Raw genomic sequence first — 58,215 nt, forward strand, 5'->3', positions numbered from 1 at the left:
GGGAAGCAATTCTCTAGATTATGATCAGGAATGTCTCTGGCTTATAGAACAGAGAGAGGGTGGTAGAGGAGCAGCAATTTTATCTCTAGTGTTTTATTTCCCTGTCTGGGATATAGAATCTTTTTTTTTTTTTTTTTTTTTTTTTAGGTACTGGGGATTGAACCTAGGGGCGCTTCAACACTGAGCCACATCCATCCCCAGCAGCCACCCCACGGTTTGGTTTCGTTTGGTTTCTTTATTTTAGACAGAGTCTTGCCAAGTTACTTAGGACCTTACTAAATTGCTGAGGCTGGCTTTGAACTTGCAATCCTCCTGCCTCAGCCTCCCCAGCCTCTGCGATTACAGGGGCGCACTACCAAGGCCTTTCCCCTTCTCTGTTTTTTGTGGACTTTTTTGTTTTGTTTTGTTTTGTTTCGTTTTTGCTTTCCCAGGGGAAAACAAACAACAACAACAACAACAACAACAAACCCTTTCCCATCGCCCCTGCCGGAGCTGCGTCTCCTCCAACTTTCTGCAAGACGCGGGAAAGACTGCGAAGCTCGCTGACACAGGAGGCTGCAGATCCCGGGGCGCAGCGCAACCCTGGTCGCCCTCGTCTCCGCCAGCGCCCCCATAGGTTGCAGGAGGCCATGGCCAACAGCTCCCCCGTCAGTGCAGCCATCGCCTGCTTCTTCCGACCAGAAGAGCCAAGCTCGTAATAAGCCCCACCTTCAGGTCGCCGCGACCACCTCTACCGCGCAGGGCGCAGGGTACACCATCCTATATTTGCATTATCCTACTTCCAGTTGGGCTGAATTAGGGCTGAATCAGGCCTGCTCCCCACAGGGCCAGTGTCGCACCGCGCCGAACGCGGGAGGGCAGGGGAGGGAGCAGCGTGCAGCCAACTAGGCTGCTCCCCTGGGGACCGCTCGTCCTCGGCCACCGCCTAACTCCCAGGGCCCTGCACCCTCGGGGCTGTGCGCTGCTCCCAGGCCTCTGCTCCGCGGCTTCCCCTCCCTGAAACTGTATCCCTGACCCCAGCCTCTCGCCTACTCATTCTTTTTAACTTTTCAGAACTATGAAATGGCACATCGCTAAAGAAAAGCACTCAGAAGGAAAGCACAGTGTATCCGAATCATTAAAAAGGACACCTGGGTAACCAGCCGTCAGGTCAAGAGCCAGAACGCCTACCTGTACTTTAAAAAACACTTTAAAAATTATGAGCCCTTTTGATCATAGAGACAAGCACAGAGACTAAAATAAGCATCTACAGACCTCCACCAGGCTCTATGGAATGCTAATGGTTTTCATGGCATGCTCCAGTTTTTTTTTTTTTTTTTTTTTTTTTTTTTTCTTTTTTCTTGCAGTGCTAGGGATTGGACCCAGGGCCTAGCAAACACCCTACCCTGAACCACATCCCCAGCCATATGTATATTTATTTATTTTAATCATCAGTAAGCATTAATATACCTTGACCTAGTTTTTTATATAAAGCAAATCAAAATTAAGCAATGATGTGGTGATCCCATCAAACTGAAAAATATATTTATATTAACATTACTTAATAGAGAATGCTGTTAAAGGTTGGACTGGTGGGAAAGTGAGCAGTCACTGCTTTTTCAGGATGAAACTGGAAGGAAATAAAAACATAAATATGTATATGCATGTGTATTTACATATATATAGTTATACTCTAAAACATACGAACTCATAACCATGATACCTTAACACTTCTAATCGTGAAGAAATGTGTGACTATCATAAAACATTCAAAGATATCAAGTGACTATGTTAAAGTTAACATTTTAAGCCAGGCATGGCAGTGATCACCTCTACTCCCCCGACTCAGGAGGCTGAGGCAGGAGGATCGCAAATTTCAGGCTAACCTCAGCAATACAGCAAGACCCTAAGAAACTTAGTGAGAACCTGTCTCAAAATTTAGAAAGAAAAAGAACTAGGAATGTAGCTCAGGGATAAAGTGCCCTCAGGTTCAATCTCCAGTGCAGAAATAACTTATTAATTAGTTAATTTAACATTTTAATCTTGGTCCACAATGAAACACAGACTTCATAAGTCTGAGAATATAGTTTAAGTTTCTTTCCTGTGACCACCTCCTGTTCTGTTGTTATTTATTTACATAGTATCTCCAAAATCATCCCTGCAAGTCCTCCAGGAGAATGTGAGAAGTAGTAGGTCTTTTTCTCTAATACCAAAAATGCCAACTCTGCTGATTAGGGACATGTGGCCCCTAGGGTCAGGAACAGCCTGATACACTGACAATATCAGTTATCTCCTGCCTAGGGCAGGCCCAGCCCCTTGTATTTTTTTAAATAAAACATTACAGACCGGAAGTCAAGCCTTCTGGGTACCCTGGGGCTCCTTGGCCTCTCCCTTGCCCCTAGAGGCCTTGAGTCCTGGGCGTGTGTGTGTGTGTGTGTGTGTGTGTGTGTGTGTGTGTGTGTGAGAGAGAGAGAGAGAGAGAGAGAGAGAGAGAGAGTTTAAGCTCCAGTCTGTCTCCAGGGCTCCATGCAACTGGGCCTGTACTGTTTGAAGCTTCAGAAAAAGCAGTCACTTGCCCCTTTCCTTCCAAATTGTGCTTTCCCCTCCTGGGGGCTTTGAGATGTTATCAGTATTGCAACAGGGAGCTCCCTAGGACCTCCAACCTCAAAAGTGGAAGAACTAGTATTCTGACATAGGAATTCAGCTCCCGTTCTTGATCTATTTTCCTATTGATGACATTCAGGATGTTTCTAATTGTTCCCTTTACAAAAGACCCAGGCAATGAACATTGTTGCCTGTGAGGTTCTGGAGGCTGCCACCAGGACTGTCTCCACAGTCAAATCACTGGGACTTCAATACTAGCAGAGAGTGCCAAATTGCTTTCCATATGAATGGGGCCAATTTACAATCCCACTGTTGCAAATAGGAACCCACTGCTTTGCATTTTACCAATACTTGCTATCAAAAATTTTGCCTGTCTCACTGTGGGACCTGCACATCCTTTGGGACTCAGAATTAGCTGTTCTTTGTTTTTGTTCTTTTTAGATAAACACGACAGTACATGTATTTTGACATATCATGCACACGTGGAGTATAACTAATTCTCATTAGGATCCCATTCTTGTGGTTGTACATGATGTGGAGTTTCACTTGTCGTGTATTTATATATAGGAACATGGGAAAGTGATGTCCCATTCATTCTACTATCTTTCCTGTTCCTGTCCCCACTCCCTTCCCTGCATTCCCCTTTGTCTAATCCAGTGAACTTCTAGTCTTCCCTCCTCCCCTTATTGTGTGTTAGCCTCTGCATATTAGAGAGAACATTTGGCCTTAAGTTTTTTGGGACTGGTTTATTTCCGCATGATCATTTCCAAATCCATCCATTTCCAAGCAAATGCCACAATTTCATTCTTCCATGTGGATGAGTAGCTGTCCCTTTTTCAGAAGACTTTCCCTAGTTACTGATGCCCACCCAGGAAGAGGCAGCACCTCTTCTGTGTGCCCACAGCCCCTCTGGGTTCCCCCTCCCCAGCGGTCCCATGTTGTAAATGCCTGTTTACACACCTACCTCCCCAGGAGACCTCCATGCCTGCTCCTGGGTGGCACCAGTTTCCCTCCATCCTGTAGAGCTCAGATATGTAGTCAGTCAGTGCTCACTAAATGCTCATGGAGTGAACAAACGAGTCCAGCATTCATTTCAGGGTTATGGCCGCTGATGCACTAGCGAAGCCTCCAGCACAGGATCTGCCCTTAGAAGCTGCTCAAAAAACATCAGCACAACCAGCATCCACACCCCAGATGCGACCAGTAGGAGATGCATTTGGAGGCCTCCCGCTCTGCCTCTGGAACATGTTGGGGAAGGCCGAAAGCAGGAGGGAGAAATTTCTGCGTGGGCTGTGAGACCAAACAGGGCAGAGAAGGTGCCACACTGCAGGCATCACTTGCTCTTTCGGCAGCTGCTGCCCCTTTCAATGGAATTGCATGACAGTGGTAATTACCACCCTTCATGTCATTTCAAATTGTGCCAAGAACTGGGGCATTTGACATTCAAATTTTCTTTCTCATAATTTAAAGCCACATGAGATCCTCTTGCTATTCCTACCAACCTTAGACACTTTTTTTCCCGTTGTCAGGTTGGCCGGTGGCCTGAAGACTGTGATAAGAGAGGAAGTGAAGGACCATGCTCTGGGGACCAAAACCCACTCTTGACTTGCCATCGAGGGCTCTTCAGCCCCCTGTCCTGCTGGAAAATTGTGTCCCTTTCTGCAGGATTCCTGGGTGAAACTAAGCCAACCCAGCATACCTCACACTCTCGGCATTGTTATCAGGTGAACAAGCAAAAGACATGAACGGGTTGGTGGAGGCTGGACGCTGTGGTAAACACCTGTAATTCTAGTGACTGGGGAGCCTGAGGCAGGATTGCAAGTTCAAGGTCAGTCTGGACCACTTAGTCAGATCCTGTCTCTCTCTCTCTCTTTTTTAAAGCAGTGTTGGGGATTGGAATCAGGGCCTCACACATGCCAGGCAAGCACTTTACCACACCACATCCCCAGCCCCAGATCCTGTCTCAAAAGAAAATGAAAGAGTATAACTCAGTGGTAGAGACCCTCTAGGTTCAATCCCCAGTAGAAAGAAAGAAGGAAAGGAAGGAAGAAAGGAAGGAAGGAGTCATGGAATCAAGAACACCATTCCTGTGTTTCCAGAGCACTGATTGGGTGCCAGGCTACACTGAGTTTTCCATGCTTTAGCCTCATAACAACCACATAAAGCAGGTACTGGGATGCAAATGCTAAGGATGAGCAGCCCAGAAAAGGCGAGTATGTTAGTCTGCTTTGCCTGACTGTGACAAAATGCCTGAGATAATTAACTTAAAAGGAGGAAAGATTTATTTTGACTCAGAGTTTCGGAAATTTCAGTCCACAGTTGCTTGCCTCTTTGCTTTAGTCCTGTGGAGAACATCACAGCAGGAGCTGAGTTTGGGGGTGGTTATTAACGTAATGACTGCCAGGAAGAAGTCAAGAGACAGGAAGGGGCTAGAATCCCAATATCTCCTTCAAGGGCACTTCAAGGGAAGTTAGTGACCTAACTTTCTTTTACTAGGCCTCACTTTTTTGGGGGGTTGGGTACTGAAGATTAAACCCAGGGGTGGTCTATCTCTATTATCACCAGAGGGTGATGGGGTGTCTGTCACCTGCTACAGAGGTGTAGGAGTGGTCTGTCACTTGCTACATCCCCAGCCCTTTTTAAATTTTTTTATTTCGAGACAGCGTCTCACTAAATTTCTTAGGGCATCACTAAATTGCCGAGGCTGGCCTCAAACTTGGAATCCTCCTTCCTCAGCTTCCTGAGTCTCTGGGATTACAGACATGTGCCACCATATTCTGTAGGGCCCCACTTCTTAAAGGATGCACCACCTCCCTATGGCACCACAGGCTGGCAACCAAGCTTTTAACACATGGGCCTTTGGGGGACATTGGCGATCCAAACAGGCACACAGTGGTAATCATGTGACTCATGTAATCCCAGGGACTTGGGAGGCTGAGACAGGAGGATCCAGAGTTCAAAACAGCCTTAGCAACAGGGAGGCGCTTAGCAACTCAGAGAGACCTTGTCTCTAAATAAAATATAAAACAGGGCTGGGGATGTGACTCAGTGGTTGAGTGCCCCTAAATTCAATCCCTGGTACAAAAAAAAATAAAAAAATCCAAACTGTGGCACTAAGGAACCTACTTAGGGCCACACAGTTGGATAGTTGGGATAGAGCAAGAGGTAAAGACCCAGATCCAAGTTCAAGCCCATGTCCTGCCATTTGGCCATCAGCATTGTAACCTCCTGGGCACATGCTAAGTGGAGGTTAAATATGGGACTGTTGTAAGCATTAGATTAAACTACTGATATGCCCAAGATATAGCATTTTTTGATTTCTTTTGCTATTGTTGTTTTGCAGTACTGGGGATTAAACACAGGGGTGCTCTACCACTGAACTACAATCCTCTTTTTATTTTATTTTGAGGTGTTGCTCAGGCTGACCTTGAATTTGCAATCCTCCGATCTCAGCCTTCTAGGTAGCTGAGGTTACAAACATGCGTCACTGCACCTGTCTCCAAACCAGAGGTTTAAAAAATCCTTTTTTTTTTTTTTTTTTTTTTTAATTTAAATGTACCTTGTTTCCAAACAGGGCATTCAAGGACAATTAAGCCAACAAAATCCATTGTTAGTTCAATGCAAGCATTTTGTGAAGTATGTTATTTTTAACTTATTCTGGATGAAAAGGGTGTCTAATTGGCTTAATTGTTTCTGAACTCATAATTTAAATGCCAGGAAGTGACTTGAAGAGGACTTGCCAGATATTGATGGCAGGTTTCTAGTGGGCTGGGACCTGCTGCGGCTGCCTTATTCTCTTTACTTTTATTTTCCTTTTTTGTAGTACTGAGGACTGACCCCAGGCACATTTGACCACTGAGCTAGACCCTAACCTTTTTAATTTTTTATTTTTGAGACAAGGTCTCACAAAGTTACAGAGGGTTTCTTTCATTAGGTTGCCGATTGACCTCAAACTTTCGATCCTCCTGCCTCAGCCTCCCAAGTCACTGGGATTACAGGTGCACACCACTGTTCCTGGCAGTAATGGTCTTCTTTTCTTATGCAACTGCTGTGAGGATTAATTACAGGTCATGATGCACATAAAGCATCAAGCACAGGGTTTGACATAGAGCTATTGGGGCCACACACGGTAAATGGCAGGCATGCTCATGCCTGTTGAGTGACAGCTCTGAGTGACACCTGTCAGGTTCCTGGCACACAGCAGGCACCTCTTCCATGAAGGAACATAAGAGTTTGGGAACAGAGCCCAGCATGCCACCCCACCCACAGCTCCTACATGAAATCATCCCAGGTGAAATCAGTAGAAGTTCCTCTCCTAAGAAGAAAATGGAAAATCCCTTCCCAAAAGAGCCTTGACTTTTTTATTTTTATTTTTTATTTTTTGTACCAGGGATTGAACGTAGGGCACTTAACTACAAGAGCCATGCTCCCAGTCCTTTTTTTAGAGACAGGGTCTCACTGAGTTGCTTAGGGCCTTGCTGGCTTTGAACTTGTGATCCTCCTGCCTCAGGCTCTGAGACTGCTGGGATTACAGGAATGAGCCACTGCGCCCAGCATGCCTCGGCCTTTGCACAGTACTTAATTGTGGGCTGAGCAGCAAATGTCAGGGCCTTGAAAATATATATTTCACAGCAGGCAGAGAGAAGAAATTGGGGGTCTTCTGAGGCCCATTTAAGAAGCATGTTGTCGTACTCGCTTTGGTAGCACGTATATTAAAATTGGAATGATACAGAGAAGATTAGCATGACCCCTGTGCAAGGATGACATGCAAATTTGTGAAGTGTTCCATATTATTTTAGGCACAGAAATTAACAGCCATATTGGTCTAGAAACATTAAACTTAATTTTTTTCCATTTGTATAGGGGTAACACACTGTATTAAATATGTAAGTTCTTATCTACGTGGGTTTGATTACAAAAATTAATAAAGTATTCTCTAAATAATGAAAAAAAAAAAAAAAGAAGCATATTATCACATGCCTGTAATAGCTGGGGCTATTTATGAGGCTGAGGGAGGAGAATCATATAAGCTCATGTGTTCCAGACCAGCCTAGGTAACACAGTCAGACACTGTCTTTAAAAAAAAAAAAAGCTATCTGGGCACTTGCATTGAAGTTCAAAGACTTAAATCACTGAGATTCTAGCTGTGGAGGATGGAGGACTGAACTCAGTCAGATGACGAGGCCCAGGGAGTGGCCCAGACTTCACAGTCTGACCCCCGCTGGGCCATGCTAACTCCTGCCTGGTTCCGCGCTTTGGGAGATTTTCTTTGTCCTCATTCCCCTTCTTTGCTACTAGGAGCCACATTTTCTGTTGTGTGCACCTCCCCTTTCCCCTCAAGGAGATAAGGAAGCACCTGGGAGGGTGGTCAGAACACAGCGAACCAAATTCAGCTCTCTGGCCTCTGGCCACCCACAGGGCAGTTATCTGAGGTCACCCACTGGGCACAGTCAGGGTGGGTCCCATCCAGCTTGGAGGGGACCAAGGAGGAGGCAGGTACATGGGGAGCTGCAAAGGTATGAACCCCAGGCTGTAGGAGTGGGTTAGGGCTGCAGTGGGGAGACCTAGAGCACCCCTAAGTCCCCCATCCTGGAAAATGCTGGGCATACACTTTTTTTTTTTCTTTTTTTCTTTTTCCAGTACCAGGGATTGAACCCAGGGGTACTTAACCCTGAGCCACATCCCAGTCCTTTCAAAATATTTTATTTAGAGGCAGGGTGTCTCTGAGTTGCTTAGGATTCACTAGGTTGCTTGCTGAGGCTGGCTTTGGACTGGGATCCTCCTGCCTCAGCCTCCTAAGCCACTGGGATTACAGATGTGCTCCACCACCCCCAGCTTGCTGGGCATACTCTTATCTCCTGTAATCAGAACCTGATGAGAACCGGGACCACCCAACTCTTATCAGTTATTCACAGCTTAATAAAGAATTTATTGGGGGAATGTGGCTGCCATTTTGGGATGGGTGCCAGAGAATGGGGTTGGATTTGGGGTAGCCCAGACACACACTTAAATGTCAGAGAAGGTGTGTTACCTCCACATTTGTGGGCCTCTACAAAATGATTATCTTTCCTTGCGGTTAGGTAGGTGATATGAGGTGGGCGGTAGAGCCCAGAGTTCCTTCCCACGGTGTCTTCACCTCCTAGGTCTGAGCCCTCCGCACAGCCCGCAAAGAAGCCACCACCAGAGGGCGCCGTAGCCAAGCCCGGGCAGCGACCTCGCCATGCCAGAATCACCCCCTACCCCTCAGACCCCCAATCCTTAGCCTGTGTTCCGCACAAGTCCGGGTTCAAGAAGTCAGGGTTCTGGGCCACGTCTGGGACTTACTGGCAAGTGACTCCGCCTTGTAGTCTGTTAGGAGCAGCATTTCCCGGCTTCACCAGGAAGACTGGGCAAAATGCAGATTTCCGATCTTGCAAACTGACTCTCCATGCTGGTGCTCCTTGGACCTCAGAAGAGCTTTCAAAATACTGGTGCCATACCCTCCTTCAGAGATCACCATGTAATTAGACCAGGGCAACCCAGGCATTGGGTTCCAGTGTATAGCCTGGGCTGAGACTCCCTGGTTAGATCTTGGTGTGGTGCATAGAAATTACCAGTATGCACTGCACACTGAATTTGAGAGCCAGTGCATTACAGGCACTTGGATTTTGGGCAGTCCATGCATTCATTCACCCAGTCACTCACTCACTCACGGATCTTTCATTTTTGCAGCCTGTCCTGTGCACCCAGACTTTGAGTGCCCTCAGAGTTGGCACATGTGACCACAGGGTACAATCACACCAAACCATTGATTCTCTTATTCTTTTTACTGATCTGTTGGCCCTGCACCAGTTCCCATGCCAGGAAAGTATTTAACCAGCTCCCCAGTTGCTGGATCTTCTGCTTACTTCCAGTTCTTCCCAATTAATCCATGCAGAGGTGAGTATTCTGGCAAACCTCCTGGGTCTGTGGGCAAGGTTCCTCAGTAGCCCTGGGCTGAATGGGAACTGTGCGCTGGGCCATGGAGTGGGCATACATCAGTTACCCACCTGCATCCCTGTCAGAAAGCAGAGGGAGTCCAGTGTGCAGCAGACAGGTCCAATGTCTTGAGCATGTGGGGCGGGTCACAGTGGGTGCTGTTTCCTAAGCACCTACTGTGTGCGTAGCCCATGCCACAAACTTACAAATATCACCATAGTCATCATAGTGCACTGCAGCCTCATGCTTACCCCATTTTCCAGTAGAGGAAATCAGGGATCTGGGAGGTTAAGTTGGACTCTGGAGGTTGTCACTCACCAAGGTCACTAGGGACATACAGGATTTGAACCCTGGCAAATCAACAAAACTGAGTTTCTGCTCCTAGGCCTGCTGTACTGTGTTACCCTGCCCCAGTACTGAGACCAAGTACCAGTCCTTGGACTAGGGACTGAAGTTGATGCTACTCACATCTTCACTTGGCAGGTGCGGGGAGCAGGGAAGTCTGCCTGGTTCCAGGCCCCCAGATCCCAGGGAAAGTGTGGCTCAGGGCCCAGTCACGAGAGGCATTTCCTGAGGCCACTGGGTCAGACCTGGCACCCACCCAATGACTGGGAATGGGTCTAGAGCTGTGCAGTCTTCCAGGCAGCTTGACAGGGTCCCCAACAGCTTCTCCCCATCCCAGGCTTCTTGAGGTGGACCCCGGTCCTTGTCCTATCCTTGGCTTTGCCTAGCATCATTGGGCATAAGCATGGGCACTGTATGGAGCCCCCCAGAGCCAGGAGCTCCACAAGGCAGCAGGAATTAAAGGTTCCATTTTACAAATGAAGCCAGATGAAAGAACTGATCTAGGTGACACTGTGGGTAGCAAAGTGGAGCTCAAATCTCACATTCAATTCCAGGTACCATGCTCTTCCCACCGCGTCTCCCAGTGCCTCCCGCTGATACACTCAATCCCCTGAAGGGCATTCCAGTTCGAAATCCACTAGGGATGGCCCTATGGGGGGCTCTGTGTGTTGTGCAGAGGGGGACCCCAGGCACCAGCTCTGGGTTCTCATAATCTGTGTCCCCTAGCACAGCCCATCTGTGCTGCCCATCTCCCCAATCTGAACATCCCTCCCAAGGGACTGAATGTCACTTGTGGGGTTTTCATTGCTATTCCAGGTGCCTAGGTGGCCCAACACAGGCAGAGCCGGGACTGTGGAAGGGAAGCTCAGCTTCTATCCCTGCAGCCCCCTCCCCTGACCAGCCCTGGCCCCAGCCCAGCCCACCCTCTCCAGCAGTGGAAACTTGTACCTCAGCCCAGAAGAATGAACTTGCTGGCAGTAAACTGGCTGCCAGGACCAGCCAATCAGGCACTCAGAGCGCCTCACCCACCTCCAGGGACAAAGGGCACTGCCAAAGACCTGTGCCCCAGACAGCAGGGTGGGAGCAGTAGAGAGAAGAGAGAGAGGCAGAGAGTGGAAGGCGCTGGAGAGCCAGCACGCTGGCTGCGGTCTATTTTGTCTCTTGGTTCCTCACCTGAGCAACCAGCACACTGGAGCACGCCTCTCAATTGGGCCTTGGTACTCTGCATTTTCTTACCTTCCTCTCCAACCCTGGCTCCCCCTTCCCCAGGTGGGCAATGGCTCCTGAGAAGTAGATTAACATGCCCCAGTCTTCTGGCTACTCTGGGGTTTAAATGCAGGTGTACCTGAAAGCTGAGTTGTTTCCTTCCTCTTCCTGGCTCTCCTGCCTAGTCCAAGACCAACCTCTAAGCCTGTGTTTTCTTCCCCCCTGTACTGGAGATTGAATTCAAGGGTTTCTTTACTATCATGCCCCCAACTTGCCTATTCTGTTCTTTTTTTTTTTTTTTGGTACCAGGGATTGAACCCAGAGGCACTTAAACACTGAGCCCCATCCCTGGCCTTTTTTAAAAAAAATTTTATTTGGAGACAGGGTCTTGCTAAATTGTTTATCAAGCAACTTGATCAGACCTTATCAAGTTGCTGTGGTTGGTCTTGAACCTGCAATCCTCCTGCCTCAGCCTCTCAAGTCACTGTGTGTCCAGCTTCACCTACCCCTTTTGAAACAGCGTCTTAGTTAAGTTATCCAGGTTGGCCTCAAACTTCGATCCTCCTGCCTCAATCTCCTGAATCACTGGGATTACAGGTATGTGCCACTGTACCTGGTTAAGCCTTTCTTTCTTTCTTTCTTTTTTTAAATTTTTAACCTTTTTGTGGTGCTGGGGATCGGATCCAGGGCCTTGAGCATATTGGGCAAGTGCTCTACCCCTGAGGTCTACACTTTTGCTCATGTCTTGGACCTGGCCTTCCATTTCTCTTCACTTCCAGACTGGCCTTCACTCTCCAGAGACAGACTCCAACTGGACCCACCTCCTCCCATCACCCCATAGAGACATCTGGGGCTCCTGCAGCCACTCAGAAAAGTGCTTTAGGCCGGGGCTGCAGGGCCAGTTGAAACCCATAAATACAAACACATTTCCATGAAGGCCCAGGGCTCTGCATCTGAAGCTAACAGTTAACTTCTGGGACAGAGCTGCCAGAAGTGGAAGCAGGTTGCTACCAGTTTTCTGGGACAAACGTGTCCCCACAGTCAGGTTGGTACCATTCAGTGTTTATTTAGATACACAAATAAAAGAACCTGGTAGTTCAAACAGTTTGTGCTTTTTTTTTTTTCCTTTTGGTCACACACACACACACACACACACATATTAAAAAGATCAGTACATCGCCAGTCCCACATGCTTTCTCTCTACTGAGCAATATATACAGCCTATTATATATATGCATATATATAATATATATATTTTCAATAGATAACTACATTCAAGTAATGAAACACAGGATTTACAATTTCCCTCTGAGGACAGAGGAAAAGCAAATTCACACACAGTTCACAGAGGAAGTACCATAAGAGCCCAGCCAGCAGGAGCCGAGCCCCTCTGGGGACGAAGGGGCAGCAGCAGAAGTCATGACAATCACACTGCTGCTTACCAGGGCCAGCAGCAGTTGCAGATGAGGGTGGGCTAGCCTGCTCTGCCCAGGGGGTTGGAGGGCCTGTCTGGGAGCCTCAGTTTTTCAGAAGGTACTCGAATCTGGGATTTACAAAGGAGAAGCCGGCGAATGCCGTCTGGTCCATGGAGTCAATGAGGTTCTTGTCACTGAAGGAGAGGCGCGGCTTCTCATTCAGGAACTCGGCGTCGAAGTTGCTGTAGTCTCCTGGGTACTTCTGTGAGCAGAGGGCAAGGGCTGGGTGAGAGGGACCTGAGAGGCTGAGGGCTCCCAAGTTTCCCCAAGGGCCTCAGCAGGTATCCAGACCTGGGCTCCCTGATGGGCTGGGTCAGGCCAGACCAGGGCAGTCCTTATTCAGAACAGGAAAAAGGGGGCTCTCCCAGCAGCCTGAGAGCAGCCCCACCACAGACTGTTTCCCTAAGTGGATGAGGAAAGCAAGCAGGCAGGTCTGGGCCAGGTTAAGGACAGGTGGACATCTTCCTGAGTAGGGGCCCACATACTGTGTACACCCACGGGCCAGATCGCATTGGTTGATACTTGTTTTTGTGGGACCCAGAAGCTAAAAATGGGTTTTAAATTTTTTTAGTTGTGGATGAACCTTTAATTAATTAATTAATTAATTAATTTATATGCAGTGCTGAGAACTGACCCCAGTGCCTCACCCATGCTAGGCAGCCACTCTACTGCCAAGCTATGACCCCAGCCCAGATTTTATATTTTTAAGTGCTTGGGGGAAAAAAAGGGAGAATATTTCATTTTGTGAAAATAAAATTCAAATTTCAGCACCCATAAAGTAAGTTTTATGTGTGTGGAGCTGTAGTCATTTGTTGACATACTGTCTATGGCTACTTTGAGTCTGTCTGGCCTACAAAGTTCAATCTATTTACGATCAAGCTCTTTATAGGAAAAGTTGACAGATTCCCCATCCCTAAGAATATGAGATGACAATAAAGAGGTCTCAGCTAGTGGCCCTCAGTCCAAACTGAACTGGAAGGTACATTCATTTGGGGGTAGCAATGGGTTTCGTTTTTCTTCTTTTTTCTATTTTTTAATTTTTTATGGTGCTGGGGATGGACCATAGGACCTCGTACTTGAAAGGTAAGTACTCTACCACTGAGCTACATCTCCAACCCCTAGCACTGGTTTTTTCATAGAATTTGACCTAATATTTTCAAAGTGGACAATGCAACATAAAAATCCAGATTTCAGCCCTGTACAGATGCTTGTAATCCCAACAGCTTTAGAGGCTGAGGCAGGAGGATCTCAAGCTCAAAGCCAGTCTCAGCAACTTAGCAAGACTCTAAGCAACTCAGCGAGACCTTGTTCCTAAATAAAATATTTTAGAAAGGGCTGGGGATGTGGCTCAGTGGTAAAGCACCCCGGGGTTCAACCCCCGGTACAAAAAATGAATAAATAAATAAATAGATAAATTAAAAAATACAGATTTCTGGTTTCTCTTGAAAACTGGTAGGTTAGGGCAGCCCTGGGTCCACTTCCTGTGTTGTCTTTTTTGTGGGGTGGGGTTACTGAGGATTCAACTCAGGGGTGCTCTACCACTGAGCTATATCCTTAGTCATTTTTATTTTTTTTTATTTCGAGACAAGATCTCGCTAAGTTGTTTAGGGTCTCTCTAAGTTCCTGAGACTGGCCTTGAACTTGAGATCCTCCTGCCTCAGCCTCCCGAGTTGCTCGGATCACAGGTGTGTACCACCAAGCCCAGCTTTTTATGTCATCTTATTTATTCTGCACCAGTCCTGAGAGGTAGGTTGCTACCATCTCACTTGCTGATAAGGCTCAGAAAAATTAGGGCCATGCCATGTGGCAGAGACTAGTGGGACAAAAATTGGAAGCAGATCTTTATTTTTACTTGTCTAGCATACAAGAGTGCTTTACCACTGAGCTCACCCCCAGTCTGGCCACTTTTTTTTTTTTTTTTTTTTGCAGTGCTGGGGATCGAACCTAGGACCTTGTGCTTGCAAGGCAGGCACTCTATCAACTGAGCTGTATCCCCAGCCCTGGCAGGGCCACTCTTGATGCTGGGAGCCCCTTGGACAGCAAGCTCACCATCTCCCACTGGCAGGTGCTGCATATCATCACACCTGCCTTATGTTTCTTGGTGTAGAGGAAGAAATCAATCTCAGCAGCGAGAGCCCAAAAGAAGGCTGTGTGCCTTCCTTAGAGCTGCACCAGCCTGTTAGTTCTCTGCCCAGCTCAGGAGGCCTCTGAGTTTGAGATCCCTGTTACAGGAAGTGCCCTACAGCCTCAAAGCATAGATGTAGGCCATGTGATACAGGATGCCCAGTGGGAACAGGGGGTTCTGGCGGAGAGGGAAAGCAAGAGAAAAAAAGAGTGGGACCCGTGATCATAGAAGGGCCACAGAGTCCCAACTTCTAAGAGGCCCCAACCTGCCTCTGCTGTCATGTCGGTCCCTGGAGGCCTCTGTAGATTGAGGGCCTGATGCAAACCATCCCCCACTCCACCTTGAATGCCTCCCAGCTGGCCTCTCCCTAGATCTGCTCACATACCACTTCTTTTTAGGGGACCACTCAGATCACCCCATTTCCTGTACCCAGAGCTCCTTTTGACAGATCCTCCCAATAACAACTGATCATATATGGCCACTGACATCTATCATACTCTTATGTCACAGATTATCATCAGTGTGCAAGTTTTATATGCCTCGCATGGGCTCCTCCAGCTCCGAGACTGTCTCCCACATTGTGGTGTGACGCAAGCCTGCACCCAGCAGAACTTAGCATTTCTAAAATTGACTGGAAAATGGACTAGATGGGTGCATGGGCAGAGGAAGTGAAGGCTTACTTTACTTTGATTCTCAAAGTACAGTCCCCTGCTCACAGCAAGTGCTAAAAAATATTTGTTAAAAGGTAGTGGGAGAGAGGTGGGGTGGGGTGGGGGAAGGAAAGATATACGCAAATGGTATGAGTCTACTTGGTGTACAACCAGAGAAACGATAGTTGTACCCCATTTGTGTACAAAGAATTAAAATTAAAAAATAAATAAGTAAAACAACACATAGCTATGAAAAAAAAGGTAGCGGGACCCACAGTCCCCAATGTCTGTTGAATGACTGAACAAGCAAAGGGGATGAGGACAGAAGTGCAGAGGCTGTGGCTGAGTGTGCCAGGGGAGATCAGGGAAGCAGGTTTGCTGGAAGAAGGGAGAAGAGGAGAGTGTGTTGAATCATGCAGGAGAGAGACAGGGCAAAGGAGGGGCCCATCCCTCAAAGCAGCATAGGGACAGAATCACATACCACTTTGGGCTTGAAGGGCGGCTCCACCTTCCTTTTCTCCAGCAGAGTCCAGTTGATGGTCTTGAAGAAGGGGTGGATTCTGATGTTTCCTGTCATTCCCAGCCTCTTAGGTGGGTCCCTTTCAAATAACTGCAACCCAGCAGGGGCCCTGGTTAGTACTCTTGGGAAAATGGAATATTAGCAAATTGCCAGCAGGCCCAGGGGTGCCAAGGAGGGCCTGGCCCAGCACAGTGGTGAAGCCCAGGGAACTCTGGTGTGGAGGGAGGCCACTCCAGCCTGATGTGCTCCCAGGTGCCTGAGACAGTAGGCCCTGGTCTGGAGCATCGAGGACTCTGCTGGTGGGTCTTGTGAGTAACAGCAGTCATTTATTGACTGTTGGTATCCTAGGTTTCTGTTTACTTCCCAATGACTCTGTGAGGTAGGTTCTCTCAACCCATTTTGCAGATAAGGAGACAGAATCAGAGAGGGAGGTTAAGTGACCCTCCCATGGTCACCAGCTAGTCATAAGCAGAGCCAGGGTTTGGCCTCAGGTCTGTATATATCCTGACCCTGAGCCCATAGTCACCATGCCAGGATGATTCCACGCATGGGACTCAGACAGGAGCTCCTGGGAACCTGGTGAGAGAGCAAGACCCCCAATATGGAACAGCGAGGTTGCTGTTCCAGAGCCAGGAAGCTGCTGTCTTCCTATAGCCCAGTGTCCAGCAGGCCCAGCTCAGCCCCCACCTTCTCCAGGATATCCTTGGACTCCTTGGTGATCCAACGGGGATAATGTGGTGTGTCCAAACGTATGGACTCGAAGAGTTCATCTTCATCATCACCATGGAAGGGGGACTGACCAATCAGCATTTCGTAGAGGAGGACCCCAAAGGACCACCAGTCCACAGAGAATGTGTACTTCAGGCCCTGCAGGATCTGGGGGGAAGCAGAGGTCAGAGGCAGGGTGCCAGCACTGACAGGACCCCTGAGCATGTGCCTGGCTAGGCCCCTTCCCCCACAGGAGCCTTCCCAGGCCCCACCCTGCTGAGGCAAGGTATCTGGTCGGGGGCTGAAAAGTGTCCTCTCACCTCAGGGGCGATGTAGTCAGGGGTGCCACAGAAAGTGCTGGCTAGGTTCTCCCCAAATATGTTCTCTTTGCACATCCCAAAGTCAGCAATCTTGATGTGGCCATACCGGTCTAGCATCACATTGTCCAGCTTGAGGTCCCTGAGGAGAGAGGACAGGACAGTGTGTCATCAGAGGCCCATTTCTCTCTCCCCAAGACTTCCCACAATGGGCCTATTTTGGGCCCAATAAGTCCAGGACTTTCCTAAAGAGTATAAAAGAATGAGGAAGCAAATGGGAAGCAAAAATGAAAAGAGATGCTTAAAACCCAGTGCTTCCTATAAGCCACCTACTGTGCGCTAAATGCTGAACACACGACATCCAACTCCCTGGAGCCCAAAAAGAGACTCAAAAGAGGTGGTTATCACATGTGCTGGGTCATCAAGCTGGCAACAGATGCGAACCCTAGCTTAGGAACCATATCATTTTTATATTATTAGTTCTTTGAGTAGATAATTGATGTACAGGGAAATAAACACTTGAAATAACAGTTCAAAGTTTATCTTCCATTAAGTTCCACCTCTCTCCCTGGAGCAATTCTAGGCATGAACAAGAGCGTTGCAATGTGCACCTAACCCCCACCTTTTCAAACCTGAATGCTGGGCTGGAGTCGTGGCTCAGTGGTGGAGCGCTTGCCTAGCATGTAGGAGGTACTGGGTTCGATTCTCAGCACCATAGATAAATAAATAAATAAATGGTATTATGTCCATTTAAAATTAAAAATAAAATAAAACCTGAATGCTACTATTGGAAACACACAGTCCCATGGGCTGGTTTTCTACTTGGCAACATAGCTAGGCATTATCCCACATCAGTGTACACAGCATGGCCTCTGCCTTTTCTTTTCTTTCTTTTTTTTTTTTGGTAATGGGGATTGAACCCAGGGGCCTTAACCACTGAGCCACATCCCCAGCCCTTTTTTGTATTTTATTTAGAGACAGGGTCTCACTGAGTTGCTCAGGGCCTTGCTAAGTTGCTGAGGCTGGCTTTGAACTCGTGATCCTCCTAGCCTCTGCTTTTTCAAGGGACATAGAGCATTCTATCATAGGATGGGACCGTAATTGATTGCAATAGAGTTTACGGAACCAGTCCCTATTGGTGGAAGCTTAGATTGCTCGAATGGGCTCCAGCATGAGGCTGATGGGTATAAGAAGGGGAGACACTGTGTCTGTCAATGGCACTAAGGATAGGCAGGGAGTTCCCAGGTCCTGGAGCTGTGCCAGTTTCAGCTGAGGGGCCACAAGAACTCGAGCACTGGAGTCGGGGTTTAGGCAAACGCCCAGTTAAAGGCGGGCTCCACGCAGCAATGAAACTGTGGCTGGGCCAGGCCTCTTTGAAGCAAGGATATGCCACCCCTCCCAGGAGCCCCCCACGGCCCCACCCCTGCACCTGTAAATGATCCCTTTGTTGTGTAGAAACTGCAGTCCACAGATGATCTCAGCTGCATAAAACCTAGGCAAGAGAGACAACGTTCTAGGATTCTTGCCTACCAGTCCGCCTCTCCTTGGGCCCTGGCTCCCACCCTCAGGGGCAGGAAATGCCGCAAATAACTCATGGACGACCTGGACCTGATCAAGCACATCTTGTATCAGGCAAACGAGGGCTGGCAGCCCAAGCAGAAAATTTTGAAGGGAAAGTTCCAAATAAGCCAATTCTGTCACAGAGTACGATGCATACAGAAATACATATGTGCACATATATGCATACAGTAAGTTTGGGGGTCTTGCAAATGAGGAAAGGATCACCGTGTTAGTCTAGGGACCACACGCCAGGGTCGAGAGTTGGGCAGGACCACTATCTATGAGGCTGCTCTGGCTGAAGCCCAAGGAGGGGACGGGACCTGGCATGTCTGTGCTGTTCCCTCGGCCAGAGCTCACTCCACGCCCAGGGCTTCCCACATGGTGTGGATAGCCCAGGCCACCCCCGTTTCCCAGCTCCAGCTTGAGTCTGGCTGGCTTCTCCAGGGACAGGGAAGCAGGAAGGAAGGGCAAACTGGCAGTGCCCTCAGAGTGAATGTCCCTCCCACCACATAGGACTCTCCACATACGTGGCCCGGTAGAGTTCAAAGCGACCTTTGTCCTGGATGTGATACATCAGATCTCCCCCGCTGAGGAACTCCATCACAAAGAACAGGTGGTCCTGGGTGGGGCAGGGTGGTAAGCAGAGGCAGAAAGACAGCTAGAAAGGTCCCTTGTTGAGGATCCTGGGGCCAAGCCCCAGTGGGAAGCAGAGGGGACAGGCTCTGGACTGAGGGGGACAACTCAGCCCTGGGAGGTGTGGGCAGGGAAGACATGGCCCTGTCTTAAGGGATCTAGGAGGAAGGTGAGGCCTTGCCTCGGGGATCTAAGGGTGCTGTGGCACTTGGGCAATGACAGGTGGGAGGTTAGGCACCTTGGTCTGGAAGGTGCAGAAGAGGTGGGTGAGGAAGGGATTCTCCCAGGCGAGCGCCAGCACTCGCTTCTCCACCATGGTGCACTCCACGTCGTCATCGATCAGAACCACGTCCTTCTTGAGGGCCTTGATGGCAAAGAACTGTCCTTTGCCCTTCAGCTCTGCAAGCAGCACCTGCCCAGGGTGGGGTGGGGTGGGATAATGAGCAAGAGAGAACCAAGCAAGGGCCACCCATAGATGCCCAGCTTCTGTGGCCCGACTAGAAAGAAGCAAGGGTACTTTGGGAGGCAGGCAGCCCTGGGCTCCTGAGCCCATGTGCCTTGGGATGCCCAAGGACTTACCTTCCCAAAGCTGCCTTTGCCCAGGATCTTGTGGAAGGTGAAGTTGTCGATGTGGCACCTGGAGCTGCCCTCCCAGATTTTGCCATACGTCTCGCTGTTGTCTGCTTGAGAGATGGTGCCTATAAGATCTGGGTCTGGAACATTCTCCTTCCCTGGGGTCCAGGGCGGGCTGAATAAGGAAACTTGGAAAGGAAGAGGCCTGGCTCCCCAATAGGCTGCACCTTTTTCTAGAACTCACTCGGTAATGGAAGGGAGGACGGACCCGATGCCTTTCCCTGTTGTAAGGAGGGAACTTTACCGAGGGGACTGGGCTTAGTTTCACCTGGGGCATCGTCCCCAGAGACTTCAGGCTTCTTCTCGAAACCCTGGTACACCCCAACAGGCTCCGCAGATTCTGAGTCCTGCTTCCTGGAGGATCTCTGGGGAGGGGGCAGAAGCAGGGGGCCAAGCAGTCAGAACACTCAGAACTCCCAGCCCAGAGATAGGACTCAACCCTACCTCCCCCTCACCACCAGGGAAGACAGCAGAGGCAGGGCCCAGAACATCCCCAGTGGTGTGTGCATGCACGTGTATGTCTCCCCATCCCTCTCCCTCTCTCTCCCAGCAGCACAAGAAAGCCTTGGGGGTCAGGAAGGCACTGATTATAAATAGAAGCTTTGTACATCGAACCCCACCTTCCTAACAGTCACCAATACATTTTACTTGTGATAATTGAATTTTTTTTTATTGATTCTAGAACTTTATCCCTTGATCCCTTGAGCTAAACACACACACACACACACACACACACACACACACACACACACAGTCTGTGTTCCAACTCTGAAGCTCCCCAGATTCATCCTCAGGTTAAAAACTGCTTCAATAACTGATTGATTGATTGATTCATTCATTCATCTTCACTCCCTTCCTGTCTAGAGATTGAACCCAGGGGCACTTGACCACTGAGCCACATCCCCAGACCTTTAAGTTGCTTAGGGCCTCACTAAGTTGCTGAGGCTGGCCTCAAATTTGTGATCCTCTTGCCTCAGCCTCCTGAGCAGCTGGGATTACAGGTGTGCACAATCGCGCCGGGCTCTGCTGCCTAAATTCTTGAATCAGATCTTCAGAAGAGATTCACTGACCACTGAGGTTCCTGAGGATCATTGCCGATTCTGACTACCCTGACCTCCTGCCCTGTGTCCAGGATTCCAGAGTCCCATAGTGCCTGCTCACCTGGCTGACTTGGTTCAAGGCTTCAGCTAAGAGCTTCTGGTTGATGCCACAGAGGTTGGCCACCTTCTCCCGGCATTTATGGTGCACATTCATGCCACAGTCTGGGGTGAAGGAGAAGCAGAGCTGTCAGTCTTGGGTGCTCAGTCAAGGGTAGGAAGTGGGTAGAGGGGGAAGCAAGAGAAAGGACTTTGGTGGGATCTGTTAGGTTTCCTGCCTTTAGGAGGAAAAATATCTGTGGCCATCATGAACATTTCACATATTTCATGATTTAAGAACAAAATACAGAAAAAGCAGAGGATAGACAAATCTCTACCACTGGGCTACATCCCCAGGAATGGACCTAATTCTAAATGCTTTAAAGATTGTCTGGGACGACTGAGATGAACCGCTTTTGCTCCCTCTAGTTTCTACTCTGTAAGTGAAGCTTGGGGTGAGTGGAGGTCTGGGGAGCACGTTTGGTCACCGAGTGTCTGCTAGTGCGTGGCATACCTTGGCTAAACACCTTCCGGCCACTTGACTGCCTCAGAGAGTCTCTGGGTCCTATTCCTCCTGCCTGTACCCCACTCCCCAGCTCACAGAAGTAGAGCCATCTGTCTGGTGCGCATAAACAAATAGCAGTGCCAGTCAGGCCAGTGGGGAGGGGCCGCTGAGGCTCACCCGTGTGAAATCCCCAAATGAGGTGTAGAGAGATGAGATTCCTTTGACCTTAAGGTTCCATCTCTGGGTAAGGGGGTGACGGCAGCCCAGCTACCTCAGGTTCACAGGGTCCAGGAGGGCAGCACGTGCAGCCGGGTGGTACGCACCTTCACACTTCAATCCCTGCTTCACCAGCCCCCACAGCAGGCTGCCGCAGTGGTCACAGAAGGTGGGGCTCATGTAGTTGTTGACCTTGAACCGGTGTGGCATGTCGATGTTGAAGCGTTCCTTCTGGAACTGCAGGGAAGACAGCATCACTGTTGACCTGCCAGCTCCAGCCCCTTCCTCAATGTGAGCTCTCTCCCAAGCCCATGCATTCCAAGATGCCCACAAGGGTTCCACTGGGGGCTGGGAAATCAGAAGCCCAAGGGACCAAAGTGGAGGGCAAGGAAAGACCAAGAAAAATGGAGAGGCAGGGTAAATCCCATAGGGAGGGGCAGGGAGCACCCAGATCCCTCCCACCCAGCAAAACCCCCCAACCCCCGCCCACCCCGGGCCCAGCTCACTATGGTGTCCCGGCTGTTGGCGGCAGTGCCGGTGCACCGGCCGATGATCTTGTCAATACATTTCTTGTGGATGGCAGCATTGCATTCTTGAAGAGGCACAGGCCCAGGAGGAGGAGGGGAAGGCACCAGGCCGGACAGTCGTGAGCTGGCGCCTGCTGGCCTGGTCCAACCCTCTACACAAAGCCAGCCTTCTCCCTGACCTCCCACACCCTCACCCCACATAGGCCTGGGCCCGAGGCTCCATTTTTCCCTCCTCCCACCAGCCCTCAAAGGAAGGGCCTGGGTGGAGCAGAGGAGCCAGGTCAATCTGCAGAAGCTAGGGAAGGCTCATGGTCCTGGCAGGCAGGGAGGTGGGAAGAAGTAAGGGGGGACAAACAGGGCGGGGAGGTGGGCAGGAGTGTCTTCTCCCTCTTCTATGTCCAAGAACAGCAAACTATTCCTAAGCATGCACTCTCTCGTGTGCACTGAGGCACACCTCAACATAAACACATCTGTACACACATACGAATCACATGCAACCATGATGATGGACTTATACAAATGCTTACCCTGAGCCAGGCACTTAAAATATAGTTTTACATATTTTACCCCACTGGGTCTTCACACTGACTCTATTAGCTCCAATTTGTGGATAAGGAAGCTAAGGTCAAGCAACTTGCCTGAGGCCCTACAGCTAGCAGTTGATCAGGCTATGCTCATAACACACTGCAGAGCTCAATGCACACAAGGAAAGATGTGCTCATACCTGTGCACCAGAGACACCCATACCCACAGGGGGCCCTGTGGCCAGGGAGCACAAGCAAAGGTCTCATAGCCACCCTTCTGAGGGAAGGGCCCTGAGGTGTGGTCTCACCTGATTTTTGTGTAATACAGGACCGCAGCCTGTTTCAGTCTACTAACCTGATGTCCCAAGCACAGAGCAGGGAAGGGATGCACAGGACTGGCTTTGGTGAGCTGCAGCAAGCCAGCCCTGGAGCTCACTGAACATGGCTCTTGCAGCTGCACACACGCTATGATGGGAAAGTGTGGCATGCACACACTCACTGACGCAGAGCCCTCGTCCAGACACACCATCTGGACCTGGGGACCCAGGTACTGGCACATGCAAGCACACTCCCTCATGCACAAACTGGGCTGTGAGGGTACTTACGCCTGCATTTGTAGCCTTGCTTGTTGAGGCCCCTGAAAGGCAAACCAGCAGGATGAGTGCAGGGGGCTCTGGGATTGGGCCCCCCGATGCTGCACCACTCCTGGCAGGTACCCAGCCCTCACCAAACAAAGTCCTTGCACACAGAACAGAAGGTGGGCTGCCTAAAGAAGGTGGCGATGAACTCGTGGTTCTTGATGTAGTGGATTTTGGCCTGTTTGATGGCTCCACGGCGATTCATAGTTGGGAACTTGGCCTCGTCCTCACCACGCATAGACTGCTTGCAATCTGGGAGTCACAGAGTGGTGAAGTCAGCCCGAGTGTCCAGGAGGGGCAGCACCCCTGCAGTCCCAGGTTGATCCCAGAAAGACCGCTGAGGGGGCTGTTTCCCTAAACCTTCGTGCTGGCTCTGGCCTCTGTCCTGCAGGTGAGCCGGGCCCTTAGCCCAGGTGGATAGATGATCTTACCTCCGTCCTCTAAGAAATACTGCACAGACATCAACACCTTGGCCTGGGGCTGCAGGTCCAGCTGTGGGGGTGAGAGGAGGGGACATTAAGGTCACTGAGGCTGGGTCTGGGCCAGATCAGACTCTCAGAACCCAGCCCCATGGCTGGGGTTCCTTGGCCTCCCTGAGGCCAAGGGAGCCCCCTGAAGCCTAGTCAGACACCTGTCTCTCAGTGTGGGCAGGGCCCCACCCCAAGCCCCGCCCTACCCTGTGCCCAGGGTATTATTACATTTGGGGAAGTGAAAGGATCCAGCCCACACCCAGCCAGGCCACAGGGCCTAGGAACAGAGTGGGAAAGGAAACTCCCCACCCTCACCCACTGCTGCCCCCAGCAAGGAGCTTAGAATGGAGGCTTCCTACCCCACGTGCCTTGTAGAGACACAGACACACTCAGCCTACCACACCCACGCTGGTTCTCTCTCTCTGGACTGGAGAGTCTGGAGGACAGGACCTGAGCCTCTATTTCCTTACCTCCCTCAGACCCAGACCTGGTAAGGGACACATCCTCTCCTGGGGGAGTGGGGAGAACACAGAGCCAGGGGCCCCTCTGTCCCTGCCTTGACTGGTCAAGGTCAGTACAGACGCTGTGTCAGTCTCTCTCCCATCTTTTTTTTTTTCCAAAGAGTTCTTTATTTTTTATTTTTTTCTTTTTTTCCGAGGTGCCAGGGACTCGAACCTGGGTTGGTGCGCATGGGACACGTGCACTCTACAAGATGAGCTATTCGCTCCTCTCTCCCATCTTGACCCCTTCATCTCACACTGGACGCTGATCAGAGCCTCCAGTGGTCACGAGGCCTTTCTGGTGGAGACAACTGAGCTATGGGAGTCCATGTGTAACCCAGGGGGGGTTTCTTCCCGCACCGGTACCCAGAACACCGGCACAGCTGCACGTGGCCACATGACCACAGGCCTGCACCGAGTCCCAGTTTCGGCAGGTGAGTGAACAGGGCCCTCAGCCTTCCCTTTGTCCTACCTCCTTCCTGCTACAGATCATGAGGATACCCACCCCCACCATGCCTGACTAGGTCTAGTATATCTGCAAGGATTCCAAAAAGAACTGGAACAATGGGTGCCTCTGAGAAGGAGCCTGGTGTGACCTGGTTTGGGGGCAGGTACACACCCTTTCATAGAGTTTGAAATGTGCATATTCTGCCTTTTCAAAATTAAAAGGGAAAAAAATAGTCACAGCAATGAAGATGTCTGCCTTTAGCACCCAGGGTGTGTCAGGTCCTTGACATCCATAAGACCTTGACAATGGGATGCTCGGTTCATCTAACAACAGACCCTGAGGAAAGAACTTGAAGCAGCTCCTCCTTTTACAGAAGTGGAAAGAGAGGCTCAGAGAAGCTGGGGACCTGGCAAATCAGAGCCAGGACTAACACCTGGGCTGTACTGGCAGGTAGGCCCCCGAAGCCACACTCCCTGGGCCCTGGCACACACAAGCCCCTCACCCAGAACTCAGCCTTGCCGTTGTTCTTCTTGCAGCGTTCAGCCAGCACTGACACACCCACGGTCACCTCCGACATTGGGTCCTCAGCGGCCCGCATCAGCACAATCTGGATGACGCGGCCCTCGTAGATGTGGGCGTCAAACGTTGACTTCCACTCGGGATACATGGTTGGCTTCTTCTGCACCAGCGTCTTCCCTCGCTCTGCAACAGGGTCAGGCAGGTAAGGTCAGCAAGGACCCCTCTGTCCCACCCTCCCCAGTCTTCACCCTGATAAAACCTGCCTGCCTCTCCTGTTCCCAGGATCTGCTCTGGCTCCTTAGAATGCCCCAGAACACTGAACTGCCCCCAGTAGGTTCTACCTCTAGGGCTTTGCTCTTGCTGTTCCCTCTCCCATGACCATTTGCTCCAGCTTCACTCAAGTGTCCCTTTCCCTCGGACATTCATTCAGTGAACACCTGCTGAGAGCTGCCCAATGCCAGCCACGGCATAGGAGGTGAGGAACATGCAGAAAGAAAGGTCAGACCTGGGGCCTGTGCTCCTGGAGTCCCAGTCCAGGGCAGAGACACAAACCAACACATTCCTCGAGTAACCACTAAGTCACAGCTGTGAGGAAATTAAAGAAGGCAAGGCCAGTGGTTTTAAACCCATCCATGGTCAAGTGGCCTGACCCAGCCTAAGACCAGGGAAGGCTTCCTGGAGGAAGGGACAGTCAGCTGGAACCCAGGAGGTGAGCAGAAGCACAAAGGAGTGGTGGGAAGTGCGCCTCCTCCTCCAGGAAGTCCTCCTGACCCCAGGTCATGGTAGTGCCCTCTCTGGCTTTCCTCTCCACAGGACTCATTGCCTGGTGACATGTCCAGCTCCCCACCTGACTGTGAACCCCATGAGGGCAGGACCTGGACGGTCCTGGAGCATGATGGTATCCTCAGTGCCCAGCATAGGACCTGGCACAGATGAACACATGGAAACTGTTAGATGGATCAACCAATAAAGCCAGAAACTCCAAGGCTTGGTGGGGCCCAGTTTAGCCAGGCTTTGAGACCCTGCGGCCTCGGCTCTCCTGCCTCCACCGCTGGGCAGGGAGACAAGGACGAGGAAGAGAAGGATCCCTTAGAGGTTCCGTGGAACAAGTAAGGCCCCTGGCCCCTCCTGCTGAGACCCGCCAGGGTCTGGGCTTCAGCCCTACCTGTGCTGAGAGCCTCCTTCATCTTCACGGCACAGAAGGGCTGGTTAGCATCATCCTCTGCCTGCAGGGAGCCCAGCTCATAGGAGTTGAAGGCGATGCGCAGGAACGGTGCCATGGCGGAGCCTGAGGCAGGGTTGGACGTAGAGGGCTGACGAAGCCAGGCAGCACTGGGGACAGCCACAGCACACACTCAGGTACCTACTCCCCTCAGCGCTCCCACTCCATTGGATTTGGTCCACATGGTGTGAAAAATGCACTAGTCCGAGTTGCCCATGGTAAAAACCGGGATGTGTTATGTAAGTCTGAACATGAGGCATCCCTGGCAAAACCGGAAGATGTGCCACTGGGTCAACTGGACAACAGCCTCTGGAAGGCTGCTTCTTTGTCAATCTACACCAGGCCAGGGGTGCTGGTCTTCGCTGCTCTCCAAAAGCTGCACCTTGGAGGCATTTGAGTCTATGTTGGGGGTCACTCAATCAGTGCCTCTGCAGCAGCCAGTTGCTGGGCACCACCCCCACATGTCAGGGACCTTGTACATGCTGGGCTCCTGCACCTCCGTGCCAGCAGTTGCCCGGCAAGAGGGACAAGACAGCACTTCCACTCACCCTCCCCCCAGGCAGCCCTTCTTGGCTCTGATTTTGCTCATAACTACCCAGGCAGACGAGCAGGGCCAACTGAGCACCCCCACACTGAAAACTGAAACTCTGAGGTTGAGCCACAACTGAAAGCTGGGGTTCTACTAATTTAGCACCTACTTTGTTCCAAGACTAGGGCAGTCAGAGGTTATTCCCACATCAGTGTAGTTGACCCTTCTGAACTTGCCCCTTGGTGTCACGTGCCTCCTGCTGCCTACACTTTCAAAATGAATTTTTTTCCCTCAAATGTAAAACTGTATTTTAAATTTTTTTTTTTTTTGTTCCAGGGATTGAACCAAGGGCTGCTTAACCACTGAACCACTTCCCCAGGTCTTTTTTATATTTTATTTAGAGACAGGGTCTCACTGAGTTGCTTAGGGCCTCGCTAAGTTCCTGAGGCTGGCTTTGACTCAAGATCCTCCTGCCTCAGCCTCCTGAGCAGCTGGGCTTACAGGCATGTGTCACAGTTCCCTGCTGTCTTTTAATATTGACTGTAATGCTGAATGTGCTAGCTTCCACAATGCCCTCTCCTTCGCTATTCCTCAAGTTAAGGGTCACTACAGAAGGTTGACCCCCAGGGTTCCCCTGGGTCGCCATCTGTGGAGGACATTCATGTGGAAGACCACATGTGCACACTCATTCTCCTATATGGACCCTGGCTCCTGGCCCAGGCCCCATGTCAGGGTGCTCCAGGACCATGAACGAATGCTCATTCATGTTCAGTCCAGCCTGCACGTCACCTACATACACATGCACATACACAATAGCTGCCCGGCTCCTGAATAGCTCCCTCCAGCTCCTGCACAAGGCAGCCAGAGTAGTGGCCAGGTCTGCTAGGAGCTCCCAGCCCAGATGAGCTCACAGGAAACACTGACCTCAGCCTGCAGCCCAACCCAATGGGCCTGGCCAGTCCTCTGGGGCCAGCTGCCAGAGCAAAGAGAAGAAACCTGGTGAGGCAGATTCCACCACATCCCCTGCCCTGACTCCTACTCAGTGGGAATCAGAGTAGGTGTGCAAGCTCATGCCTAAGCCAAGCCCTCAAAGCCTCTGGCCTGAGAGTGCTGGGTCCCAGGCCAGCTGCCCATGACCTCTTGGCAGGCAGGGAGAGTGAGCCAGCAGTGCTTGCTATGGGTCCATCCCATGGCTGGAGCACATGTGAACATGTGTGTGTTGGTGGACATGAGTGTACCGGTGGGTGTGATGAGTCTGCAGCCATGGAAATGCATGTGCATGGGAGTGGTTGGCACACGGCAGGAGTCATTAGTGGTAAGAGTGAAAAGAAGCTGCACAGGCCTGGTCTCAAGCGTGTGTAGGAGTCTGGGTGTGTGTCCCAAATCCCCAAGCAAAAAAGGTAGCCTTTCTCTGGGCTGCTTTGCCTGCTCTGGGGTCCAAGGCATCCAGCATCCACATGAATGTCGCCTGGGGTCTCGGGTGATAAGCAAGGCCCCCGCATAGTACACACTTGCCACAGGCCTGCATCTATACACCCACGGCTGGACCCCAGCAGACACAGCTCAGTCTTGCCTCCCAAGAGGACCCAGCTGGGACAGTGAGCAGCTATCTGAGTGCCTCAGAGAATGAGAGAGGGCTGAGTGACAGGTAGGCAGAGAAAAGGAGGAGTAAGTGAGATGTAGGGCCCTGGGCTCCTGGGAGACGGGCTGAGGGCTAACCAGGTAGAAAAATCACGGCCAGGCTGGCTGGGTGCAACACCCTAACATCAATGCTGCCTTGGCTGCAGGACTGTGTGGGTCCCCCATCTTCCAGATGGGGAACAATCTCTTAGTTCAGAGTCGTCATGCTGATGGGAACTCCAGTAGGATGAGGATCAACACCAACAGACAGGCCTCAGAGAGGGGTCACATCAATATCACCACCTTGCACTTGGAGCATCCATCCCTGACCCATGCACCTCCCTTTCCAGGCTACAGAATGCACTCATATCACCCACTGATGGCCTCTGCCTGCCCACCAGCCAGGGCAGACAGTCGTGATTCCGACCCCACTTCTCGACAGGGAAACCAAGTCTGTGAAAACATTCGGCAACTCTTCCTGGGGCACCAGGAACTCGGCACACCTGCTGGTCAGCTCCTCCTCCCCACCACCTTCCCCTGAGGCCTGGACCTGAGGGCCTGCAGGCTCCATGGCTTCCCTTTCCCCAGCTTGGCCAGCAGGAGCTATGCTACCCAGGACTCTATGGAGGACAAGGGAGGGTGAGGCAGGGCCAGGACTTGGCCCCCTGCCCTGTTCTGTGGGCTGCCCTTCAGTCCTGCCCTCCTGCTCACACTCAGAGCAGCTGCTGCTCACAGAAGCCACTGGAGGGAAACCACAACCACAGCGGGCCCCGGCCCCAGTCCCAAAACCGTGTAGCTAGGCCACAGTGCCACAAGCACAGGGGACCCATGGTCTTGGTGGGCTGCCACGGGGCTTCCTAGTAGTAACCTTAGGGCCAGCGCACCTAGCCCCAACTTTCTAGGACTAAAACCAAGTCAAAGCCCTGGCCCAGTATTCCCAACCCCTCAGCCCTCAATTAGACTCTCCAGACCCCAGGAAGGAGACAGACACCATGAACTGGCATCTGCTTCTATTACTGTGTCATCCTGCGTGAGGCCCAGGGCCTCTCTGGGCCACAGGTGCCCCTCTGCACAACGAAGCATGAATTACCCACCTACCTTGTAGCGTCTGAGCTGTGGTGGGAAGGTAAGGGGTGATGCAGCAGCACAGAAGCAAGGTGTGCCCACTATTTATAGCCCCCATGCAAATAGGCCCAGGCCCACAGGCCCAAAAAAAGGCCACCCACTCAGCCCCAGACTCCTCACTGCCCTGCAGGGCCAGAGGTGTGGCAGGAGCTGGACCCCACACAGTGTCACAGCCTCTCCCCACTGTGTGGGCTCCTAGCCTCTGATCTAGCTTGTCCGGCCCACATCAGGGGCAGCCCTGTGAAGCAGAGAGCACTGGATTCAAGTATCAGTCTAGCCACGTGTAATTCCAGTGGCTCAGGAGGCTCAGGTAGGAAGATCCAGAGTTCAAAGCCAATTTAGCAAGACCCTGTCTCAAAACATAAAAGGGAGCTGGGCGTGGAGGCACATACCAGTAATCCCAGCAGCTCAGGAGATGAGGTGGGAGGATTGCAAGTTCAAACCCAGTCTCAGCAACTTTGTGAGGCCCTAAGCAACTCAGTGAGACCCTCTCTCAGAAAAAAAAAAAAAAAGGTGGGGGCTGGGAATGACTTAGTGGCTTAGTGGTTAAGCACCCCTAGATTTACTCCTCGGTACCAAAAATAAAATACAATAAAATGAACTGGGGATGTGGCACTGTGGTTAAGCATCCCTGGGTTCAATCCCTGATACCAAAAATTAAAAATTAAAAAAAAGTGTCAGTCTAGGTGTGAATCTCAGCTCCACACTTCTAGGAAGGGTTGTCCTTTTTGGAGGCTGACAGTGTACTGGATTAGCCTTGTAACTGCATTAGCTCACTTTATCCCCAGGTAGCTCCAGGAGGGGAGTATTTTACAGATGAAGGAATCAAGGCTCAGAAAAGCTAAGTGGCTTGGCCAAGGTAACATAGCCAGTAGATGGTAAAAACATTTGAACCCGGGTCTGCCTGATGTTGCAGCTCATGTTCTTTCCAGCATGCCATGGTGGGAAGAAGAGACGAAGGGAGAGAAGAGGATAGAGGTGGAGAAAGATAAATATGCCACAAATAGCACATACAAAGACAGAGGAAAAAAAAAAAAAAAAAGACAGAGAAAATGGAGGTAAGGGTCTAGGACCCTCCATTCAACCTGCCTGTCTATGCCTCCCTATCCTTCATCCCTGGGTATCCAGTTGCCATAACTTGGAGAGTTAACCCTGCTCCCTATTCTGTCCTACAGTAGCAGCCTTGAGGTAGGGTAAGGAAAGGCAATGACCACACCAGGCCAAAGTAGGCAATCTGCCTCCTCCAATGCAAATAGAAACCTGTTTCTAGCCAGTTCAAGGCAGTGGGCAAGGCCAGCCTCAAAGTCACCAGAGTGACCATGCTGTGGGTAGATCCCAGTGGACCAGTATGTGGGCTACATTTCCACACATGCACCAGCAAAGAAGCTGGGGTTCCAACAGGAACCGGAATGCATTTTCTGACTTTTCTACATTGCGTGTAACGTGTTTGAAACAACTTTGTCAAAGATAAAAAATAAAACTCATCAAGTCAAACGTCTCCCAGAGATGGGCCTTCTGAGACCAATATGCTCACCTCCTCCATTGTACAGAGGGAAACTATAGCCAAGGTCCTGCATTGAGGACCCCCCAGATCCCAGATCCAGCTTAGTCCCCTCCCTGCCGGCCCTTCCGTGGTCCAGGTCCGCTTCACAGGGCACAAGATGGTGCATCCTGAACAGAGGAGTAAACTTTGGACATGGAGAAGAGGTATCTTGGACCAGCTATTGGGAGAGTGTGTATGAACAAGCTCATGAGAGAGATCAGCTGCAGCCTCACGTGGGTTGAACGGACTCTGGGGAGCAGGGAATGCCCCATGCCACCTCATGCAGCCCTCTCCCACCTACATTTACCTAACCTTGGACCTGCCCCTGCCTCCTGTGCATTGAGGGTACCACTGCCTGCCTAAGCAAGACAGCAGGTGACAGCACAGTGGGGCCCTCCAAGAGATGCAGCCCTACCTGACATGTAGGCGGTGATGGATAAATAAAGACAGGAAGTGCAGTCAAAGGCCTGGTCAGGGTGGGGGAGGGGATACACAGTGAGAGGCAATATGACCAGCGGGCAAGAACAGAGCGGGCCCTGGCAGCTGGGAAAGGGCAAGGGGGCGGGCTCAGCAGAACAGCCTGGCCTTCCCAGACAGAACCAAATCAAGGCCACGGGGTTTCACAACCCAGGAAGTGGGCTCAGCAAGAGGAACAGGAGGTGGGGGAGGGAAGGGCTAGAAAGTCCCTTCCAAAGACCCTCCATTGGAAACCATGTCCCAGCCACCATGAGCCCAGTCCTGTCCTGAGACAGAACCACAGCTGAGGGCTGGGTTGTGGCTCGGTGGTAGAGAGCTTGCCTAGCATGTGTGAGGTTCAGGGTTCAATCCTCAGCACCACATAAAAAAAATAAAATGAAGTTAAAAAAAGAACCATAGCTGAGCTCTGAATTCATGGCTAAGTCCCAGAGCAGGGGCTGCTTCCCATCCCTATTTCTCCCAGAACTGGCTCTTCGCCCCCTGACCAGGGCTCCTCCCCACCTTCCTTCACCCCGCACAGACCAACCACTGCCCAAGAACTCTCCTCCTGGGACTCCCCAGGGCTCTGCTATTCCTCATTGCTCTCCTTCCCCGGCACCCCCTCCCAGCTGTCACCACCCTGGTCCCTCCCCCCAGCCAGTCTTCCTACAGGGTGGAACCCCCTCGGTTCCCATTGCCCTGGACCTCAGCCCAGACCTCAGCCTGGCGTTCAGGGCTCTGTCCTGCTCTCTACCTCAGCTGCCAATCTGGCTACTCTGTGCCTCCCTTTCAAGCCCCTATGGACTTGCAAGAGCATCTCCACAGTCGGAAGACCTTCCTGAGTCCGGTATCCTTCTAGGCAGTTTAAAAGGTCAGCCTGGGGATGCTCCCCGACTCCTCAGGACACCAGCTGTTTCCCTGTTGCTGACCTGGGCAGGGATCCGTGGTTATCTGTGTCTGAGGACCGGGGTTTGTGATCTAGGGGTGTCTCTGCCTCCAGTTCAGCACCCTCATCCCTGGTTATAGAGTTGACTCTCTGGAGACATTTCAAAATTCCACTGGCAAGCCCAGTCCAGCCCATCAGAATTCAGCAGGAATCAGAGGTGGGGCCTGGGTGGCACAAGGACACCTTTTACAATTGCAAAGGTGTCATGCTATTATAAGAATCCAACGAAAGCCAGGGGTCCTCTTCCCAGGAAAACACATGTGTGAGATGACATGATTCTGCACACAACAGGGTGAGGGCCAGAGGTCCAAGCTCCACATCACTCTCGGTCCATGGTGGGCATCACAATGACAGACACACCAGGCTGATGGAAGCCACAGCCTAGTGAGGAATATCACATAAATAAGTGACTACAGAGCAGGATGGCACCATGCCTTGCTCAGTGAGAGTAGCGAGTGAGGGGGCTGGGGTAGAATAAGGATGTTGGCGAGCCTTCTATCTCAGGAAAAGCAGGGGTGTTGCAGCCCACCCATCCAGAAGGTTTGGAAGGATCAGAGGGGCAGGAGTAAGGATGCTGGTTATCAATTGATTCAAACCACCTGGGCGAGTACAGGTTAAATAGGACTCCTCATGAACACAGCCACACCAGGCACAGGCCTGAAGCTTCCCAGTTGACCCTGTGATTGGGGAGCCCTGGGTTCAGTCAGAGGGAGGACTCCAGGTACCCTTGAGGGAGGAACAAAAGCCCCTTCATGGCAGGAGCCAGACAGTCAGCTCCTTAGAAGACAAGAGGGTCTCTGTGAGACGCTGGGCGTGGGGGATATCTAGATTTCTCCAAGAATAACTACACACATGTGCACACACGGGCACACCCATAGAACCAAACATACAGTTATGAATGGGGAGTCTCTCTTGAAGTTGGACACACATGCACACGTTTGTAGCCACAGGTACATATGACAACTCAAAGGTGCACACACACAGAGAACCACCCCCGACACACACACACACACTGTTCTTGAATGTCAACATACATCCCGGCCCACAAAGACCACACCCAGCCAAACAGGATCCATGTGCATAAGCCATAACGCACATGCTGGCAGACAGGCACACTCTGGGCAGACACAGAGATGAATATATGAGCTTGGAAGGACCCCATACGCTGGACTAGAATCTGGCATCTAAATACAGCTGTTCCTACTATAGTCCCCCTGGGATACAATGGCTGGGGATGGGAAGGGCAACTGGGAATCAGGCCAGGCTGGGCCTCCTCACTGAAGGAGGTCCAGAGCAAAGTCCAAAGTGTGTAAAAGAAAGGGGTGGGTGGGTCAGGTACAACCCTGTGCAGGCCTGCCCACCTAGCCTGTAGGGCCCTGAAGGAAAGTCAGTTGAGGCTGAGGCTGGTGGTCACAGGTGGCAGTCACAGGCCTGGTATATGGGAACAGGGGGAGGGCTGGAACCTCTGCAGGTGGGGACAGCCCACACATGACCTTGGTAAGCTCTAGGCTTACCATGCAGAAAATGACAGAGAGGTTAAGCAATTCAACAAAGCCACAAAGCCAATGGGGCAGACCCAGAGGCAGGGGGAGAGAGACTCCAGTTCCAGTGCTCAAATGGCCCATCTGGCTTGCAGTGTGGCAAGGGGATGTGTCCGCAGGTAGGATCAGCTCCACTAGGTAGTCCCAAGCCTACTCCTCTCCCCCACAGAGGGTTCCCAGGATGTTCCTGATTATTTGCACAAAACAATTGTTTTGTATTGAAAGAAGGCAAGGTGACAGCCTTTTGGTGTCTGTCAGTCCCTCTGAAGTAGGTAGCGACCAGATAATGCCTCCCACTTCAGGGACCTCAAGAAAGCTGGGAAAGGCAGGACCATTCCATGTAGTAGGCCATTCTCCAGAGGGCAGAGGGCAGAGGGCAGAGGAGCTGGTGAGTGGGCTGGACAGGCCTAGTTCAGATCCAGTGCTCTGAAAACATGGCCAAGTCTTGGGCAGGTGTGCCAAGCATTGGGCCTGGCACGAGAAAGAGTGCCAACACACAGAAACCATCACATGGTCCTTATCACCACTGTCATCCTCATACCCTGCCCTGTCTCTGCCCATCTCCATCTATCCTTGGTAACCCTGGGGGCCCCAAATTTCCTTAGAGCAATGGGAAGAAGAGGTTCTCTTCAGCTACCAGTCATGGGATGCCCTGGTCTGCTGTTCTGGGATGGCTCTGTGGTGGGCTAAGGTAGCCTGAATCCCCAGGCAGAGCACAGGACTCAGCTTTCCTGTCTTGACAATGGAGACCCCTAAGTTTTCTCCAGTCCCGATACTGGAGGGCCAACCCCAAGATCCTCCTCTCACACCCCCACCTTGGCCCTGAAGCCTACACCACGCCAACATCTGATCCGACCTTGGCTTCGGTGACTGGCTGCTCGGCTGCTCCTGTTTACCCAACACAGCCATAGACATGATCCAAAGCTTCCGGGGCTGTTGTGAAAACAGCAGCTCAGCCACCACAAGCCTGCCCTCCTGGCGCCTGGGCAGGGACCTTCGATGGACAGCAGTCCCAGCAAGGTCCCTCAAACTTGCCCACCAATGGCTTGCGGAGCCCTCTCTGCCCCAACCCAGGCTTTAGATTCTCAGGTCTCCACCTTTAGCCCAGACCCTTCTGCACTCCAGGCTGTGGCCCCGCCTGCCTCCCCAACCTCACCACGTGAAGGATTCTAAAAGTGCTCAAATCTGCCCACAGCAGCCCACTGGTGTTCCCCTTCCAAGTGCTTCTCATCTGTTAGGGGCGCCCACGCTCAGGCAGCTGTGAGGCCAGACACCTGGGGCCAGTTTTCCTCCTTCGGGGCCTCCCCACACAGCTTGCAACTGTGTCTGCCTCTGCAGCAATGATCAAGACCTCCTTTCCTCTGACTCCTGCCACATCCTGGCCATCACTGCCATCTCCAGGTTTGGCACCTGCCTGCCCACAGCTCCACCTTCTCTACTTTGGCCGCTACGATCCCTCTGCTCCAGCCTCCAAACAGGACTTTTAAGATTTCTAAGAGTACAGTAGACCTTGTCACCCCTGCCTAAGCTCCCAGAGTTTCCCACTGCTCCTTGGGTAAGCACAGGCTCCTCCCGGCACCCACCTGATCTGCGGCCCTTACCTCCCTGACCCCCTCTGCCCTCCCCTCATTCCAGTGTCCCAGCCACAATGACCCCTTTCAGTTCTCTGATTAGACAAGTTCCTTCCTGCTGAGGAGGCTCTGTGCTTGCTATTCTGTCTTCCTGTCTCCCTATACCCCACGGTGGTTCCCACAGTGGTTTCTTCCCATCATTCAGTTCTCATAAGGATACTCCCTGATTTACCTATTTCACAGACAAGACAGTGAAGACCCACAGCCATCCAGCACCTGGCTCCAGGGTACAAAGCCAGAAATATTAAACCAGGAACTGTCTGATGCTTGTAGAGGTTCTTTTCCCAAGACTGCAGGATTCCCTCCCTCATACTGATGGTCTAGCTCTGCGTTGATCTCCAACTCTCCAGCCTCCTGGGCCCTGCCAGCTACACACCATCATTACCTCTTCAACACCAGAGAGCTGGGCCTCTTGGTCCCAAAGAGTTCATCCCAGTCCTCACTGAGCTGACCTTCTGTTTGTTCCTGGGATAGCAGGTCTCTGCCGCCACCTGCCATGGGTCAAGGATGGATGTGTGCACAGGTGTAGAGGGGGATTTCTAGCTCCCCCATCATTCACCCCCTTCAGTCCCAGATGACTGTCCTTTGCCCCAGTCCAAAGGCTGAGGCCAGGGGTCTGAGGGTAGGTAGGCTGGCAGGAGGGCTCACCGCCCACCTCCTCATTCCCAGTCAATTCTCCAAGCCCAAAGCCCGGAGAAAGTCCTGTAGGGGGCCAGAGCGGGAGGGCTGAGAGGAGCCCTGAGGGGGCAGCAGTCAGCTGCCTGCTTCCCTTCCCCAGCATCCTGCATCCATTTGTCACGAAATCTGTTTTCTTCTCCCTTTGAAAGGGAGTGAGGGGGAGACAGCAGGAGGGGGCTGGGTTGCTGAGTGGGCACAGCGGCTCCACCCTGGCACTCCTTCCTCAGGGGACAGGAAAACTACTGAACCAATGGAGGTCTCCCACCCCCAGTATTGCTGCTGGAGGTAGAACTGAGGGGGAAGGAGAGAGACAGAGACCTGACTTAGTTGGGCTCCAAAGCCACCTGGCCCTGTGACACTGGGCCAGTCCTCAGCCCATCAGACAATTACAGCACATTATCAGTACCACTTGCTGTTTTCTGAATAGTTACCATGAAGCAGGCACTGAGTACTTCACGTGACTGTGACTGTGACTTAAACACAGAAGACATGCCAAGCATGGTGCTGGCTACTTTGTATACATTATCTTGTTTTCCACGTAACACATTATCTTGTTTTCCACGTAACCTCGCAAAGGAAGATATTACATTTGTCAGAGGGAGAAACTAAGGCACTGAGCAACACAGCCACTTGGCCAGGCTCATTAATACAGCTGCTTAGTGCTGCCTAATCCCCAAGAAGAGCTCTGCCATCTCCATCCCCAAGAGGCTGTGCCTATTGGAGCTGATGCCACGGATCCTTGGCTCCAGGATTGGAGGGAGGGAGAAACCGGGCTGTGGGGGCTGTGGGGAACTTTATTGCCTCAGCACCTCTTCTTTCTCCTAGAGTCCCTGACTAGGCTAGGCAGCCTGGCAGTGGAAAGCCTGGTCAGTTGAAAGCCTGGTCAGTCGGCCTAACCCACAGGCCAGATGCTGCTCCCCTCGGAGAGCAGGGCAGGGGCGGGGCAAGCCACAGGCAGAGGGCTGGTCAGTCCCACTCTGAAACCACTTCCTGGGCAGCCCAGAGGAAGTGAGCCTCCGGAAACGCCTCGGACAGACGGGCTTCTCCCCTGGGTCCAAGCCTTGGAAAGTGGACCCTAGGAGAGAATACCCTGCCTGCCTCCCAGCCCCCAGAGCCTAGCAACTCCACTCTCTCCAGACACGGACACTGGGGTGGAAAGAGGAGCTGAAGGACCCCCACTGGCCTATCAGTACCTCAGCCTTATGACCAAACGGCCCACTTCCTCCTCTGTGGCAGCAGCCACAAACGGTGCTGCAGCAGCTGACGGCCCCTCCCCCATTCCCATGCCCCCCATCTCCAGTGCTGAGTGAGCTCTGGAGGCCTGAGCAAGGTGGGCAAGGTGGGTGGAATGCCTACAGCATGGCCTACCCAAGTCTAGCCTCACAGCCACACCTGGACTCTTACTGTCACGTGTCAGACCCAGGCTGTATGGCTAGGGGGTTACCCTACCCAGGGCCTCACTTCCCAACCCAGCATGGGCACAGTGCGGTATGTGTGGGCAGACTTCTGAGTGCATGATGACAGACAAGTCTGCGTGCACGCATATTAGTGTGCCCGTGGGGGTGCATGTGCAGGCACCAGGCATCTGTGGCATGTGTGCCCAATGCAGCCTGACCTTCTGTGTGAACACGTGCACATCTCTGCCAGCCAGGCAGGTGATGTTGAGGGTTGAAAGTGGGTGGGCTCCAAAACGAATTGAACTCCTCAGGAAAGGAGGTTGAGTGATGGGAGGGATTGGCTCCCCCGACCTCAGGTAGCAGAGGCCCCTAAGTCAAAGGTCCTGGGCATCTTTCCCATCAGGTAGGTTTGGGAATAGGATGAATAAGCAGAAGGCCCTTTTCTGCCCCCAGTGGAGTCAGGCCCAGGGAGTGCGGCCTCCTCAGCTGCGCACTCAGTCATTCTAAGACCTATCATGCCTGCCAGCCAGTAGGATGGGAGTAGGGAACTGATCAGGGAGGACTCCTGGAAGAAAAACCATCCTTACCATCCCCTGCTCCCATCCCTCCCCAGGTTCCCCAGGTACCCTCAGCATACACCCCCACACCCATCCAGAACCGGGCATACTGGGGCTCAAATCACTCGGTAAATTTTTTTTTTTTTGTTTGTTTCTTCTTCATTTCTTTCTTTCTTTCTCTTTCTGGGGATTGAACCCAGGGCCTTGAGCGTGCTAGGCACATGTGCCATATGGAGCTAGACACCACCCGCCAACCCAGAAGACCATTTTCACTGTAATAGGGACTGAAGGAACCAAGGCTAGTCCCAAAGGGAAGGATTTCTAGCTTCCTGTGGGGCCTCGGGGACTGCAGTCTTCTCCAGCATTCCTTGGAGACACTGCCCTGAATCTAGAGACTGGGAAATGGAATTCAGAATCCCTCTTCAGGCCCCAGAGATGCTGGGGAAATGGAGTGGGGGAACTGGGATATGGAAGAGTGCTTGGTTATGCTGGGACATTCCCATTCCATTCCCAGTCCAGTATCCAACCCACCGAGGGCCCAGGTGAACCTCAGTTTTCCTGTATGATGGTGAGGATGGTGTGAGACACATATAAGGGACCATGTAAACTGACACATCCACTCCCAACCCTTGGCTCACATGTCCCTTTTAACTGACAAAAAAAGGTGATCAGTTCTTCCCCCAAACAACTGGTACATCCCAGACTTCTGAGCTCCAAGACCAAAGCCTGCCCTGGGCCACAGCCCAGTTTCAGGCAGGGAGCTCCTCATAGACAGAGCAAATGGCTGCTTCCTCTGGACACTCAGGCCCCACACCACCCAATCCCACAGCAGAAAGGGAGGAGTCCAAAGAAGAAGGCTACCCCAACACACTCTCCATCCACCTAAGAGCATGCAGTCCTACCTGGGGCTCCCAACTCTCCCTTGTCCTTGGTCCGGGCTCCTGCTGCTGCTCCTGCTGCTGCCACTCACCAACCACCAGGAAAAGTAGACCCTCCGCCCTCACTTGGGCCAATTCCCAGCAGATCTGCAAGAACAGGAGAAAACAGCTGAGCCTGGAAGCACAGTCACACAGGACCTCCCCAACAGCACGGCTGACCCAGCCCAGTTCAGTCTTGCTTGGCTCTTAGACTTGGACTTGGCTTTCTCTTCTGTGAAATGGGGTGCCAGGCCCACATTGTCTTGGGTTTGGGTTATATGTTCACTCCATGTTAGGGACTGGAACACTGTGTCCCTGCCCTTGAAACATTTCCAGCCTGGTGAGGAGGTTAGCAAACACAGCAAAAAGCTGTTCTCGACCCTCCTGTCCGCAGGAGGTTGCCCTGCAGGTTTTGGAGTCCTAGTGCAAGCAGGCACCACCACTTTACGGCCTGGGGCAATTCCTTTGAGCCTATTTTTTAAATGGAGAAAACACTAGCAACCCTCTCCACAAGTGGCTCTAAGGCTTCAAAATTTATTGTGTCAGCTCCTATGCTGGACTCATGTTAAAACAAATGAATAATAACTTTTAAAAATTCCTTGCTTGGTATTTTATGGTTCATGTGATTCTCCCATTATTAACTGTGCCCATTATACAGCTGAAAAAACTGAGGCCCAGAATGGCAGTGGCAGCAAGTTGCCCTAGATCTCCTAACTAAAAGTCGTTTCCTCTGAAGACCAGGTCAGGGTGCTACAAGATTTCTTTCCCTAGGTATGAGCTCCTCCACACCTCACAGACCCCCATCATCACTCCCTAGGGGGAAAGGTATCCTCAGGCTTTATCTTTTTGTCATTATTTTAAATTATTTCTGATTTTAATTTAAATTCCAATTAGCTGTGCCAGCTAAATGGTTTCAGTGCCCTGCAGTTACAGCTTTGAATCACCCCTCATCACCCTCTCCCCCATGGCTGCTACAGAGACTAGGGGCTGGCCATGAGGAGTTGGGAGAGTTTATCATTCAGGCTGAACAGGGTGGGGTCCTGGAGTCTCTAAACATACCCTCCCTCCCACAGAAAGCTTGATCAAGGGCACAGAAAAAGGCAAGAGACCCACTGCAGGCAGGAAATGGGGTTGGGGACTAGGGGAGCTTTCATTAATCCCAGCTCCCAAGAGAATGGGGATCACACAGCTTGGGGGTGGTCACCAAGTAAGACTTGGTGTGTGCTGTGCGCTCACTGTGGGTCAAAGCTGTGCTGAGGATCTGTGACACAGGACCATTACTCTTCACACTTTCTCCACGATGCAGACAAGGAAACTCAACCTCTCTTGCTCTTAATAGGTACAATGAGTATTTTCTCCCATGTCCGTCTTGGTCCAGAGCCTGAGGTCTTGGTCATAACACTGCAAACCCCAGAACCTGCCTTCAACTTTCTCCATCTAACCAGGAGCCAAGGTTGACCTTATGCATGCAGAGTGCACACCCACGACCTCATGTTCTCGCACATGCTCACACACACACTGGGGCTCTCACTGTCCCTCCCAGCACTGTCACTACATACCTTGTCACACTCCCTCCTGCCACTGACACCCACACCCAGCCATCTCAGTTCCCTTCAATCACAGTCACTCCCAAGCATACACTTGTAGTTTCACACAGTCAGACTGTGAGTCTGTTACCAGTCATAGGCTCCCACCATAGCCCCACACTGCTGGTGTCACCTCCAGCACAGTCCTACCAAACACAGGAGCTCTGACAGCATTCTACAGCTAGGTACAGCCACCCAAACATCTCTCTCTCCCTCTCTGTCTCTCTCTCTCTCTCTCTCTCTCTCTCTCTCACACACACACACACACACACACACACACACACACCACAGCTGCCCTCTGCCGGCCTATCTACCACACCCCAGCCCAGTTCATAGCAGGAACGAGGAAACCCAAGGGACCAGTCTCCACCCCGTGGACCAGGTCAGCCTGATCACAGTAGCTCAGTGGCAGAGGGACAGGAAGAATCAAATGTGAGTGGGTACACACATGCACACTTATATAGACACGCTCACATATGAGCCTGGTGCGCAGCACCCCAACACCATGGGCTCCCGTAATTAATGGATCTAATGTACTCATGGCCAGTTTCACCATGATACACCCAAGTGCAAAATAGGACCTTCCAGACACACAGGGACACACCACCACCACCACATAAGGGCAATCTGATGACAAAGAACAAACACATCAGGACCTGGTAGACTCAGTTGCAGAGGACACACAAAGAGCCTCAGGACACACAAATAGACATATACAAATATGCAAGGCACACATGTGAAGAAGGACACAAAATCACACAGGCAAGTCTCACAAAAAACACACAAGGAGACAGACACACAGCATACCTACAAGCCCAGATGTAGGGGATGCAGCACAAAGTGATAGGGTCTATGCATACAGGGTAGAGGCCAGAGGAAAAAAGTTCCTCCCAACACTCACACCCTGGCCAGGTTTAAATGGGGTACTCAATGGGACTCTCCCCGCCCCCACAGAGAGGGAGTTGGGGAAGTGGGAGCAGTTGTGATGGTGCTCACCTCCTCCCTCTCCAGCACCCGCCGGCCCGCCGGTAGAGCGCCCCCCTCTCCGCCTCCCTTCCCTTACCAGGCTGGGCCCCCGGGGGGTGGCGCCTGGGTTGGGGAAGCTGGGAGTACCGCACCAGGCAGGGCCACCAGAGAGGGGGCTCAGAGGGGCGGGGCGAGAAGGGGGATGGTGGAGACTAGAGCCACGCCCAGCCCAGAGACAGATGGAGAGACCGAGAAAGACATCAAGACTGAAAGAAGAGATAGAGAGAGCAGGAGGCGCCGAGCGGGTCCGCCCGGATGGGACCCAGGGGCGGGAGATGAGGTGTGGCGGGTCATCTGGCCTCGGTCCCGCGGTAGAAAGGAGAGACTGCGGGACAGGCAGGGGGCGGCAAGCGTGGGCCGGGGGCGCGGCTCCGGGAGGACAGGATCGAGGGGGCGGCGGGGCGAGTGGTGGGGGTGGGGCGGTGGAGCACGCCGCGGGTGACTAGCAGACAGACCCGGTCTGGGGAGAGGCGGACCCGGGAACACAGAGGGAGTGACGGCAGATGAACGGACACAGGGCCCCAGAGAGACCAGGGAGAAACGATCGGACCCTCGGAGCGGCTGCGGCACACGGCAAGGTAGAGGGCCAAGGAGCGATCGGACCAGAGGGTCTCGGCTCCCACCGTCGAACAGAGGGACAGACGGACCCGGGCACCTAGACGCCCGCGAGTCTCGGCGCTCGGCGGGACTTTCGCTGGTCGCAGCTCAGTTTCTCAGTTTCGGAAAAGGGAACCAGAGCGGGGAGGGGGAAGGGAGGAGCGCTGAGCCTTCGAGGTAGGTAGCCCCGATCCCGCGCCCCGCTCTCACTCACCTCCTGGCGCAAGGCCAGGCGCCAGGGGTCTCGGCGGCGGGGGTCTGGGTCCCGGAGCGTCTCCCAGGCGTGCGCGCGGACGGGGGTCGGTGCAGGCCTGACCAGGACGGGTCCAGCCGCGGGTGGGGACAGCCCGGGTCTCAGCGCCACAGCCAGATACCAGGGGTCGCTTTAGGGATCCCGGCGGCCGACACCTCCTGCTCCGGCGCCGCTGCACACGGAAGTGCACGGGGGCGGGGCGGCGCGACCTCACCCAGGTGCCGGTCTCGGCCCCGCCCCCGCTCAGGGCCCGCCCCACAAGTGCCCGCCCCGCCAGGGCCCCGCCCCCGCCAGCTGGGAGCTGGGGGTCCAGCGTGTCTCTGCCTCTCTCTTGTGGCTTACTTAGTCTTCTGACCTCTCTAACCTCCCCAGCACTCTTCACCCCTCCGCCCGCCAGTGGCACACAAGCCGGCACCTGGAGGGGACCCCATTTTACAAAGGAGGAGGCTGAGACTGAGGGGGCACCCTACACACACTGAAGCCCGGGAGGCGCCCGCGGGGGTTCCCCGGCTCCCCACGCCCACGCCCGGGACTCCCCACTGGCCAACTGGCCCTCCCAGCCTGGCCTCACTCCTTCTCTTCCTGTTGGCTGGAGCGCGGACGCGACCGGGCTCAGTGCCCGCCGCCAGGCCTGCTGGTCCAGGCCCTGCCCCAAAGACGGAGCTGGAAAGACTCCTGGGCTGGCGGTTCTAGTTGGTCTGCTCATCGGGCAGTTCTGAGAGCTGCTCTACCCATCTCCCGTTCTTCTGCTCTCCTGTCCCTACTTTCCAGAGCTCCGGGAAACCTAAGCAGGCACATGAACTTCTTTTCCAGACACGAAACTTGGTTGTCAGCTATAACTCATTCATTCATTTTTTTCACCCAGGTCTAAAGCCTGGACACCAATTGGAGTTCAGGGAGTCCAATCCCCTGCCCTCAAAACTCTCATACTTAGACCAAGAAATGGCAATTTGTAGGAGGCAAAAAACAATGTTCTATGACCGTGGCCTCCTGGGGGATCACCTTGAGGAGACAAGGCGAGTCTAAGCATCTCTTCCTAGCTGAGACCCTGGGGATAGAAATGGAGGACAACCATTGAGGAGGCCTGAGCTGACTAAAGGGTCTGTGGCAGATACAGGACATGGTTAGGACTTTAGTCTTCTGCCCCAGTGGAAAGGTGGGGGAGGCTGTTTCAACGGGGGTAGGTGACAGGCTCAAGGGTGCTCCTGTGGGAATCAGATGAGGCAGTGGATGGACTGGCAGGAAGGAGGAGGCTAGGAGAGGCAGGGTAGAGAACTGAACAAGGTTGAGGTTGGGGAAAGTGGATGGGAAGAAGAGGCCAGACCAGGTGGGTCGCAGGGCAGCAGGAATGGGGGTGAGGGTTGACCATGAGACCAGGGATGGAGATCCCTGGCAAAGATATGTTGGGGATCTGGGTTGGAGAGAAAACCACAGTGACTTGTCCCACTTCATAGGGACAGTCTTATACCCTATACCCTGGAAGGAGGCAGAACACTGTTTGAAAATTAGTGTCTAAGTTCACATCCCTGGTTTCCCACTCTTCACACCAAGCTGGATCCCTCTGGCCACAGTGGATTCCCATTTAGAAAGACCTTTGGACATAGTGTTTCCTGGGCCATTTCCTGCCCACCCCCATATCTCTACCTGTCTTGGTTATGTCCACTCAAATGCTACACCCCTCTGATGCCCACTTGCAATCCACGGCATTTTCTTGAGTATATTCATTAGCTCTCCTGAGATTGGGCAGGAGGAGAGGGTGTGCAAGGTGAGCTTCTGGTGACCTTTGCCCACCTGGGATCAGGTTTCTTTTCTGGTTCCTCCTCCAGATTCATAGTAGCCACCTTAGCCTCTCCCTCAACTTCAACCATAGTCCTACTTTATACTAGGAACTGTAGAAGAGGGCTAGACATTGGGAGTTCCATGTTCAGCCACAGGACCCTTGTTGCCATGTGCCACCTTCCATCTTGGGAAAAGGAAATGAAGAATGATGGCGACCTTCAGTCTTGGGAAAAGGGAATGAAGAATGATGGCTTTCAGTCATGGGGACTATCCTGTGCCAGCCTGTCCTAGGTGCTGAATGTGTGTAGTCTGTATATTCCTCAAGTCTCTCAGAGGTGAGGGTCACTGTTAGCACCAGTTTTGGTGATAAGCAAACTGAATCTAAGAGAAAGGTGAAGCTGCTTGCCCAAGAGTACACAGTACGGAACTCCAAGCAAGGTCTGCCCAGCTTCAAAAGTCATACTTTGCATAAAGGATTCTCAATCTCAGCACTTAAAGACATTTAGGCCACATATTCTTTGTTATGGGTCTTGTTCTGTGCACTGTAGGATGTTTAATAGCATCCCTCTCTGGCCTCCATTGCTACTAGATACCAGTAGCAGTCCTGTATCCCCACCACCACCACACACACAAAACTTGTGACATACAAATATATCTCCAAATGCCTCGCAGAGGCAAAACTACCCCTTGTTGGAAACCTCTGCTTTAGAGTGAACTGTAGGAATAAGGCTAACCAACAGGAAACACTCTCCTAGTCCTCGGGATTACAGGGGCTCGTGAGTTTAGGGACTGTTATGATTTCAATGTGAAATGTCCCCCCAAAACTCATGATTAAGACAATGCAAAAAGGTTTAGAGGAGAAATGATTGAGTTATGAGAGCCTTAATCCAATCCCTGAATTAATCCCATGATGGGATTAACTAAGTGGAAATTAAAGGCGGGCAGAGTGTAGCTGGAGAAGGTGGGTGATTGGTGGTGAGGTTTTGGAGTATATGCTTTGAATCTGGCAAGTGGAGTCTCTCTCTGCTTTCTGATCATCATGTGAGCTGCTTCCCTCTGCCATACTCTTCCACCCAGATGTCCTTCCTCATTTCGAGCCCTGAGGAATGAAGCAGGCTGTTGATGGACTGAGACCTCTGAAACCTGAGCTCCAAATAAACTTTTCTTCCTCTACAATTGTTCTGGTTGGGTGTTTTAGTCACAGAAGCAAAATGCTGATTAAAACAGGGACTTAGAACACACATTGGCCTCTGTCTGTCTCCTCTGGAGAAGCATAATGAACTCAAAGACAGGCAGAGGGGCTAAGGCTGTTCTGGCCATGCTCTAGCAAGGGCAGAAGAGGGATGAAGATCCCAAGGACCCAGGCAGATGGAGGGTCCAGGGAGTGCAGGTCAAGCTTGACTGGTGCCACAGCATCCTGGAGCTGCTCCTGGAGCCACACAGGGTGGGCCAAGGCAGAGTCCAGATGAGCTGGCTCCTGTTTACAAATAACCAACCTAACAGAGTCCTGCTGTGGCCTGGGAGCAAACTTTGGCTGTGTCATATACTAACTATAACTGGCCAAGTGACTCCACCTCTCCCAGCCTGAGTCCTCACCTATGGAAGGGGCTGGATAAGGGTTAAATGAGATGAAATGTACTGAGCTTCAGCCAGGGTGGACACCTGGTAAGGGTTTGGTTCACACTGGCCAGGGTTCCAGGCATGGTCATGAGAGCCTCTCATGACATGAAATGTAAATCCCCAAGTAGGGCTGGGTTCATAGCAGCCACCCAGAGTGACATTTTACTCCTCCAGGAGGAAACAGCTAGGGTTAAATTGGGAAGCATCCACCCAGGGCTGTTACTCTATGGGCCCCCTGAGGAGAAGAAATTAACCCCTGCCACCCTTGTCCCATCTAAAGACTGCAAATACTGTGGACCCTCATACTCCTCCACCAGAAGTTCAGGACTAAACCAAGCACTCTCTGTCCCTGATGCCCACCCAGCTGAAGGCAGAATAGGGTCCCTCATTTGATGTCTGCCAAGAGTTGGTCCTTGTCTTGGACTAAGGGTATGTTTCTGTCACTCTGTGTCTCTTCTTGTCCCTAAAGCTTTGACTATCTATATCACACCTGGCCTGGCCAAGGGAGAAAGGGTTCATGTTTCTGGGGCAGGAGGTACAGGTCAGCAGGGATTGGCCACCTGTTGGGGATAATGTGGTAGGAAGGACACTTGGGGTGTCCCCATGCCTTAGGCCACCAAGACTGTCATGGACAGGGGTTTCAGTCTCTGGTACCAGGTGAGGGGCAAGTAAGGGCAGGCTCAGAAGGTAGTGGCCTTGTGGGTATTACTACATGGCAGGGAAGTGCCAGGTCAGGAGGCTGAAGGGACCAGGTTACAGCCTGTCTCTGCCAGGGACCTGTGTCTTTACTATGCCTGGACTTCCTCATCTGTGGAAGGGAGATGGTAATAATAATGACCTCAGGTCATTGAGTGGACCAACCAGATCAAGCTTCTGAGACACCAGGAGTGAGCTCAATCCCTGTTGGTGTCAACTGCCAAAGTTAGCAAGACTGCAGGTTCCCTCAACAAGTTTGTGTTTGCATAACTCGAGAAATACCCAGGGGGAGTCAAAGGAAGGTGCTTGGGAGGAGGGGCGGGAGGGGGAGCGAGCAGGAGACTGGGCTGTTCTGTCATTCTCGCGGGGTGTGCAGTCCCAGGTTGACTCAGCCCTGCTGGGATCACAACACAACCCTGGCCAGCCTGAGACTCTCTTGGAGGCTCCGCAGTTCCTGTCCCCCAAAGGGGCGTGGGAGTGGGGAGGAGAGGCGATGGCGCTAGGGATAGTCACCAAGGAGAGCTAGAGAACCAAGGGAACCCCCAGTTCTGTTCTGTCAGGTCTCACAAGGTGGTGGGGGGTGGGGGGCGGTGGCGGCGGCGATGATCAGTCACCCGCAGCGGGAAGGCGGAGAGGGCCGCGGGCTACGCCAGTCTGCTAGCAGTTCTTCCCTTCAGGGGCCTCTGTCTCTCCCCGCAGACGCTGGCTCACTGAACGCAGCTTGGCTCGTGGAAACCGCGGGAGCAGGGCTGAGTTAAAGGTGGCCCTCGAAGTGGAGAGGGTGGGGACATCCGCAGGCACGCGACGGTCCCCTAACAGCCGCTGCCCAAAAACACGTTCCGGTCGGCACGACTCCCGCGCACTGCCACCGACTAGCCCGAGGTCCCGCCCCGCCCCGCCCCAGGGAAGTCTTTCCCAGCCAGGGGCGGAGGCGCAGCTCAGCCACGTGACGCAGGCCCGGCTATAAAAGACCCGGCTCTATTCCCGGGTCCTGCAGCCACCTGGCGGCTCCGGAGGCGCCAGCACCTGGGCAGGGCACCGCTTTCCTTTGCCAGCCCCTGGCTCCTTCCTGAAGTCAGAAATACCTAAGCATACCCATTTCGTGGATGGTGCAACCGAGGTCCTGAGTATAAAGATCGCCCAGGGCACTGCAGTCCACCTCCTACCTGAGAAATAGACCTTAAGGACTAGGAGCTGGGTGGGGAATGTGAAGATGAGAGAGAGAGGCATAGAAACCTAGAAAAGTAAAGACAGTTTGGGGTCTGGGGTTGTAGCTTAGTGGTAGAGCGCTTACCTAGCATATGTGAGGCCCTGGGTTCGATTCTCAGCACCACATGTAAATCAGTAAAGCAAACGTCCATTGATCGACAACTTAAAAAAACAGACACAGGTTGGCTGTTCTGATGAAAAAAATAATACATTTCCATTAAAGCAAATAAGAAAGACAAGTTTACAGAAGAAAGTAGAAATTGCCCATAATTGAACAGGTCATTTCATATCTGCAGACAGACCTACCCTCCTCACTGTCATTGTGTGTTAGAAAATGTTCTAGAGGGGGTGTGGTGTTGCGCCCTGTAATCCCAGCCACTTGGGAGCCTGAGGCAGGAGGATCACAGGTTCAAAGCCAGCCTCAGCAATTTAGTCAGGCTGTAAGTCACCTAATAAGACCCTGTCTCAAAATAAAGCTAGGGATGTGGCTCAGTGGTTAAGTGCCCTTGGGTTCAGTACCTCGTACCAAAAGAAAAGAAAAAAGGAATTGTCTTGAGGACACAATCAGGACAGGCTTTCTGAAGGACGCAGCTGTGCAGTCCTCAGAGACTGAGAAGGACAGCCTGGGGCTCAGAACCCCTTAATCCTTGCCTGAGGACTGGGAGGGGGAGTCTAAGGCCCCTGACACAGACTTCACCCAGGCTCTGCCAACATCTCTTGGCAGGAATGTGAGCAGAGGCAGCACCTGAGAGAAGTGGTTGGGCTAGTTGGACCAGCAGAGCCTGAGCAAGGCACCTGCATAGCCAGCAGCCTCCACCCCAAGTCCTCCAGAGTCCCAAGATGTCCTGGAGGCACCAGGACACTTCTGCTAAGTAGCACTCCCCCACCCCATACACACACACACTGCCCATCAGTCCTGGCCTCTGCTCAGGCTATGCTTTGCCCCAGAGTCCTTTTCATCAAGTTTTTAGCATCTAACCAGTTCCCATGCAAATTATCCTCCTACAGGGGGCCTCTGCTGGAGCATGACACATTGGCAGAGGCTCCAGTTTGGGAAGAATTAACATGCAACCTCCATGCTGACTGGTTGTGTGACCTAGAGCAAATGCCAACTTTCCTCAGTTTCCTCATCTGTAAAATCCCCACCCTCTGGGGCTGCCTGGAAGCTAGATTAAAATGTTGGCTGCAGAGGGCCCAGCCCTGTGTCCAGCACTGGAAACAGATAAGCCAGTAATCCCAGTGACTTGGGAGATTGCAAGTTCAAGGCCAGCCTGGGCAATTTAACAAGACCCTATCTCGAAATAAAAAATAAAAATGACTGGGGATGGAGCCCAGTGACAGAGAGCCCCTGGGTTCAATCTCAACATCAGAAAAAGAAAAACAAAGAAGGAAGGAAAGAGAAAAAAAAAAAAGAGGCAGCTGTGCTGGGTATGTTCCCCCTCCCCTGTCAAGGTTGTGTCCTCTCCACCAATGCCCAGCAGCTGTGGTGGGCAAAGGCAGAGATTGGCAGGGAGGCACCTTTGCAGGGGGATGAGTCTCACCCTCAGGCTGCTGCCCACCTTACCACTTTCACACGCTTGGGCTCTGCCTCTGCCCGCAGGCAGCTGTAGGCACAGGCTGTGACCATCTTGGCCACAGCGGCTAGGCGGGCAGCCAGGTTGTTGGGCAGGCCTAGGCAGGAGGAATAGTGAACCCTTGGGGCCAGAAACACAGCCAACTCTCAGGCCAGTCCCTCCAGGCCTGTGGGTATAAGGCAGACATGCCAGGGAAGGGAGGTGGGGGGTGGGGAAAAGGCTGTAATTTCTGGAAAAAGGGTGGAATTTGGGTCAAAGACTGGGGTACAGAGTCTGTGCCCTCAGGTGGGCACCTTGTGGGGTAGGGGCTCAGTCAGCTGATATCCAATCACATTGGACTTTCCAGGGTAGGCTCTGGAATAGAGGCCTCAGCTTCAGGTACCAGACCCAGGGTCACAGAAGTCCCTAGGTACAGAGGAGATCTGCAGCCCTGTTTGGGGACATTGTGAAAAAGATGACCTAGACTTTCACCTTACTCTCAGATTTCACACCTGCTTGCCTGGGAAGTTCATGTTGAGGTCTCTCTTAGCTCCCTCATGTGGTCCACATTTCTGTCTCCTCCAGAAAGAATATGGCTTTATTCTTTTTCCTATATGTGGTCTGCTTCTCCCCTGTGTGTGGACTGCACCTAGTCCTGGACACCTCTATGGAGGCTGGAAGGTTAAGGAGGAAACTCAGGGATGCTTAGCCACTGGGCCACGTCCCCAACTTTCAAAAATATTTTATTTAGAGACAAGGTCTGGCTGAATTGCTTAGGGCCTTGCTAAGTTGCTAAGGCTGGCTTTGATCTCATGATCCTCCTGCCTCAGCCTCCTGAGCTGCTGGGATTACAGGCGTGCACCACTGCGCCTGACTGAGTCAGTAGATTTAAGTACTGGACTTTATGGTCTGCAGTGGCAGTGTTCCCTGGAACCTCACTTTGGGTTCATATGTGTGTGTGGAGGGACTGGCTGGTGTGTATGTGGGGTGGGGAATATTTGCAGGGAATGGGGTCAGGGAAGTGCCTGGTCTTTCCTCCCGTTCCTTTAGCCCCCTCCTGCCACACTGCCCACACCAAGCCTCTGGAACCCAGAGCAGAAGGCCCTCTCCCCCAGACTGTCAAGAAGGTAGGTGACAGCATTGTAGGGGTGTTGCGCGGGTGTGCATGGTGTAGCCACAGCACAAATGAAGACAAAATGAACTTTCTTCCTCAGGCAGGAGTCTCGCTCCCAGAGGTGCCAGGGGAAAGCTTCCTAGACCCTGGACTTGGTCCCGGTGGACCGGCACTGGGCACACTTCTGTTCTGGCCTCTGTACCCAATCTCACCACCACAATAGTCCCTACCCCTGTCAGGTTCCAGTTCCCTGTGGAGGTCTGCACCGATCTCTGTCCCCAAAGTGCTTCAGTCTCCCCATCCTGACTTCTCAATTCATTCTTTTGTCCACACTGCTGCCAGGCTGACCTGGGTTTCCAAAGTCTTTCGTCTGGCTATCTCAGTCCCCTCTACGCACGACACCATGTCCCCACCCCCAACAATTCTTTCTCTTCACAGCATCCACACTATCCTCCTAAAGCATCAAGGACAATACGCCCCAGCCCTGAGGCTGACCATGGATCTCTCAGAATAAAGGCCAAAGTTCTGTAGTGCCATTTGGTCCACATGATGAGCACCTACCTCCCCTCCCCTGCCAATCTCTGAGTTCCAGAAGGAGGAACTCCCTTTACCCTTCAGAGACAGTGTCCTGCAATGCCTAGTTCTGGACCTTTGCCCATGTGCTGCCTCTGCTTGGCACACTATATCTAGTTAACTCCTCCATCTTCAAGTGGGCCCTAGCTTCTTCCAGAAAACTTTCCCCTGCTAACTGAGGGCAAAAGGTGCACAGTCCAAAGCCTCCCCATCTCCTCCTGCCTCTTTACCCATCCCTGTCCAGCTGCCAAACCCCAGATTGATGCTCCGTCTCAGCCCCAGGTCTCTGAAGAAGTGAGAACACCAGATGACCAGGAAGAAGTGAGGACAGGGGACAATCATGGGGCCTTGGGATGCCTCCTCACAGCACTGGGCTACCTGCTCTATAGGCCTTACTGGGAACTGATACCACTAACTATCCCCTGAATCTGCCTCCCCTGGGTTGTCCAGACTCAGAGTCCACCACTGATCTTGGTCCCCAAGCTGTGCCCCAGTACTGAGGGAACCTGAGCAGTGAGGAAAGGGCCTGACTTCCTGGGTCCTGTCTGATGTGGGCACAGGTGGGTGTGGGGTGAGCTTCTGAAAGGAGGGCCAACCACTGACACGCCTACCAAGTGGGGATGAACCTGAGTGAACATGGTGAGTGAGTTTCCGTTGGGGTGAGGGGTTGTGGTCCCCCTGGGTCCCTGATGGACATGCAAGGCTATGCCAGGCAAGGCACCATCAGGCTGGACCCTGCCCTGCCATTCTCAAACTTGCCACTGGACCCTGGGAGGTCCCTGCTCCTCTAGACCTCTATGGATCCATTGCACAGGGAAGGTGATGAAGAGTAGATATTAAGCTATCACCAGGGTGACACCAGCTGCCACCAGGTGACACCAGCTGCCACCAGGAACAGGCTGGTCAGTCAAACAGTCTCTCGTTTAATGCTTGGGGTAATCTGCTAATAAAAGTAGCTTTTTTTTTTTTTTGTACCAGGGATTGAACCCAGGGGCACTTAACCACTGAGCCACATACCCAGCCCTTTTTAATATTTTTATTTAGAGACACGGTCTTGCTAAGTTGCTGAGGCTGACTTTGTACTCGTGATCCTCCTGCCTCAGACTCCCAAGCAGCTGGGATTACAGGCATGTGTCACCACACCTGGCTCAGTAGCCCCATTTTATAAGTGAGGAAACTGAGGTTGAGAAAGATGAGCCCAAGACCACTCTAGGTCAGGTGGCAGGGCCAGGCCCCCAGGTCTGTGAGAGGCCACACCTCCAGTCTTTCAGGAAGAAACCTGGTGGCCTTTGAGGTAGGAACCCTCTAAAACCTTCCTCCTGGCTTAGCTTTCACTCCGTCTGTGACTCAGGCAAAGTAGCTCAACTTCTCTGAAAGATGACCGGAGGAGGATGAGAATCTTAACTGTCAGTGGTCATGAGAATTGACCAATGGAGTGACAGGGAGGAGAAGGAGGATTACTGCCTCCCTATCCCACCTCTCCCTCCTTCCCAGGGGTGCATGAGAATCTGATGGAAGCATGAACAGGAGTGAGTTGCTCAGAGAGGTGCGAGGGTCAGGTCCTGTCATTCCTCCCTGTCGCACTCTGCACTGGGCCAGGATCCAGGCACCATGGAGAGGAGAGTCACCTAATTGCTAACTTCTTACACCCAGGGAAGAGCAGGTATTATCATCCTATATGACAGATGAGGAAACTGAGGTTTGGGTGAATCCCTACCCATAGCCACACAGGTTGTTGCAGGAGACTGAGCCCAGGATATAGGTAGGGTCCTCAACCCCTTTCTTGGACAAAGGATGGGTGCTGTGATAGGGGCTGGCTTTGATGCCCAGTAGTCAGTTCTTATCAGGCAAGGCCATGACAACTTCTTGGGAAACTGGAACAGAGACTGACATTCTGTAAGAGATGTGTGTGTGTGTGTGTGTGTGTGTGTGTGTGTGTGTGTGTGAGTGTGTTGGACAAAATGGCAGCCTGGACTTTGGCCCAGAGGAGGGAATGGAGTCCAACAAGATTTGGGAGGTCTCCCTAGTGCCGCGACATTGGGGAGAAGAAAAAAAAAAAAAGATTTGGGAGGTCATGTACCTGTTTTGCTCTGTTCATGTGGGTCCTGGACTGAGTCTCCCTCCTGCCATGTCCCTAGGTGACTTGCCCTGTAGGACTTCCTTTTCCCTTTTATATGCCTGCAGGACCCCCAGCCCACAGGGAAGACTCTCTTCCTGACAGAATGCATTAGTGAAAGGGTCTATTCTTACAAATCTTGTTGAAGGGTGATGGGTACCGTCAGGAATCCCTGGAGTGATGGTTGTGGCAGGTTGACATTCTTGCAGAGAGCTCAGCCACTAAACTGTGTGACCTTGGGAAAGTCACCTTTCCTCTCTGGCTTCAATTCCCTTATCTATAGATGGGACTATTAATAGTCTCATAGGCTTATAGAGATCAGACCAAAGGAAGGTCTAGCCTGGTTCTTGGATCAGAGTGAGCACTCCACAGATTACTGCCAGCTCTTTTTTTTTTTTTAATTTTTAAATTTTTATTTGTTCTAATTAGTTATACATGACAGCAGAATGCATTTTGATTCATTGGACATGAATGGAGCACAACTTTTCATTTCTCTGATTGTACATGATGTAGAGTCACACCATTCGTGCAATAATACATGAACCTAAGGTAATGACGTTCATCTCATTCCACCATCTTTCCCATCCCCACACCTGCTTCCCTCCCTTCACTCCCCACTGCCCAATTCAGAGTTCTTTCATTTGTCCCTTAATTTGTCCCCCCACCTTAATTATGGATCAAAGAAAACTTTTGACCTTTGATTTTTTGGGATTGACTTATTTCGCTTAGCAACCCCATCCATTTACCTGCAAATGGCATAATTTCATTCTCCTTTAAGGAGCATATTCCATTGTGTTTATATACCACAGTTTCTTTATCCATTCATCTATTGAAGGGCACAGTTTAGCTATTGTGAATTGAGCCAACTCTGTTATTATGATTTTGTATAATTTTGTTCTTATCAAGGTGCAATTTGAAGTGGGACAGGGAAGATTAGATGGCTTCTGTGTGAAATCTAAGGCTCTCAGAAGCTTGCTTCAAATGGTGTCATCTAAGTCCTTTGGGACATATTGGATGGGGAGATTGAGGTCCCAAAAGGTGAAGTAACCTAGTTTACTGGCAGCAGATGCCAGCAGAACAACATCCATTGCTTTGCCCATTCTGTAAACACTTGCCAAGCACCCATGGTGTGCCAGGCCCTGTACTAGGACTGACAAAGCTGAGCAGTCTCCATGGAAAAGGCACCAAGGGCATTTCTTAGGGGTGGAAAGGTCAAGAAGGTACTTCAGGCAGAAGGAACTGCCTGAGCAAAGGTGCAAAGTAACAAACCCACTATGCCCACAGCCACATCTAGGAAACCAGGAGACCAGCCTGAGGGACTGAAGCACTCAGTCCCAGGAGACTGGTTATTGCTGGCAGGGACCAGGGACCAGTTGGGTAATACTCTCAGTGGCCTTGGATGCCATGCAAAGGACTAGGTATGTGCTGAAGATAATCAGTAAGGAAGCCATGGAAAAGGGGTTTTCCAGGCAGAAACTGGAAGAAAGGAGATCTGGAGGAAGGGTGAGGAATCAGTAAGAGCAAGGGCCTAGAGACAGAGGTCAGTGCCGTGGGTGCCTTAAATGAGTGAATAATGAAGGCATGGCTGTTATTATTCATGGCCAATGGAATGCTTCCTGGGTCTCATGGGGCCGACAGACTAGGGACCAGAGTGCTCAGTGCCACAGGTAATGCCCATACCACTGCAGAGTTGGAAACTCAGAGCCTGATACCACCACCTGCCCACATGTCCAGCTTCCCTGTCCAAAGAAAGTGTCAAAAGCTGATTACACCTGCTCCAGGAGCATGAAATCTGCCCACATGGAAGAGCACACATGGGTGTGAGTCCAGGGAGCCTTTTCCATAGTTTCTGCCCTTCTGACCTTTGCTTAGAGAGCTTGATTGGTTCCACCCTTAATGAAGGGCTGCTGGGACTCTGGCCAGCGGACCCATGGGTGACTCACAGGTGAGAGTATGAGTGTGTGTTGAATGTTCCTGGACCACCTTGAAGACCCTTTCTTCCCTTCACTGTCAGTTCTAGAACTGTGCCTATGGGTCTCTGGGCTCCCAGGTGCCATTGTTCTGGCAGTTGAGCTTAGATCCTGTGTATCCTTTTCCTTCTCTAGCTGCAGGATCACCCCCTTGAGCGCCATGTCCTCTCGTCTGTTTTTTTTTTTTTTTGTACCAGGGATTGAACCACATCCCCAGCTCTTTTTTATATTTTATTCAGAGACAGGGTGAGACAAGGTCTTACTGAGTTGCTTAGGGCCTCACTTTGACTGAGGTTGGCTTTGATCTCTTGTCTCAGGTTCCAGAGTCATGTGCACCACCAGCCCAGCAATGTCCTCTCTTCTTGATCACTCCCACACACATGGCCCTTGCCCTGTCAGTCAGGTGTGCAGTAGATGCTAAGTGCAGACCAGTTTTCCCATAGTAGTTCCTCTTTGCCCAGAGACAGCACTCAGACATATTTGTGGACCACATATTTATTGGTTTCCCCACTCCCCTGGGTCTCCATTTGGCAAGAGCCAGGGAGGGTTGTCTCCAAGGAAGTCAAGCTGAATGGGGTTGGTGTGGACTTCTGGGGCTGCCTGCACCCAGATGTGCTGGCAGGCCCTGCCCTGGAAGCCCCTCTAGGATCCAGAGACACTAGGGCCCTGCCAGATGCAGCTGGCAGGAATGTGTACAAGAGAATAAGAAGCAGCAGTCTACGACTCTGCAGCTTAGGGCAGTTCCACCTGTGCTAACACTCTTGAGTGCCCATAAGTCCACAGGTATACACAGGGTACTTGCACTCATCTGAATGGGACTTCTGGAGTCCCCGCCTCTATTGCTGCTTCAGGATGGGGAAGTATTCGGGGTGGGAGTCATCATCACTTCCTTCATTGAGACCCTGGTCATTGTTGAATTGTAAGTAAAGTGTAAGTGGGCAAGGATATATGTATGCCTACATTTTTTTTTCTTTCTTTCTTTTTTTTTTTTGTACCAGGGGCACTCAACCACTGAGCCGTATCCCCAGCCCTTTTTTGTATTTATTTAGAGATAGGGTCTCACAGAGTTGTTTAGCACCTCACTAAGTTGCTGAGGCTGGTTTTGAACTCAAGAGCCTCCTCCCTCAGTCTCCCAGGTCACTAGGATTATAGGCGTGCACCGCCCTGCCTGGCTATGCCCGCATTCGTTGTGTGTGTGTGTGTGTGTGTGTGTGAGCAGGGTGAGAGGGCAAGAGGAGGGCTAAGTGCAAGTAAGCAAGGGTAGCTCCGGAGCTGCCCTTGAGGTGACCTCATTCCATGCTACCCTATGAAAGTTGTGCCAGCCTCTTTCCACACAAGACCAAGGCCTGTGCAGATCGGGGAGGAGGACAAGGACGAAGAACCCACTGTGCTTCCCCTGGCTCCTCCCACCTCTTCTACACTGTGTTCCACAGGCCCTGGAGTGCTTTCCACCAGTTCTCCTGGCTCCCCGAGGGTCCCCAGAGCAGCCTCTGCCCCTGGGACCTGGGCAAAGGGAATCTGTGCAGACCATGGCTCTTGAACCTTGGACCCTGTACTAGGAGGTTAGCCCCCTTGGAAAGGTCTCCTCCCTAAAGAAATCAACCTTTGTCCTCATCTGGCACTAGCCAGCTGGCATGAAGCTGCCCCAGGGCACTGTCTGGGTATCAAAATAAAACCTGAAAATTGCTGCCCCTGCCCAGTACTGCAGAGCTGTGTTGGAAGGTAATTATAGGTGGCTTGGGATGGACTGCTGTGCCCACATGCCAGCATTCAGCGGGCCCAGAGCCACAGGGTTGCAGGGATCCCTGCCTTCTCCCCCTTGTTCTGCCCCAGGGCTTCAGGGTCAGAGCATCCCAAGCCCCCATTCTGGGGCCCTCCACCAGCCCACATGCCTACTCATCTGGTTTTTGTTTTCGTTTTTTCTTTCGTTTGCAGAACTGGGAATTGAACGTAGGGGTTTGTATGTTCTAGGCAAGCACTTTACTACTGAAGTACATGCCCAAACCCCAACCTTTATTTTCTCCTTCTTCTTCTTCCTCCTCCTCCTCTTCTTCTTCTAATTATTATTATTATTATTATTATTATTATTATTATTATTACCAGGGATTTAACCCAGGGGCACTTAACCACTGAGCCCCATCCCCAGACCTTTTCGATATTTTATTAAAGACAGGGTCTCACTGAGTTGCTTAGGGCCTCACTAAATTCCTGAGGCTGACTTTGAACTCATAGTCCTCCTGCCTCAGCCTCCCAAGACACTGGGATTACAGGCATGTGCCATGGTGGCCAGCTATTATTATTATTTTTGAGACATGGTCTCTTTAAATTGCTAAGGATGAACTTGAACTTGCAAATCTTTCCTCAACCTCCCAAGCAACTGGGATTACAGGTGTGTGTCACTGCATCCAGCACCTACTGGTCTTGGTAGGGGTACTCTGGGAGTCTAGGTGGTGGAATCCAAACTCTACAGTGGATATGGACAGTGAAACTTGGCTCCAGACTAGAATTCTCATAAGAACAGTAGTTCCAGACCCCACATATCAAGTGCTCATCCTGAGCTAACACTCAACATTGAGTGAACATTCATTAATGTTCACAAACTTCCCACAAATCCCCTATGTTGTAGGTACCATCATTAGCCCCATTTTACAGGAAGGGAAACTGAGACCCAGAAGGTCTGCATTTGCAAAGTGGCCAGAATGGGCCTTACACCCCAGCCTTCTCTGGATTGTTCACAACCACTATGCCAGCTTGTCCCTAAAGCTA

General features: G+C 51.8%; 1 protein-coding gene and 1 non-coding gene across 10 annotated transcripts; one reads left to right on the plus strand and one right to left on the minus strand.

Annotated features, from left to right (window-relative positions):
• The first annotated feature begins 7,271 nt into the window (after window positions 1-7,271).
• On the plus strand, window positions 7,272-7,378 carry LOC124969629 (U6 spliceosomal RNA). The gene has a single exon (XR_007106003.1). It is a non-coding gene; the product is annotated as a U6 spliceosomal RNA (small nuclear RNA).
• Window positions 7,379-12,144: 4,766 nt separating this feature from the next.
• Window positions 12,145-43,023, minus strand: Prkcd (protein kinase C delta). 9 transcript variants are annotated; one of them, XM_047531548.1, is made up of 19 exons: window positions 42,781-43,023; window positions 39,343-39,465; window positions 26,361-26,483; window positions 25,179-25,378; window positions 23,690-23,750; window positions 23,348-23,510; window positions 23,226-23,257; window positions 22,076-22,161; window positions 21,677-21,806; window positions 20,874-20,974; window positions 19,897-20,077; window positions 19,659-19,810; window positions 19,318-19,491; window positions 18,974-19,065; window positions 18,316-18,378; window positions 16,890-17,028; window positions 16,549-16,737; window positions 15,823-15,951; window positions 12,148-12,768 (listed from the first exon to the last, which is right to left on the minus strand). In XM_047531548.1, the coding sequence occupies exons 3-19, from the start codon at window positions 26,473-26,475 to the stop codon at window positions 12,610-12,612; spliced, it is 2,166 nt and encodes a 721-aa protein (XP_047387504.1). In that variant the 5' UTR covers window positions 26,476-26,483; window positions 39,343-39,465; window positions 42,781-43,023; the 3' UTR covers window positions 12,148-12,609. The 9 variants fall into 9 exon arrangements, with proteins under 9 accessions (XP_047387511.1, XP_047387504.1, XP_047387505.1 ...); XM_047531549.1 differs by having other exon boundaries at window positions 19,659-19,762; window positions 26,361-26,527; XM_047531547.1 differs by having other exon boundaries at window positions 26,361-26,527.
• Window positions 43,024-58,215: the final 15,192 nt, after the last annotated feature.

This window comes from Sciurus carolinensis, chromosome 17 (genome assembly GCF_902686445.1).
Source record: "Sciurus carolinensis chromosome 17, mSciCar1.2, whole genome shotgun sequence".
Classification (NCBI taxonomy): Eukaryota; Metazoa; Chordata; class Mammalia; order Rodentia; family Sciuridae; genus Sciurus; species Sciurus carolinensis.

What these genes read in the sequence shown, in the direction of transcription:
- Prkcd (XM_047531548.1), bottom strand. Translation starts at nt 26,475, where the DNA reads ATGGCACCGTTCCTGCGCATCGCCTTCAACTCCTATGAGCTGGGCTCC. An exon ending in GCAAGGCTACAAATGCAGGC is followed by an intron (nt 22,162 to 23,225) that starts GTAAGTACCCTC and finishes TGCCTCTTCAAG; the next exon opens with AATGCAATGCTGCCATCCAC. An exon ending in TCTGCACCTTCCAGACCAAG is followed by an intron (nt 19,066 to 19,317) that starts GTGCCTAACCTC and finishes TGCCCCACCCAG; the next exon opens with GACCACCTGTTCTTTGTGAT.